This window comes from Brachycentrus maculatus, unplaced genomic scaffold (assembly GCF_059751285.1).
Source record: "Brachycentrus maculatus isolate JH-2025_06_01 unplaced genomic scaffold, ASM5975128v1 h1tg000330l, whole genome shotgun sequence".
NCBI lineage: Eukaryota > Metazoa > Arthropoda > Insecta > Trichoptera > Brachycentridae > Brachycentrus > Brachycentrus maculatus.
In genome coordinates, this window is record NW_028281079.1 from 263 (window position 1) to 58,013 (window position 57,751).

At 33.8% G+C, this 57,751-nt stretch overlaps 1 protein-coding gene across 1 annotated transcript; it reads left to right on the forward strand.

The window, feature by feature from the left end:
• Positions 1-1,937: 1,937 nt before the first annotated feature.
• LOC148304121 (uncharacterized) lies at positions 1,938-29,843 on the forward strand (the record flags this gene model as incomplete). Its single annotated transcript, XM_088268817.1, has 9 exons — positions 1,938-2,038; positions 14,284-15,319; positions 16,385-16,562; positions 17,111-17,212; positions 17,981-18,110; positions 20,825-21,045; positions 23,043-23,266; positions 24,898-25,000; positions 29,571-29,843. Coding segments are annotated over 9 exons (2,219 nt in total), but the record flags the coding sequence as incomplete, so codon positions are not given.
• Between the last annotated feature and the right edge of the window lie 27,908 nt (positions 29,844-57,751).

Sequence of the window (57,751 nt, forward strand, 5' to 3'; positions counted from 1 at the left end):
GGTGGTTATTTAGTCGGTCAGTTTAGGAGACAAACCCACAATTTTTTAACAAAGATTTAGACACACTCCTCGAATGTTGTGAATTTTATGATGTGTTTCGTCATATCCGCACGCTGATCTAATAGTGTGTGTATATATATGGTAAAATGGCTATCTTAGCTTTACGATCTCGCAGAGGAATGTGCCTAGTTGGTCATTTGTCACGCTCCGCGACTCCGTTACTATATCAATGTCAAAATATAATTCTAAAACACACTTTCCATTGTGTGTTCACTTCGGATGAGGTTGTATTGTATTTAAAATATTGAAATTCGTCACTTTCATACCGCATTTATTAGTTTAAATATTTCTATTTACTTCAAATACTTGTTCACAAATCTGGATTATCTCCAACTACAGGAGTTATTTGTCATATTATTCTTTGACATCTCATCAAAGATGAAGAAGAATATGGAAGTCTGGGCATTTACGGGGATGACGACCGTCACAGGCTGGTTTAAGCTGGTTTAATAGTAACACTTGAACCAGCCTGTGACGGTCGTCAGCATTTTTACCTTAGAATGTCATATTTTGTTCATGAAATACTTCACATTTTGTTCGCAATATTTAGTACTGCGTGCATAGCTATTTCGTTCAACAGCTGGCGCTGCCATTGAAGTAAAAAAAGGTGTTTAAAAAGGCGTCACAATGTGCCGAAATTTCAAAACGATCGCCTGATCATTTCACAGATTCAAGATTCTTAACTAACGAACACTTACATTATTCTTTGGCATCTCAACATAGATGAAGAAGAATATAGAAGTCTGGGCATTTACGGGGCTTACGGCCGTCCAGCCTATAGCGGTTGTAAGCCCCGCAAATGCCCAGACTTCCATATTCTTCTTCATCTATGATGAGATGTCAAAGGTGATGTGATCAATAACTCCTGTAATTGGAGATAATCCAGATTTCGCTCACTCCTTTCAAGAACGGCATAAATCAAAAATTGTAAATTTTCAGTTGTGCGTGTTTTCGGAACGTCCAGAAAATGTACTATATCCCAGCTAAAGCGGCATATTTTTAACTGAATATTTAACCGCTACAGGGCAGAAAGTGTTGTTTTTGCATTTTGAAGAGAAGGCATTGTTTAATTATTTTTTTCAAAAAACTAAATATTTTTCAAATGGAGAAAAAAACTTCAGATTTTACCTAAAAAGATCTGTTGCACAGTAAAAAGTTCAGTAAGTGGCTTGATATTTATTTTTAATACATTGTATTATATTTTTAAACTTAAAAACGTTCTCCTGAAAAATCAAGTTTTTTGATTTATGACGTTCTTGAAAGGAGTGAGCGATATGGTATCAAACGTTTTGACCATATAGAAGATTTTGTTTTTTTTAGCAATAAACCCGCCAATTTACTTATTTCTTATTATTTTTTGACATCTCATCAAAGATGAAGAAGAATATGGAAGTCTGGGCATTTACGGGGCTGACAACCGTCACAAGCTGGTTTAAGTGATCACTTTACACAGTGTAACATTCACCAATTCTACCCATTATTGACAACCGCACTACTCAAATTCTAGAACTTCACTAGAGACATCTATTAGTGAGATGAAAAGAAGCTTTTTATTAAGCAGAAACTCTTTTATAAGTATGTAAGGTCCGAATCCTGGATTATGATCACACACATGAGAAACGCCAGAAAATACCATTTTTATTTTTATTATTTAAGCTTATAATTTGACCAGATAATTTGTACATTATTTATTTATTTTTGTACATGAAGTTTGAATAAATAAATCAATAAAAAATTGCTTTGTTCGACCGCCATTTGCGCACACTGCGATCGATTGGCTAGAGATGGTCGGACAGTTTTGTTGAGTACCTATACGACAGGGGTATTCACATACCTATGTGGTCATCATCTCGACTAACATTATATCTTTCCCTCAGGAGTCGGGAGTCCAGTCCGAAGCGTCTCCTCATGCTGCAGCAGCCCCTCCAAGATACCGAGTCCTGTCGGGACCCTCGTTCGGGAGAGGCCACCCATCCCGGTGAGTAAAAAACTAACTAACTAACTAACCATCACGCCGCTTCCTCGCAGGGGTAGGCAGAGAGAATAGAGCGCCACACCACTCTGTCTTTGCAAACATTCTTCGCCTCTTCCCCGCCGATTGTTGCGACTCCTAACCTGATCACTTTCAAGTATTTGGCATACCTGATCGTGCCACGTTTTTCTCGGTCTTCCTCTGCTCCTTTTCCCAATTACATTCGCCTCATAAATTTGTTTAACCGTTCTTTCCTCACTCATTCGTTCTACACGTCCAAACCATCTCAACACACCTTTCTTAGTTTGATGGATAATGCTCACCTCAGCCTTGCATTATTTCCTTGTATCACCATTGGAACATCTGCCATACATGGTTTTGCCGCACTGAGAGATTGCACTTTGACTGTCATGCATTCAGTCTATTTTTATCCTTCTTTTGCCAACTCCGTGCTTCACTACCATACATTATAAGTTATAAACGGACCCAACTGGAATACCGTAAATGATCGCGCAAATAAGGATATGAAGATCCTTAAATTCTGGTTTGACAATAATCTATTATCCCTAAATACAGATACAACATTCTTTATCCCTTTTTGTATCCATAAACTCAACAAATTTATGAGGCGAATGTTAGCGGGAAAAGAAGCAGAGAAAGACCGAGAAAAACATGGCACGATCAGGTATGCCAAATACTTGAAAGTGGTCAGGTTAGTAGTCGTAACAATCGGCGGGTATGTATGAGGAGATGCATGAACGTGGAAGAGGCGAAGAATGTTTGCAAGGACAGAGTGGTGTGGCGCTCTATTCTCTCTGCCTACCCCTGCGGGGAAGCGGCGTGATGGTTAGTTAGTTATTAGTTAGTTAAACTCAAATTACCGACAAATATAAAAATTACATTTCACAATGGTGACTGCAGGGATTCAAATTGCAAAAACTTATGTTCTGTTTTATGTCCTAAAAAAGAAATAAAATATCTAGGTGTAATAATAGATCAACACTTGAAATACCATAGTCACATTAATGAACTAGTAAAACGAATAAGAAAATGCATATATATATTTATTAGTATTTGAAATTATTCATAGGCTATATACAACACTTTTGAGTGTGTCCAAATACTTGTTACGTTCATGTATATATATATATATATATATATATATATATATATATATATATATATATATATATATATATATATATATATATATATATATATATAACTAACTAACTAACCATCACGCCGCTTCCCCGCAGGGGTAGGCAGAGAGAATCGAACGCCAAACCACTCGGTCTTTGCAAACATTCTTTGCCTCTTCTACATTCATGCATCTCCTCATACATACCCGACGATTATTACGACTCCTGACCCGGCCGCTTTCAAGTATTTGGCATACCTGATTGTGCCAAGTTTTCCTCGGTCGTCCTCTGCTTCTTTTTCCAACTACATTCGCCTCATAAATTATATATATATATATTGGGTTGATGCAAAAGTAATGACCGTTTTTTATGATCCCAGGTAAAAAAAAAATTTTTCACAAATTATGAATAGTATCTTCTTTTTTTATGATTCCATTGTATAAAGGATGCTTTCTCTCTACTTTCTATTCAGTTTTGGCCTGGCCAGAGTACAGTAATAACCCCTTGTATTTTTTCAAAATGTCGTTCGATAAAGTGCATTTACGTATTGTTTACTTTATGAATTCCGTAAAGACAATACCGCGAGTGTGGCAACCAAAAACATTTGTGAAGTGTATGGAGCAGATGTCATCAAAGTTCGACAGGTACGAAGATGGTTTGCAAAATTCCGATCTGGAGATTTTTCACTCATTGATAAACCACGTACCGGGCGGCCATTGAAGTCTGATGACGACGAATTAAAAGTCATAATTGACACCAATCCACGTCTAACCAACAGGGAGATTGTGTCAATGATGGGAGTCAACCAAACAATCGCATTAAGACATTTGAAGCGTATGGAAATATGGTTTCGCGGTACGACGTTTGGATACCTCATCAATTGTCGGCTGCCAATTTATTGGATCGTGTTTCAACGCGCGTTGCTTTGAGTGCGAGACAAAAACATGAACCTTTTTTGCATCGTTTGGTGACGGGAGATGAGAAATGGGTCGTGTACAACAACGTTACAAGAAAAAGACATTGGACTATACCTGGACAAGCCCCATTAACAACTTCGAAGGCCGAAATCCATAAAAAAAAGTTATACTTTGTGTTTGGTGGAATAATAAGGGTATTGTGTATTTTGAACTCTTGAAACACTATAAGACAAGTACAGCAGAACGATATTGTCAGCAATTATCCAAATTGAACATGGTCCTTCAAAAAGATAGACCAGAATTGGTAAACAGAAAAGGGGCAGTGTTTCATCACGACAACGCGCGACCACATGTGGCTATGATGACCTAACACAAGCTAAATGAATTAAATTGGGATGTTATCAAGCATCCACTGTATTTTGCAGATCTTGCTCTTTCTGATTTTTATTTATTCCGATCACTGCGAAAAATTTTTAATGATGAAAAAAATTATTCAATAGAGCAAGTAAAAACATCCCTTACTTCATTTTTCGCATTAAAATCCTCGGAATTTTATACTACTGGTATTAATAAGTTGATAGAAAGATGGAATGAGGTTATAAGAACTGATGGAAATTATATAATTTATTAAATAAATAATACACAAGAAAAATTTTTTTAAAAAAAATATATGTAAAAAACGGTCAAAACTTTTGCATCAACCCAATATATATATATATATATATATATATATATATATATATATATATATATATATATATATATATATATATATATATATATATATATATATATATATATATATATATATATATATATATATATATATATATATATATATATATATATATATATATATATATATATATATATATATATATATATATATATATATATATATATATATATATATATATATATATATATATATATATATATATATATATATATATATATATATATATATATATATATATATATATATATATATATATATATATATATATATATATATATATATATATATATATTTATTTATCAGATATTTATCATTTTTAAAATGATTCATTGTAACAAGATGCGCGTAGAAAAGAAAGTGTTCATGTATATTTAAATAATTTATGATTATTTACGTTCACTTCCTTCACACGTTTCATATGTATTAATAAATTAATCAAATATCAATGGAATTACCCGTGTCGCGCTTCTTTGATCTGTCATTTCGCCGTCAATTTTCCAAAATTTCAGTGTACATATCGCACACCTAGATCAAAAACGTCACTCCTTTCAACAGCGTCATATATCTAAAATGGTCAATTTTCAGTTGTGCGTGTTTTCCGAATGCCCAGAAAATGTACTATATCCCAGCAAAAGCGGCATATTTTTAACTTAATATTTACCCGCTACAGGGCAGAAAGTGTGGTTTTTGCATTTTGAAGAAAAGGTATTGTTTAATTATTTTTTAAAATATACTAAACATTTTTCAAATGGAGAAAAAACATTCAGGTTTTACCTAAATAGATCTGTTGCACAGTAAAAAGTTCAATAAGTGGCTTGATATTTATTTTTAATACATTTTATTATATTTTTAAACTTTAAAATCGATCTCCTGAAAAATCAAGTTTTTTGATTTTTGACGTTGTTGAAAGGAGTGAGTGATATGATGTAATGTTTTTTCTTCTTCTTACCGCTTTTGTATTGAAGTAATAAGAATTTCTTCTAAATAAATATTTGGTTTTAAAAAAATTGATAGGTAACGAATTAAAAAATAAATATAAAAATATTCAGCCGAAAAAGACTTGGCACGATCATATCAATCAGAACCTAAAATATCTTGGTGTCAAAAGTCTGCGTAATCGGAGGGCATGTATGACTAGGTGTGTGGATGCGAAGGAGGCGAGGAGTATATTTGAGGACAGAAGAGTGTGGCGTTCCATCCTTTCTTCCTACTCCTGCGGAGAAACGGCGTGATGTTATTAGTAGTAGTATTTTTGCAATATATATTCTAAAAAAAAATCGGGTTTGAAATGACGACCGGCTCTCAGCGCAGCCGGACGCTTAATGAATTATATTATTGCGAGTAAGGCTTTAAACACGACATCCGTTTGTTATTCCAATTGCGTCAGTAGAGTCTAATTAGTCCATAAATGCAAAAAAAACTACTACAAAAAAATGTCCCTTACTGTGTTTTAAATTTGGACAGCCGAATTGTTTCGCCTAGTTATGGCATTTTCAAACGAATGTGAAGACTAAATGAACTGATGGTCCTTATATAGCTAAAAGGACCATCAGTCCATTTATTTTCTGTACATGAAGTTTAAATAAATAATAAAATAAAAACTTTTTAGACTCAAAAAAATCATTGTTTGATTTTTACATTTAATATATAAATCTCACCTATGTTGAAACATGTGTGTGTGCGTGTGTGTGTGTGTGTGTCTGTGTGTGTTGTTATTAGACGCCATTTAGACCGTGACACGTTTAGATGGATGTTTCCCTTCCTTGGTCGTGCACTTTCTACGTCTCTCTCCTCTTACGGCGACTCGATGATACGTTTTCGTTTTCCGAATGACGTATCTCGGGATATTTATTTATTTATTTTTATTTATCTTCTCAAATCTTGAGGTGAAGTGCGCAAGCCTCCAAGACTCATATCGCTCACTCCTTTCAACAACGTCATAACTCAAAAACTTCAATTTTCAGGAGATCGTTTTTAAAGTTTTAAAATATAATACACTGTATTAAAAATAAATATCAAGCCACTTTTTGAACTTTTACTGTGCAGCAGATCATTTTAGGTAAAACCTGAAGGTTTTTTCTCCATTTGAAAAATATTAAGTAAATTCGAAAAAATTATTAAACAATACATTTTCTTCAAAATGCAAAAACAACACTTTCTGCCCTGTAGCGGGTAAATATTAAGTTGAAAATATGCCGTTTTTGCTGGGATATAGTACATTTTGTGGGCATTCCGAAAACATGCGCAACTGCAAATTGACGATTTTTATATATGACGTTGTTGAAAGGAGTGAGCGATATGGTATACTTTTACATGATTTGAAATACTATGAAAAAATATAGAAGGTTATTGGTAACTTAACGTATTTTCGGCAGGACGAGGTAGAGGTACGCAAATCCAAGAAATTTAAGTATGACTATGTATGGCTGAATGTTTATGGTTTTTGAGATATTTGGAATTTAGCGATTTTATGAAAAATACCCATTTTTGGGCGTTAGTGACAGAATAAAAAAATTGCTTTTTGAATGCCATAATTTTTATTATTATTATTGGTAGGTGACCTAATAACGAAGCCTCATAAGCAATAAAATACCAAAAAATTGTTTCAAATGATTTCATTAATATGACTAAGTTTTTAGTCCGCCTCCGTAGTGTAATGGTCAGCACCCTCAGCTACCGTTCTGGAGGTCCCGGGTTCGATTCCCAGGGGGTAAAATAAATATAAAAATATCAAAGTGATTTTTTCACTTTGATATTTATTCAATATTACCCTGGACAGGTACCTGAAGCGGAGGGCTGACCACCTTCCCTTCATGTGTTTACGATCAAGATAACACTGCGTTTATATGATGCAGTGCCCTATGCACCCTGGGGTGCGGATAAGGGTTTGAATGAATGAAAAATAGTGTTTTTCATTATAATAATATTTTATGCGTTACTAGCCAAAAAAAATCATACAGTTTTAACAAAAAACTATGGCATTAAATGTACAAACATCTCAAATAACGTCCTCGTTTTATAAGCTTTCCAAAAAGTTATAAAAATCTTTATTTTTACTAGAAAAACACATTAAAAATTAATTTAACTACATTAATAAATTTAATCCTGTCCTCATTCCAATATAGATGGTTGTCGTGAACTCATACGTACTGTGTCACGCACGAGACTGATCAATATATCTAGGAGTTCCAAAAAATTGCATTGTGTGATTGTCAATCATGGGTAGGATGCTGTATAAAGTGATCGCTTGAACCAGTCTGTGACAGGTCGTAAGCCCTGTAAATACCCAAACTTCTATACTTTTAATGAGATGTCAATATAAATAGCTCCCAAGTGGAAAGACCGAGATTTGTCTACAACGATTCGGACATCCTCAAAATGTTGTAAATAACATTTGATAGAATGAACCGAAAGTGGAGATACGTCCTTTTTCCACTGGCCGCAAGGTCACGGCTTATGAGTCACACCGTGGCATATGACGATTCGTGACCACACCGAAACGTGATGTCACCCTATGACCTAGGAATCACCACATTTCGCTCACTCCTTTCAACAACGTCATATATATAAAATCGACAATTTTCAGTTATGCATATTTTCCGAATGCCCATAAAATGTATTATATCCCAGCAAACGCGGCATATTTTTAACTTAATATTTACCCGCTACAGGGCATAAAGTGTTATTTTTGCATTTTGAAGAAAATGTATTGTTTAATTATTTTTTTAAATATACTAAATATTTTTCAAATGGAGAAAAAATCTTCAGGTTTTACCAAATAAGATCTCTTGCACAGTAATAAGTTCAATAAGTGGCTTGATACTTATTTTTAATACATTTTATTATATGTTCACCTGTACTTTAAAAACGATCTCCTGAAAAATGAAGTTTTTTGATATGTGACGTTGTTCAAAGGAGTGAGCGATTTGTGTATCTCCGCACCAATATGGTAATTTGCGGATATTCCGTTATTGACTTTTGCCGATTATTTTTGCCGAGTTCTTATTGTATGTATTTATATACGGGGGGTTTAAAATAAAAGTTCTGTAAAAAGTTAAGCAGCTTGAGTTTTTCCGGTCAAATGTAAAGTAAAATATTTCGAAGTTGGATTTTCGATGGTTAAATGTCTTGTGAAAAAAAAACCGTCGGAGTTTTACTATATTCTTTTTTTCATCAAAGATGAAGAAGAATATGGAAGTCTGGGCATTTACGGGGCTGACAACCGTCATAGGCTGGTTTAAGTGGTCACTTAACACACGTGTAACATTCACCAATTCTACCCATTATTGACAACCACACTACTCATTTGAGTAGTGTGGTTGAACTCCAAGAATTTTCTTGGAGTTCTATATATATATATGAACCCATTTTGAAACAGTGTTCTTGAATCACTAGAACTTCACTAGAGACATCTATTGGTGAGATGAAAAGAAGCTTTGTATTGAGCAGAAACTCTTTTATTAGGACACACTCAAAATGTTGTAGTTTTATTACTTAAAAGTTCAGTTAGAAGCCATGTACCTGTAGTAAGTCAAGTAGAATTTTACTTTGTTTTACCGTTTTTTGTGATACTTTACTTAGCTTTATGCCACATATTAAAAATACACACATTCCTTACTTTAATGGGACTTTTAAGTATTGATAAGTATTGTACCTCGGCATTTCGTATAGCCATTAGCCTTTAGCCATTGTATTGATAATAAAAAACAAGTCTTCGAGTTAGGTAATGCTGTATGGTCTGAAGAAAGGAATTCCTTTCCGTTACTGTCATCCGGATGACGTCACGCTTGGTAATTTGAATGGACCCGATATGACATTGTTTAATTACTTCATACTGGGTGATACTTAACTGTTTTCCAAAGCCGACACTGTCGGACACAGAGGTGATCGGCTATTTGGGCAACACTTGGGGGATATTTCCAACTGAAAAGGGGACATATCCGACACTAAAGAGAGATATTTTTGACAGAAAGGAGAGACATTTCCGACATAAGATTGGGGATATTTTCAACAAAAGGGGGATATTTCCGACAGAAAAGGGGGATATTTCCGACTGAAAAGGGGGACATTTCCGACACCAAAGAGTGATATTTTCGATAGAAAGGGGAGACATTTCCGACAAGATTGGGGATATTTTCAATAAAAGGGGGATATTTCCGACAGAAAAGGGGGACATTTCCGACACCAAAGAGAGATATATTCGACAGAAAAGGGGGACATTTCCGACAAAAGGGGAATATTTTCATCCCATGTTTAAGACCAAGCATTCGTTTTTTCAAGTCGCAACTTAATTTTCTCTAAATCCAGGTAACATTTTACTTAATTGATTTTTTTCTATTTTAAAACAACGTTTTTGCATTGAATAAATTAGTTTTTATTGGAAATAATTACAAATATAGTTTTGAAAAGAAAAGAGTTATCTAAAGAAAATGAGTTTTTTTAAAATATATATTCTTCTATAAGTATATATATTCTTTATATATTAGAAAGATTTTTTTCTGTGTATATATATATATATATATATATATAATATATATATATATATATATATATATATATATATATATATATATATATATATATATATATATATATATATATATATATATATATATATATATATATATATATATATATATATATATATATATATATATATATATATATATATATATATATATATATATATATATATATATATATATATATATATATATATAGAACTTCCAAGAATTTGAATAGTGTAGTTGTCAATCATGGGTAGAATTGGTGAATGTTACACGTGTATAAAGTGATCACTCAAACCAATCTATGACCGTCATAAGCCCTGTAAATACACAGACTTCCATATTCTTATCTTTGTTGAAATGTCAATGTAAATAACGCCCGAGTGGACAAATGCGGATTTGTGAACTAAGATTTGGACACTGTGAATGTATTCTAAAACCCAAAAAATTATCCAATATACATTCTTTAAGAAAAAAAATCGGGCCTGAAGAGACGTATGACCTCTCCGGTGGTCGGCCGCTGATTGAATTCTATGTTTGCGTTGTATCCTCATAATATTTTCATCATGTCGCACCATAATAATTGTAAAACGAACTCCCTCTCTAAACACATGTCGCTCACTCCTTTCAAGAACGTCATAAATAAAAAATCGTCAATTTTCAGTTGCGCATATTTTCGGAATGCTCAGAAAATGTACTATATTCCAGCAAAAGAGGCATATTTTTAACTTAATATTTACCCGCTACAGGGCAGAAAGTGTTGTTTTTGCATTTTGAAGAAAAGGTATTGTTTAATTATATTTTTAAATATACTAAATATTTTTCAAATGGAAAAAAAAACCTTCAGGTTTTACCTAAAAAGATCTGTTGCACAGTAAAAAGTTCTACAATAGGCTTGATATTTACTTTTAATACATTGTATTATATTTTTAAACTATAAAAACGTTCCCCTGAAAAATCAAGTTTTTTTATTTATGACGTTCTTGAAAGGAGTGAGCGATGTATCTACTTTATTAGAGAGGTAGAAACGTTATATTTTCAATATTTTGTATATTTACCAACTATTTTGTATTATTTAAATATGTATTTTGTAAAAAATAAATATACATCGTTTTGCCGCACATTCGTCTGAGAGATGATGATTTCGTTTGGTTTACTATCGTGTGAAGGATACTGGCGTGTATTGATTGAATGTACCACACCTGTGTCACCTGTACAACGCTCATAGGTGTGGCGACATGTGTGGCGTGTTGTGCTATATGGTAGATATGCGGTACATTTTTTATTTACTTTTAAGGATGTATTTTTATATTACAATTTATATAACAATTTTTTTATTTTATTACTATAGGTAGGTAGAGAGAATAGAACGCCACACCACTCTGTCTTTGCTAACATTCTTCGCCTCTTCCGCATCTCATACATACCCGCCGATTATTTCGACTTCTAACCTGACCGTTTTCAAGTATTTGACATACCTAATCGTGCGTAGTAGAGTTTTTCTCGGTCTTCCTCTGCTCCTTTTTCTAACTACATTCGCCTCGTGAATTTGTTTTACCGTTCTTTCCTCACTCGTTCGTTCCATATGGCCAAACCATCTCAACACACCTTGCTTAATTTTATCGATAACACTCATCTCACCCTTGCATTATTTCCTTATTTCACTATTCGAACATGTACCATACATGGTTTTGCCGCACTGAGACATCGCATTTTATTTATATATTTTATTTTTGTACAAAGTACAGACTACAGGGTGGATAACAATATATTAAATAAATCTATACTATCAAAAGCATTAGATAACATGTGAAGGCACGGAATGGGAGAGAATATGGCATAGTTTGCATTATGTACAAATACTGCGAATACAGATTTTTGCCAAGTACCTCTTCGACGCACGCTAAGCTTCATTTGATTTAGGAGATCAGGGCTGTCCAAAAAATTGTTAAGAATTTTATATTACTGGACCAAATCAGTAATTTCCCTTCTATCACTAAGATTTATTAATTTTGACTGTATTCAGTAAACTTTCATCCATCTTTTGGCAACTCCATGCTTTAACTCTATACCTAAGGGTTGGAACCAGGACTCCGTCGTTTACTGCCAGTTGAGCTTTCGGGAAAAAGTTTTGACTGATGGTGCTGTCATCGGTTGAAAATTTCTCACATAGGGTCATTATCAGACGGGAGGAATATCTAATTTAACATACTCAACCTATAAAGGATTGTATTAGACTCGTCAAGTGTTTATAACAGCCGATATAATCAATATTTTCATTCATCATTTTCTTTTGGAAAATTCGCCTTCGTAAATACGTTGTTTTCGTAAGTTGGTAATGAATGACGTCACAGAAACGATGAAGTTTTTTTTATACTGGTAACATTGCTTAATTATTGGCGGCTCTATTTGTTGATGTCTATGTTGATGTCTATGGTCCACCCCCCCCCCTCCCCTCATATTTGTATAACACAAATGATAGTGTAGTGGTAAACAAACAATCCACACTTTTACTATTACAGCTCTATCATTTTCTTTTGCGAAATTCGCCTTAGTAAAAAAACGTCGTTTTCGTAAGTTGGTAAGTTTTTAGCCAATAATAACACATCATGAGAATGATCCATTCAAAATCACATATCCAAAACGCGTGTATCATTACACGCGCGTGTGAACGCAGCCGAGCGCGACGCGCTCTATTGCGCGAGGGTCAACGCAGGTGTCGTGTGAGACAATAATAAACTGTGTCGTTCAGGTGGTGTGTGTTTGTACTATGTGTCATGTGTACGACGCATTGTGTTCGGGTCGCCGACCATGCGTGCATGGGGAGCGTTACAGTAGCGACGTGACGATTCCTGATGGGCCGTGACGTCACCAGGTGCGTCTGTCAGCTGTTGGAGATTACAGTGAACCCCTATAAGGTTGAGATAGGTACCGCGTTATCGGAGAGAATGTTGTAGAGGGTAAATGTTTTTAAATTGGATTTTTATTTAGCAACATTTTTATGTGTGTGTCTAAATACTTTTTCACAAATCTGGATCTAGATCTCCAATTACAGTAATTATTTTTTGACATCTCCTCAAAGATGAAGAAGAATATGGAAGTCTAGGCATTTACGGGGCTGACGACCGTCATAGGCTGGTTTAAGTGATCACTTTACACACGTGTAACATTCACCAATTCTACCCATTATTGACAACCACACTACTCAAATTCTTGGAAGTTCTACATATATGAAACAATTTTGAAACATTATTCTTGAATCACTAGAACTTCAGGTCCGAATCCTGGATTATAATCACACACATGAGAAACGCCAGAAAACATCATTTTAATTTTTTTTATTATTTAAGCTTATAAATTGACCATATAATTTATTTACAACATTTTGAGTGTGTCCAAATACTTTTTCACAAAATCTGGATTATCTCCAATTACAGGAGTAATTTCATATGAAAATAACTCCTGTAATTGGAGATAATCCAGATTTTGTGAACAAGTATTTGGACACACTCAAAATCTTGTAGTTATTTATCATATTATTTTTTGACAGCTCAACATTTATCCTTGTACGATGTTTCAAAATTGGATCAAATATATAGAACTTCCAAGAACTTGAGTAGTGTGGTCGTCAATAATGGGTAGAATTGGTGAATGTTACACGTGTTTAAAGCGATTACTTAAACCAGCCTATGACGGTTGTAAGCCCCGTAAATGCCCAGACTTCTATAGAAGGAAAGGGAAACTAATGTGCAAAGGCAACTAGCCGTAACTCAAGTTGCGGCTGTTTGCCGTAACACGGCTCAAAGCATTCTTATAACTGTCCTCTGTCATATTGTACAATCACACGTTAGGAAAGGAAATGTAGGTAGGAAAAAGAGAATGCATATTCGTGCGAGGCTTTTGTGACTTTTACGTGTTTTTTTAACTGTCTTTTTTTGGTTCGCAGGACATTCTTTCGTCGACGCCCGACACGGGATCGTACTTAGCTAGCACCCAGAGCGTCATCTCCAACCTACAAGCCAAGCTCCAAAAGGCCAGATCGCCGCTGGCCGAATCTAACGACAACGCGGAATACATGCAGAAGCTCAACCTCACCAAACTGCCAGTATCTCAGCTCAGCCGGTCCAACTCGCTCAACTACAGGCTGCACAGGAGAAACAGCGAGTCTCTCGAGAGCTCTCCGCTCAGAAACCCTGGCAGGTACTTCGTGACTGGCAACAGGGGGGCTCCAGTCGCCCCGGGGCTTCTGGGGGCTTCCAAGTCTCTAGACGCGGAGCAAGGACCCCGGATGCGCACGGACAGAGGCCCAGACCTAGTGATCGGGGTAGCAGAAGAGTCGAGGAGGTCTACTCACGCCAGGAACCGCAGCTTCGACGCCAGGACTTCTAGAGACTTCGCGGAAACTTTGCACACGGTCATTGGGGATTATAAGAACGCGAATGCCAACGCGATGACGAGGAGCTTTACCGCCGACACGCGCCAAAAAAATCGAACTATCGACCAAATAAACGCTAGAAACCAACAGATTCTTGGCTCGCTGCGCAGTAGCCAGATGCCGACCAAACATCGCAACGCGCCTCTGCAAGAATCCCCCATAAGACGCAGCAGCTCATTCAACGTGGTCAACAAAAACAACAATGAATCGGTTAAAAAGCCTTTTCTTCCAGTCGACAAGGAGTGTCTCTCGGAGGATTCTGACGACGCCTCCACGGGCGGGTTTTATTCTGATTACGATCGGGGGGCCCTCGCGCTGCGCAGGGACCGCGGCGGCGCGCCGGCCAACTCGCCGCGGTGCCCCGCGACGCCCGAGGCGCGGCGCGCGCCCGCCGGACCGGGGGGCGCGGCGCCCCGGCCGAGGGCGCAGTCGCGGGACGCGCGCCGGCCCGAGCCGCAGAAGCGGGCCGCCAAGCAGGCGGCCGCCAACCGGCTCACGAGGTCGTGCTCGACCGCCAAGGACTTCCAGCCGAAGAACTCAGAAAGGGGTGAGTGGATTTCTCTTCGCTTTTTCTGCTCTCCTGGTATCGAATTTCCATTAAGTACCCAATTTACCTACTAACCTTCTTTTTTTCTTTCTTTTTTCTCTCGTCCGCACCCATTGGTGTGTAGGGCACTGCATCAAATAGATGCAATGTTAGATTGATTTTTAATTATATTGTAAATATGTATTATAATAAATATATGAGGTCGTGCTCGACCGCCAAGGACTTTCAGCCGAAGGGCGCCGAGAAGGGTGAGTGGATTTCTTTTAATTTTTCTGCACTCCTGGTATCGAATATTTCAATAAAGCGCCTAATTTACCTATTAACCTAACCTTACCTTCTTCTTTCTCTCATCTGCACCCGATGGTGCATAGGGCACTGCATCAAATTGATCATTAATTATAAAATAAACTAGTTTGTGCTTGACTGCCATGGAGCTAGGAAAAGAGTGAGTGGTTTTCTCTTCACTTTTTCTGCACTCCTGGTATCGAATTTCAATAAAGTACCGAATTTACCTATCCATACTTATTTTCTTCTTCTTTTTCTCATTCGAACCCAATGGTGCATAGGGCACTGCATCAAATTGACGGATTCTCTGGCGTTTGTTCATTCGATCGTTCCCTCTATTAAAAGGTGTAGGAAACCCTCCTGTCTCGACATTATTTGTAGCACCTCGTCGTTGGAGATGTGGTCTCTCCAGGATATTCCTAGCATTCTTCTACAGGCCCACGTCTCCAACGCATTCCGCCTATCTTTATCTATCTCTTTCAGATGAGCACCAGATAAGCCTTCTTCTTCTTCTTCTTCTTCTTCTTTCCATGTTCGCTCCCTAGGTGGAGCATATAGCCAACACGAGACGTCTCAAAGTCACTCTGTCACGCGCCATCTCCTTGGCTTCCTCCCAGGTCAGTCCGGCGTCTCGAAGTTCCGCTGAGTATAGTCGGTGAATGGTCTTCATGAGCTTAGCCTTCCCAACCTTAACTAATATGTTTTTCTCCCTTTCCTTACCTGTAGTAGTCTTCATCCCATCACCATATTTCTCTCCTCAGGGTACATCTTGCATTGCAGGTACTAGCAGGAAGCCTGTGGTCAATCCCAAGGAGGTGGAGTTCACAAACTGGAAGAAGAGGGCCTCCTACGATCCCCTGAAGGCCGCCCAGGAAGGCCGGAAGAACTCCGCAAACGCGGCCAGCCGGGCTTCCGCCGAGAGGGCAAGGGAGCAAATGGATGAGGTCGTATCGCCCAGGTAGGCATGTCCAAACACCTTTTTATTAATTTTATTTTTGATATCTCATCAAAGATGAGGAAGAATATGGAAGTCTGGGCATTTACGGGGCTGACGTCCGTCATAGGCTGGTTTAAGTGATCTATTGTTGAGAATTGGTGAACGTTACACACGTGTAACGTTCACCAATTCTCAACAATAGATGTGTCTAGTCAAGTTCTAATGATTCAAGAACAATGTTTCGAAATTGGTTCATATATATATATATATATATATATATATATATATATATATATATATATATATATATATATATATATATATATATAGAACTTCCAAGAATTTGAATAGTGTGGTTGTCAATCATGGGTAGAATTGGTGAATGTTACACGTGTATAAAGTGATCACTCAAACCAATCTATGACCGTCATAAGCCCTGTAAATACACAGACTTCCATATTCTTCCTTATCTTTGTTGAAATGTCAATGTAAATAACGCCCGAGTGGACAAATGCGGATTTGTGAACTAAGATTTGGACACACTCAAAATATTGTGTTTATTTTTTCAGCCGCTCGTATCCCATGGAGGTAGTCAGCTCCGACGCTGAAGATTCTCAAGAGGACAGGCTAGTCTGCACCATCGGCTCACCGCATCACGCCTCCCTGAGAATGTAAGTCTCCGTTCAGTCTATCGGCTTCTTCGTCTCTGTTATGCAACATCCGAGACCTCTCCGATGATACTCAGGAAGTCCTCAGACCGGGGCAGTTGTCTTCTGAAAACGCCGCCTGTAAATCTACCGCCTTTGGGAGTTGGCTGGAGTATGCGCTTCTTGTATGAGTGCTGGTATGCTAATCCGAGTGGTACAGCCGTTACTGCTATACTCCTTCTTTTTCCTCTAGATCTTATCTGCACCCAATGGTGCATAGGGCACTGCATCACATTTATTTTATTTCTTTGGGAATTATACAGAATGAGAAGAGAGGGTGAATAAGCAGTGTTATCTTGATCGTTAACAGATGAAGGAAAGGTGATCGATCAGCCCTCCGCTTATATTAGTGTGAAAAATCACTTATGTTAATTTATCCCTTCCTGGGAATCGAACCCGGGACCTCTAGTGCAGTAACGGAGCGTGCTGACCATTACACTACGGAGGCGGTCCATGCGGAAAATGCCTGATATATTGCCAATTTAAATATTTATTTATTTATTTATTTCCTTATTACATATATTGTATACATTAGTTTAAAGAACAATTTTAAACATATTAGAAAAATAATTTTTGCGGAGACCCACCAAGCCACCTTGTGTGCCTTGTCGTTGGTGTCTTTTTATATACATTTTTATTGTTTTTATCCATTTTAACCTAAACAACAAAAAAAGAGAGAAAAAATTAAGAATATAAACTATTTTACAATTTTAAAATTTGTATTTTTTCCAGGGTCACAATGCCTGGTGAGGAAGAGACGCTGTGCAGTGTCACCTGCATACAGGACCCCGCCAACAGGTCCAGGAGGCAAGCCCAGACCAACAGCGTCACCATATCGAGCGATTATGTCCCTAAATTCAAGGTCAACACCCACTTTTCCCTTTCATTTTTCTCCGCCAGCCTCTGACGGACTTGGGGATTTTTCTCAGAACATCCTTATGATAAATCAACAATTTTTTTATTATTTTTAAATCTGGCGTTTAATTTGTAGAACTCTATTTTAATTTATGTATTAAAGGTTAAATAAAATACAGTTATTTCATAAAGTTGATGCAAATAATGAATAATATTTAAATCTTAACATGGTCCGCCTCCATAGTGTAATGGTCAGCACACTCGGCTACCGTTCTGGAGGTCCCGGGTTCGATTCCCAAGGGGGGTAAAATAAATATTAGTGATTTTTTCACTGTAATATTTATTCAATATTGCCCTGGACTGGTACCTGAAGCGGAGGGCTGATCACCTTTCCTTCATGTGTAAACGATCAAGATAACACTGCGTTTATATGACGCAGTGCCCTATGCACCATTGGGGTGCGGATAAGGGTTTTATTATTATTATTATATTAACATGGAAAAGATGAAGAACAATATGGATATTTGGGTATTTATAGGGCATATGATAGTCTTACACACATGCAACATTCACCATACTACCCATGATTGACAACCATACTACTCAATTTTTGAAACATATATTATTATTATAAATCTTTATTCCAGCTTGACTAAGTGGTGGGTGCAATGCTTAGTCAGCCATATATCGCTCACTCCTTTCAAGAACGTCATAAATAAAAAATCAACAATTTTCAGTTGTGCATGTTTTCGGAATGCCCCGAAAATGTACTATATCCCAGCAAAAGAGGCATTTTTTAAACTTAATATTTGCCCGCTACAGGGCAGAAAGTGTTGTTTTTGCATTTTGAAGAAAATATATTGTTAAATTTTTTTTCTTCAATAAACTAATTATTTTTCAAATGGAGAAAACACCTTCAGGTTTTACCTAAAAAGATCTGTTGCACAGTAAAAAGTTCAATAAGTGGCTTGATATTTATTTTTAATACATGATGAAAGTAGACTGAATGCAGTCGAAATGCGATCTCTCAGAAGAATGTGCGACAAAACGATGTATGATAGATGTGCGAATAGTGAAATAAGGAAGGAATGCAAAGCTGAGATAAGCATTATCGATAAAATTAAGAAAGGTGTGTTGAGATGGTTTGGACATGTGACGAGTGAATGAGTGACGAAAGAACGGTAAAACAAATTTATGAGGTGAATGTTAGTGGGAAAAGAAGCAGAGGAAGACCGAGAAAAACATGGCACGATCAGGTATGTCAAATACTTGAAAGTGGTCAGGTTAGGAGTCGTAACAATCGGCGGGTATGTATGAGGAGATGCATGAACGTGGAAGAGGCGAAGAATGTTTGCAAGGACAGAGTGGTGTGGCGCTCTATTCTCTCTGCCTACCCCTGCGGGGAAGCGGCGTGATGGTTAGTTAGTTAGTTAGTTAGTTTTTTTTTTTTTTGCATTATATTCTTAAACTTAAAAAACGTTCTCCTGAGAAATCATGTTTTTTGATTTATGACGTTCTTGAAAGGAGTGAGCGATATGTTTTACATCATTTTTCATATAAATCTCACTAACACTTGATGTTTGAGTTCTCTGCAGCCATTTATGGTTGGTTGGAGACATCGAGTTTTATTAAGCAGAGACCCTTTATTTACATTATTTTACACACTGGGAGATTTAGAAAAACAGATATATATAAAATTTTTGTATATAAATACTACATGGGTATTCACTCGATTGCAGCTATGTTGTCGTCACCACTGTGTATATACCCACATTCCTTACAAATGAAATCTTTAAAATCAGTAAAACTATAATTAAAATATAACTTTGTTTTAAAATCACTAAATATTTTATTATGACTTAATTAGTTTGAAAATCACTAAATATTTTATTATGAGTTAATTAGTTTTAAAATCACTAAATATTTTATTATGAGTTAATTAGTTTTAAAATCACTAAATATTTTATTATGACTTAATTAGTTTTAAAATCACTAAATATTTTATTATGACTTAATTAGTTTTAAAATCACTAAATATTTTATTATGACTTAATTATAATGTCTACCAGTTTCCAAGCTAACCGCTTCTTTATCAAGACTGATTAATACTTTATATAGACGTTATAATTAATTAATTAGTCCGCCTCCGTAGTGTAATGGTCAGCATGCTCGGCTACCGTTCTGGAGGTCCCGGGTTCGATTCCCAAAGGGGGTAAAAATAAATATAAATAATTTTTTCACTAATACTTATACAATATTACCATGGACTGGTACCTGAAGCGGAGGGCTGATCACTTTTCCTCCATGTGTAAAACGATCATGATAACACTGCGTTTATAAGACACAGTGCCCTATGCACCATTGTGGTGCGGATAAGGTTTTTATTATTTATTATTATAATTATGTTACAATAAAATATTTATAATAATAAAATAAATAATAAAACCCTTATCCGCACCCCAATGGTGCATAGGGCACTGCGTCATATAAACGCAGTGTTATCTTGATCGTTTAGACATGAAGGAAAGGTGATCAGCCCTCCGCTTAAGGTACCAGTCCAGGGTAATATTGAATAAATATGACAGGGAAAAAAAATAAAATATTTATAGTGATTTTAAAAAAAGTTATATTTTAATTATAAAATGGAAAGTCACAAAGTTAGTGCTTCAAATATAAATTATATTCGTTGAAACTTATCTGTCAAATGGTTGAAATCTCCAGGTGAATCCCTCGGAGAAGCGCGCGGAGGCGCAGGACCCCAAGGCGTGCGACGCATACTCGCGCTCGCGCTCCGCCGGGCACGAGCGGCCCGCGGAGAGCGACACGGCCACCACCACCACGGCCACGCGCAGCACCGGCTCGGCGAGCGACGAGGACTGGCAGCCGCCCGCCGCGCCCGTCGCCCTGCGCGGCCGCGGCGGCGCGGCGCCCGCGCAGCACAGGTGGGCATGGCAACCTGGCAACCTGGCATCCTTTGACTTAGTCATCGACAGCCCTTTACTTACTTACTTCAGCCTTCTTCTTGCGTCCAGTATATTTATTTTATTTTGGGCTAATGCCTTTATCAAGATTTTCGTTTGCGCAATAAATCAGTGTTCCGCAAACTTTTTATAGTAAACGTAGTACACCTACCAAATGAAGAAATTTCAGAGGTGCATATTTACCATATTATGTTAAATATCGCTCACTCCTTTCAAGAACATCATAAATCAAAAATTGACAATTTTCAGTTGTGCATGTTTTCGGAATGCCCAGAAAATGAACTATATCCCAGCAAATGAGGCATACTTTTAACTTAATATTTACCCGCTACAGGGCAGAAAATATCGGTTTTGCATTTTGAAGAAAAGGTATTGTTTAATTATTTATTTAAATATATTAAATATTTTTCAAATGGAGAAAAAACCTTCAGGTTTTACCTAAAAAGATGTGTTGCACAGTAAAAAGTTCAATGATTGGCTTGATATTTATTTTTAATATATTGTGTTATAGTTTTAAACTTTAAAAACGTTCTCCTGAAAAATCAAGTTTTTTGATTTATGACGTTCTTGAAAGGAGTGAGCGATATGTCACCATAATGAGAAGAAATGCTGTGAAAGTACAGACTTCAAGGTGGATAATGATACATGAAATAAATCTATACTTTCAAAAGTGCTGGCTATCATCTGAAGCCTTATCAAAATTATCTCAATATTTTGAGTGTGTCCTTTGTTCACAAATCTGGTTTGTCCACTTTCATATTGACATCTCAACAAAGACAAAGAAGAATATGGTAGTCTGTATATTAACACACTATGGACCGGAAAGGTATTTCTGCCCTTTTGGACGATTGATGCTTAAGGACGGGAAGGGTATTTTTACCTTCTGCGCTGGCCTCATTTCAGTCAGAAAAGAAGGAATTATTTAATGTTTTTATATGATCATTATGTACCCTTTGTTAAGGTCTAAACCATATGTACATAATTATCAAATCCCGTCGCCAGCGGTCTGCAGGCGTTAAAAACACCCGTCCGAAATGTGTCCATAAAAAAATTCATAGTTTAAATGCGTTTAGCTTTGTCATTTCAAAAATTATGAGCGCAATTCTAGAATTTCTTCTGTCCTAGAATTCTTTTGTCCGCCTCCTTAGTGTAATGGTCAGCACGCTCGGCTACTGTTCTGGAGGTCCCGGGTTCGATTCCCAGGGGGGTCAAATAAATATAACTGATTTTTTCACTGTAATATTTATTCAATATTACCCTGGACTGGTACCTGAAGCGGAGGGCTGATCACCTTTCCTTCGTGTGTAAACTATCAAGATAACACTGTGTTCATATGAAGCAGTGCCCTATGCACCATTGGAGTGCGAATAAGGGTTTTATTCGCACTCCAATGTTCGTATCGTTCTTATTCAATGTCTATATGGTGACAAGCTTGTATCACGTCAAGATTTGATGTTACAGTCATATTATTGTTTGTATGGAGCCCATACGTTGAAACCGTAATAGTGGTTGGTATCTAGACATGCTTTAGTCTAAGGTCTAAAGGGATTAAAAAAAAGTATAAATAATTATGGAGTAACAGTGGAAATATATTAACTTATCAATATTGAATATGATATCATAGTATGTTTATATATATTTATACATAAATAATAAGATAAACTTTAGTCAATATCAGAATTAAAAATATCCAAATAACTTAAAAATCTGACATGGTACATTTTTTTTGCTTTCGTTTTTGAATTCAGCTATGCAAAGTGCATAAAGATCAGGTATTTTCATGTTAGTTACAAAATAAAAGTTGTAAATTGTTGGCCAGTGCTATCGGGAAGTTTGCCTTCTGCTTACACTTCGTGGACCCTCTATTAGGTGCAAAAGCTCGTACTTGTCTCCTCTATGCCCCAGATAGGGCACCTCCGGGACCTTTAGTCTAATTCTCCTAATGTCTCTGGTCCCAGGCACAGCGGGGACTTCTCGGTGTCCTCGTCGGCCGCGTCGGCCTGCAAGGAGCCGGCCCGCAAGCCCATCCAGCCCCGCTACCTGGACATCAGCCGCTACAAGCCGGAGCCCTCGCCCAACCGCAGCTTCCTGCGCAGGGACCCCAGCAAGACCTACGTGGCCCTGCTGCCCTCTGCGGAGCACCGCCAGCAGGCCCGGCGCAACACGGCCAGCCAGGAGAAAGGTGAGGGCCCCGAGACATCTCCTCGACTAGTGCTCTTCCAGTGGAACGTCAGGCCGGAATCGGATCTTGCTAACCAACTCTTCTTCTTTTTGTAGATCCTAGGAATCTGTTTGTGCCTCCGCATGTCGCTCTTGGGATGTCGACTCCCAGCTGTCTTTCCATCTTTTCGGAAGTCTGCCTGGGGGTCTGCGTCCTTCAGGGTTACCTTGAAGGGCGATACGTGGAAGTCTGTCTTCTGACATTCTGTTTATATGTTTATTCCAGTATCGCCTTCGTTGTCATCCCCACCTCACGATATCCTCCGCCTTACACATGCTCCGGATGTCGGTATTTCTTACTCGGTCTCGCAATGTGTTTCCGGTTATGGACCAGAGAGTCTTCATCTCGAAGGTTCCAAGTCGAGATTTTGTTCTGGAAGTATCTGCTCTTGCCTCAATCCCATAAGTGGCTATTGGTCGAACACATGTTTTGTATATTTTCGTTTTACTTTCTATTCTCTGTCTGCTGACCAACTGAACTAACTAAATACTGATTCCTTTCACTGCCTACACCGGGGCACTTCTAGAAACTTTGTGTTAGTTTTACAAACTTGTATTCATTTAGATTGGCAGTGACAGGGATATTTAAAGCTTTTAAATGTAAATTCACAGTAAAATCGGCATACGATTCTGTTTCGTTTCACATTTTCAATAAATTTCGCAACTCGCAACGAAAAAAATGCTTTTGCAAGAGGAGGTCTGTCGGGAAGCCTAGACGCTTCTGTATCAGATCTGGGAATGGGGTAGGACTTTCAATATAGTGGAATGGAAGGCCTGCTGATGACAGTCAACAGTCCGGCTTCTCCTGAGGAGTGCAACGTGGTTTCCTCCCAGCAATGAGCAAATGCTGACAAGTTCCTGACTGGCCCACACTAGATTATCCCTCCTGTTCCCAACACAGATTCAAATAAAACATCTTTTTTTAAGTTAGAAGAAACAAAAATCCACTTAGTAATCTATAAGCGTTGTACATAATAAGCAGTATAAATAATAAATGCAATTCCCATCATAAAAAAAAATGCTCCGCATCATTCTCTCACCTACGAGACACCATTTTTTTTCCTAGAATTCCCAAGACACCAAAAGCTAAAATATATAGACCATTTGAAAATTATTTCTTCTTCCTTTTCTTCTGCTTGGCTTTGTGGCCTGTTTTTAAGAAGGATCAGCCTCCTGCGATGTCGATTCCCAGATGTCAATCCATCTCTCTGGTGGTCTGACCGGGAGTCGTCTGCCTTGGGGTTACCCGGACTTCTATATTCTTTCACAACATTTTGAGTGTGTCAAAATACTTTCATCTCACCAATAGATGTCTCTACTGAAGTTCTAGTGATTCAAGAACAATGTTTCGAAATTGTTAAAAAGTGTTAAAACTGTCACTTAGAATTGTATAGCTACATAAGGACCGTAGTCCATTTGATCTTCACATTCATTTGATAATGCCCTAACAAGGCGAAACAATTGTCACAATATAATTTTTTATGTGTTTTTGTTAATAAAATACAAGTTAGTAGACTCGAAAAATCTTTGTTTGATTTAAAATTAATACATAAATATGAGTTATTGTTGAAATTATATATATTTTTTTCATAGAAATGAAGATAAAAGAATTGGAAAAATGGAAGCGAAGAGCGTCGTACGACCCCCGAAAGGCGGCGGCTCAGGCCAAAGCGAAGCCCTCAAACAAAAGTCCCAGGTATGTAAGAAAGACTTGAACCGTTATCAATATGAACCCTTGTTTAAAATCCATCCAATATGTATGGTCCAAAAATCAATCGTGAAAATAATTTCATTAATTGATTCGGCAGTCACTTTGTGGTAAATCTATCCATTTTTAATTAATGTTTTACTTAGTAAATACCACTATTTCTTAAAATTTACTGTGACACGTGTCTCGATGCATTCTGCATCATACCAAACACGGTATATGGTGGTAACTACGCACTTTTATCGATTGTTGCCCGGTATGATGGATAATCCTGAAATTATCCGGAGCATTGGTCTGTGTGTTCCCGATAGTTAGCTGAGACAGCGTCGGCATAGATTGTTTCACATTCCTATACACAGGACCAACCTGCCGATGGATATGCCTGTAGGAAGAGCTACCGCTGTGTTGAACAATATCACATTGCATATTGATCTGTTCCACGAGTCTGAAGGAGTTTTTCCAAGCGAGATTCTTCTACACCTTTAGCTATAGTATTCTTGCATATTTTCGATTTTAATTTATTTTAATGTATACGCTTTTAATTTTAAGTTTGTAATGTGTATGTTAAATGTTAATAAATAAATTGAATTGAAATAGTGGTATTTACTTCGTAAAACTTAAATTAAAACTGAAAATGATACTTGAAGTTCCGAGACGGAGGAAATTTTCGACATATTACAACTCAGGACAGTCAAACTACATATACGCTAAAACAATCATTACATATGCATTTGAGAATTACTCTCACATAACACAAGAAAGCACCTCCCAGCAAAGCACACAAATCGCAATTAACATATTTCATGGTAACGTACATATTTTTGTCCGCCTCCGTAGTGTAATGGTCAGCACGCTCGGCTACCGTTCTGGAGGTCCCGGGTTCGATTCCCAGGGGGGCCAAATAAATATAAGTGATTTTTCACTCAATTATTTATTCCATATTACCCTGGACTGGTACCTGAAGCGGAAGGCTGATCACCTTTCCTTCATGTGTTAACGATCAAGATAACACTGCGATTATATGATGCAGTGCCCTATGCACCATTGGGGTGCGGATAAGGGTTTTAATAATTATAATAATAATAACGCACATAGAACTACAAGATCCAATACATGAAACAAAACCTAACACATACCTATTTTGGTCAAAAGAACTTTGATTATTATGCTATAAAATTGTACAACCTGCTTGTATTATCCATAAAGTTTATTTATCCATTTATGTTGAGATTTCAATAAATAATATATAAATAAAATGAAAAATAACTCTCATAATTGGAGATAATACGAAATTGTAAACATGTATTTGGACACACTCAAAATGTTATATCCATAAATTCATTAAAAATGACACTAAGTATAAAATACCTATTCATGAATGGTGAATGGTCCGCCTCCTTAGTATAGCGTGTTTAATAAATATTTTACATGTTTTTTCTTTTCTTTTTCTTTCAAATTAAGACTGTGACAACACTAACACGAGACGAGTCCTGGTATCTAACACACGACCGATGCGCGCTCAGTAAGTCTCCTGTCCGATAGTCGGTACCAGCACTCCGCTATTGCAATTCCGCTAACTTTGTGAACGCTCGCTTCAATACGTTACCGTTTCTAGCTGTCCTCCATCACCACTTCATCACGTCACCGCATAGGAACTCTTCACTATATGTTCGCAACATATCAAGAATGTTCTCTTTATGTTCACAACCTATTAGGAATGTTCTCTTTATGTTCACAACATATTAAGAACATTCTCTTTATGTTCACAACATATTAGAAATGTTCTCTTTATGTTGCCAACATATTAGGAATGTTCTCTTTATGTTCACAACATGTTAGGAATGTTCTCTTTATGATAACAACATCTTAGGAATGTTCTCTTCATGTCCACAACATGTAAGAAATGTTCTCTTTATGTTTACAACATGTTAGGAATGTTCTCCTTATGTTCAAAACATGTTAGGAACATTATCTTTATGATTACAATATCTTAGGAATATTCTCTTTATGTCATTGTCATGTTCTTTGCCTTGAATCTTCACTATATGTTAACAACATCTAAATAATGTTTTTTGTATTCCGTGTCATGTTGGGACTTTTCGCTTTATGTTCACAACATCTTTTCTTTGTATGTCCTTGTCATGTCACTCTTCACTTATGTTTACAACAAATTAAGAATTTTTTTCTCCGTGTTTACAACATGTTCTCTGTGTTTTCTGTCACTTCTTCTTCACTTTATGTTTTCAACACCTTAAGAATTTTCTATGTATGTACACAACATGTTGAGAATGTTCTCCGTATTCGTTGTTATGTCGGGATTCTTTGCTTTATGTTTGTAACATATTAAGAATTTTCGGCTTATGTTCACAACATGTTGATATGTTGTCTGTATTCCTTGTCATGTTGGGATTATTCACTTTATATTCAAAACGTATTGAGAATGTTCACACTGTTCATAACACGCAAAGAATGTCTTCTTTATTTCCTCACCATGTCGGGATTCTTCACATTATGTTTACTACATATTGTATGTTTACTATATATTAATATTTTTCACTTTATCCTCACAACACATCACAATAATGTTCTCCCTGTGTTCTCATCACATCAGGATTTTTTCGTCTCACAACACATTAAGGTCCTGCACATTTTGTTCACAACAGATTATAATAATGTTCTCTGAATCTCTTCACAACAGAAATTTGCACTTTATTTTCTCGCTTCATTAACATTGTTCTCAATTTTATGTCTTCACCATGTTGAGGCTCTCCACTTTAAGATCATAACAGATTGATATTTTTGTCACAACATATTCAGAAGGCTCTCTTTATGTTCACATTAGGTTAAGAATGCTCTCTTTATTTTCACAATAGGTTAGGAAAGGGAAAGCTCTCTTTATATTACAACAGACTGAGAGGGCTCTCTTTATTTTCACAATAGGTTAGGAATGCTCTCTTTATATTACAACAGACTGAGAGGGCTCTCTTAATTTTCACAATAGATTAAGAATACTTTTTTTACAATCACAACAGATTTAAAATGCTCTGTTTATGTTCACAACAGATTTAAAATTTTCTTTTTACATTCACAATACATTGAAACTTCTCTCCTTGCTTTACAGCGTATTAAGAATTTTCTTTTCACAACAGCTTAAATAAGCTCCCTTTGTGTTTACAACAGTTTCAATATGCTCTCTATGCATTCATTATAGATTAAAAATACTCTCTTTATGTTCACAACAGCTTAAATACGCTCCCTTTGTTTGTGTTTACAACAGTTTCATTATACTCTCTTTACATTCACTATAGATTAAGAATACTCTCTTTGCATTCATTATAGATTAAGAATACTCTCTTTATGTTCACAACAGTTCACAACAGCTTAAATACGCTGCCTTTGTTTGTGTTCACAACAGTTTCAATATACTCTCTTTGCATTCACTATAGATTAAGAATACTCTCTTTGCATTCATTATAGATTAAGAATACTCTCTTTATGTTCACAACAGTTCACAACAGCTTAAATACGCTGCCTTTGTTTGTGTTCACAACAGTTTCAATATACTCTCTTTGCATTCACTATAGATTAAGAATACTCTCTTTGCATTCATTATAGATTAAGAATACTCTCTTTATGTTCACAACAGTTCACAACAGCTTAAATATGCTCCCTTTGTTTGTGTTTACAACAGTTTCAATATACTCTCTTTGCATTCACTTTAGATTAAGAATACTCTCTTTCTGTTCACAACAGTTTAAATATGCCCCCTTTTCATTTAAAATAGAAAAAGAATCTTCCCTTTACATTCACAACATATAAAGAATGCCCTCTTTATATTCCCAACACATTGGATCGGCTATCAATTATCTCACCACATCAACGTCATCACTTTTTATCACATTTATTTAATTCTTGTTTGATTATTGTCAATTCTACACCAATATTTTTGCTACTAGTTAATTTCTTGCCAAAATGTGTGATAAATTGATTTTTGATTTTTAACCTCTGCTTCAAATTGTCTTTTTAAAATATTGTCTAGGAAAAATGTATTGTAATTTTACTAAAATTCTATTACATTGTATTATTATATTAGTTTTGTTTTTTATTCAGCTTATTAATATATGTTATTGCAAAAATATTTAATGCTTTTTCGTGTTTATTCCAATTTCTTTGTTGTTTTTTTTTCTTTGTTTTATTTAACCGCTTTAAAAAAGTGGTTTAATGCAAAATAGTTTGGGTTTTTTGTAAGACGAAGGCGTTGGACGCAAATGTGACTGTTTCCATATGAATTTTTGTATGAATCTGCTTAGTTGTATGGAAATACCAGATATTTTAGGAAATTGTTGGTATTTTTAGAAAATCTTCTTCTCTAGCTAGAAGCGAGTGCTGTACCTGTGGACAAATTAGTGTCGATTTTAACCTCTTGAACATTTTAACTTAAATTTAAAAAAAAATCGTTACTATGTAGATGGCGGTTGAACTAATATTTTTGTTTGTTATGCTTTTGAATTTAACACTTTTTCTGCGAAAATATTCATGTCTTTTCTTTCTTTTACAGCAGTTCCGTTCTACGCTCTCAATCATTCCACGGTCCGATGACGCAAAACAACGCTCTATCCGTCAACAACTTGGGCCGAACAGGAGAATACTATCAAGACGCTTCCAGCGACAACGAATTTTAAAAAGAGTCATTTTCCACGCGATAATCCTGACTAAACGCATCGCGCAAATCGTCGTAATTCCGGCCAAAAATGTGGTTATAAACAAAATAATTTGTCATTAATCCTGACAAAATATATCGCGCTAAATCGTCGTAATTCCGGCCAAAAATGTGGTTATAAACAAAATATAATTTGTCATTAATCCTGACAAAATATATCGCGCTAAATCGTCGTAATTCCGGCCAAAAATGTGGTTATAAACAAAATATAATTTGTCATTAATCCTGACAAAATATATCGCGCTAAATCGTCGTAATTCCGGCCAAAAATGTGGTTATAAACAAAATATAATTTGTCATTAATCCTGACAAAATATATCGCGCTAAATCGTCATTATTCCAGCCAAAAAAGTGGTAATAAACAAAATATTATCTGTCATTAATTCTGACAAAGCATATCGCGCTAAATCGTCGTTATTCCGGCCAAAAAAAAGTGGTTATAAACAAAATAATTTGTCATTGATGGAAGCGAAAGATAGCGTCGTTTGTTCCGCGATGATACTGGAAAATCGTATCGCACTGAATCATTGAAGGTGAATCGAGTAGATATTAAAAGCAAAATACTGTGTTGTTTATCTAGCGATAATATATGTACATATTTGTAACTTTCATACATGGTTTGCTTTCTAAAAGTAGGAAAATGCTAAGACCAACTACGCAAAAGTCATAGAATACAGTTAACAGTAATAGAATACAGTAAACAGAACAGATTTGCATTCAAAGGATTTTTGTGCAATATTAGAAATGTAACTTTCTGGTGAGGACCTCCACATGTCGCTCACTGTTTTCAACAACGTCATAAATCAAAAATCGAAAATTTTCAGTTGTGCATGTTTTCGGAATGCCCAGAAAATGTACTATATCCCAGCAAAAGCGGCATATTTTTAACTTAGTATTTACCCGCAACAGGACAGAAAGTGTTGTTTTTGCATTTTGAAGAAAAGGTATTGTTTAATTACATTTTTAAACAGATTTATATTATCCACTGGCACTTCGTGATGGAATTGCATTTTTAATATATTATTAGATTAAAACCAATATTTTTAGCATTTCCTATTTATTTTTATTTGACCAGCGACCGGGTTTCAGACTGGTCTGATGATGTCGGTAACGACGAAACCCGGTCGCTGGTCAAATAAAAATAAAGTGGAAAAGTCAAAAATATTGGTTTTAATCTAATAATATATTACATTTTTAAACTTTTAAAACAATCACCTGAAAAATCAAGTTTTTTGATATATGACGTTGATGAAAGCAGTGAGCGATGGGTTCTTCAGTCTCTGTATATTTTTTAAACGTTTTTCATCAAAATCTTGTTCGGATTTTTCCCTGATATATCGCAACTGATCTTTTCTGTATATTAAGGCAAACAACGCGGTATATGTATAAAACGATCGCTTAAAAAAAGTAATTAACGGATGAAAATGTCAATCAATATTGCATCCGCTCAATGAGGGTTTGTTATCAAAACGCTTCTCGCGACATCGAATTCTAAAAAGTCGTTGTTTCCACGGTAAAATACTCGTTTATGTAATGAAAAATTGTGGTTACTTGTTGTGCATGAGTGTTAGAAACAATGTTAGTTATATTTGTATGTGAATAGTGATTGAAATCGCTTAAAGCGATGCAGATTTTTTAAAGAGTCGTTGGATCTGATACGAAAACAGGTATTTTAAAAGGATTTTTTAAGATATGAAATTATTGTTGCTTTAAATGATGGCGTTGTATAAATAAATAAAAAGTCGTTGATTCCGCTATCAATTTGTAGAATATGGCTCTGATTAAGAATTAAATTTACTTTATATATATATATATATATATATATATATATATATATATATATATATATATATATATATATATATATATATAAATTTATATGTTTATGTGTATACTTTTCAATTAGGAACCATTTCCGTGGAATTTGCGCCCATAGACAAAGATGATAGATTTTTTCTATGCAATTACCATTTTTTGTAGTTTACTTAACAGAAACGCAATCGTTTCTATGGTTATTTATCAGCTGCATCAGAAATTCCTCCCGTATAGCGCCTGGGGCCTGTCACTTTACAAAAACATCCTAGAAATTGACTTCTTAATCTTTTTTTGTGTGCTCAATTGTCTGATGATCTAATGTGTCGTTTCTCCGAAGAGGTATGCAGAGCGGTTTGGAAGCATCCTGTCTTTGCGCCATTTTGATCGATCATTTTATTAAGTTTATAATGCATTCTCTCTTAAAATATGACATTGTTGTGAATTATTAGGTTTAAAAACAGAAAAAAATGTTTTTTTTTTCTAAAAAAGAATATTGTAAGTTATAAAAAAATTAATGTGTATAAAATATTTGAGATTGATTATTTTTTTATCGAGTTTTTTTTAAACTGTGCAATTTGTATTCGAAAAATTCCCGAATTATTTTTACGTATATTCTAATTCATCAGGGTCTTTTCACGATTCCGGGATACAGTTTTCAATGTATTAAATACTACTTATCCATATACCTCCCTATGCGGAGCATATGGAGTACGCAGACTGCCTCCAGGCTCCTCTGTCGGTCGCAAGCTCCATGAGAATTAGTAAAATGACCCTATTTTAGCAAAATTTATAATTCTAACAGTATTCCTTTAGTGTGTATTTTTTTAATAGCTTGTTTTTTAAATTTAATTTCGCTTTTACTGAAATCGTCTGATAATGATGATGTAATTTGAATTTTTTGAGACTTCAAAAAGTATGAAACGAATATACTATACGAGAAAATGTAACATGATATATTGTCGCTCAATACATTTTTATAATTTGAATGTAATACACATGTATACATATCGCTCACACCTTTCATCAACGTCATATATAAAAAATTGACAATTTTCAGTTGTGCATGTTTTCGGAATGCCCAGAAAATGTACTATATCCCAGAAAAAGAGACATATTTTTAACTTAACATTTACCCGCTACAGGGCAGAAAGTGTTGTTTTTGCATTTTGAAGAAAAGGTATTGTTTAATTATTTTTTTAAATTTACTAAATATTTTTCAAATGGAGAAAAAACCTTCAGGTTCTACCTAAAAAGATCTAGTGCTCAGTAAAATCTTCAATAAGTGGCTTGATATTTATTTTTAATACATTGTGTTATATTTTTAAACATTAAAAACGTTCTCCTGAAAAATCAAGTATTTTGATTTATGACGTTCTTGGAAGGAGTGAACGACATGTAAATATATGTTTACATAGTAATTTGCTCACTAGTCTGTCCGGAATGAAGTCCCTATTTGTGTGGTGGGATGATCTATCCCAGAGGAGTATGGGCTTATCCCACGTCTATCCCATATCGTAGACATACAGGAGAAAGTGACCAAGTGCATTTTCTACAAAACCGTGATCATTGACTATTTGATATTTTACCAGCTTAATATTGCCCTGAAAAACATCCCAAAGTATTTTAAACTTGGATGTACATATAATATATTGACTAGTTAAAAATGGCTAGCTGCATTGATGTTTATTTTGTTGCCAAGCAAAAGTGACTTAAATGGCCCTCCTGAACATTTTACGTTTTGGTAGTTGGTCACTTTCTCCTGTACGACTACGATATGGATACATATTGTGGGTATACTGGCAAAAAACATTAACTCTAAACGGGTCAATCCCTGTTTGAATAATACCGGTTATTTAAAACTTTTAGCCTAAATAAAATTACCTTCTCCTTCTAAACCTTATCCGCACCCAATGGTGCATAGGGCACTGCATCGTCTAAAAGCAATGTTATCTGGATCATTAAATACACAAAGGAAAGGTGATCAGCCTTCCGCTTCGGGTACCAGTTCAGAATCATATTAAATCAATACATATCAGAATGAAAAATCACTAATATTTATTTTGACCCTCTTGGGAATCGAACCCGGGACCTCCAGTATGTTAGCCTAGCGCACTAACCACTACAATATGGAGGTGAATAAAATAAAATAAAACACCACTATTAAACTTAAGGTTGAATTTACTTGTAAAACCACATAAATATGACATTTCCATCTACTTAGTATATTTTGCATCATTAGTGAAAATTGCATATTTTCGAGTTAACGTTTTTTGCCAGTACATGATATAATACTTTTTACATGACGCGCTTCAGGCGCCAGTCCAGGGTAACAGCACCACTTAAAAGCTGTTTTTATTGTTGGCGCAGTCTAATTACTTGTTAAATACTAATTATTTAAATGAAACACTTGCATAAGACCACTTTTAAGTTTGTGAATGTAAACATGACTGGTTTTGAAAAATGCAGATCTAAATACAAATTGAAGTTTTTAGTTTGACTATCCGATGAGAACATCTGTAGTTCTCGATTGATAGTTAAGTCGTTGCTCACCCACTATATATAAAACACCCTGTATATATAAAAAGGTGCTTATTTTGCTGTCCATAGAGTATTGTAGTTAAAAAATCAAATCTTTTTATACACCGGTTTACTGTTTGTTAATTTTTAAAAATCAAAACCCTTTTTTTAAAATAAATTATAAGTCATAGTTGAAATGTGCCGCCTACTTTGAAAATCCGCCAGATCCAATTTTATAAGATTTTAATATAAATACTATATCGGAATGCCAATTGTGGGTTTTATTGTTTAATGCCTCCGCCATAAATGTGTCCGCCTCCGTAGTGTAATGGTCAGCACGCTCGGCTACCGTTCTTGAGGTCCCGGGTTTGATTCCCAAGGGGGGTAAAATAAATATAAGTAATTTTTTCACTGTAATATTTATTCAATATTACCATGGACTGGTACCTGAAGCGGAGGGCTGATCACCTTTCCTTCATGTGTAAACGATCAAGATAACACTGCGTTAATATGACACAGTGCCCTATGCACCATTGGGGTGCGGATAGGGGCTTTATTATTATTATTTATTATTGTTTAAAATATTTACATACCTGAAAACTCTGATAAAAAAAACTTAAAAACAGCGTTGTATTTCAAATTCCGCTATATTCATGAAACTTGCCATCTGACCCATATCGGCCGATCAGAGAGCGGGAATAGGTCAAAAATTTATATGACATCATTATCGGTATATGTCTCGTGTTTTTTTATTCAAATACTGAAAAAAAATCCTAAAAAAAGGGAAAATTCTCTATTTCAAAATATTTTATTAAAAGATAGAAAAATCTTTGAAACATAAATGTTACTCGGAGAATTTTAGCATTTTTTATAAAATCGACTAACATGGATCTGGCGGATTTTGAAAGTAGGCGACAGAAATATAAGTATGTATATATCTGTACATTGAATTCTCCATTTACACAGGAGATATGTCCCAAGCGGTGATACCCATAGAAAAAGTATACAAAAATAAGTAAAAAATATTGTGGATAGGTTTTTTTTTCATATTGTAGTCGTACAGGAGAAAGTGACCAACTAACAAAACGTAAAATGTCCAGGAGGGCCATTTAAGTCACTTTTGCTTGGCAAGAAAATAAACAGTAATGCAGTTAGTCATTTTCAACAAGTCAATATATTATACTTCCAAGTTTAAAATCCTTTAGGATTTTTTTCAAGGCAATATTAAGCCAGTAAGATATCAAACAGTTCAGTTCAGTTTTTGTCCGCCTCCGTAGTGTAATGGTCAGCACGCTCGGCTACCGTTCTGGAGGTCCCGGGTTCGATTCCCAAGAAGGGTAAAATAAATATAAGTGATTTTTTCACTGTAATATTTATTAAATATTACCATAAACTGGTGCCTGAAGCGGAGGGCTGATCACCTTTCCTTCATGTGAAAAACGATCAAGATAACACTGCGTTTATATGACACAGTGCCCTATGCACCATTGGGGTGCGGATAAGGGTTTTATTATTATTATTAAGATATCAAACAGTCGATGATCACGTTTTTTAAAAAAATGCACTTGGTCACTTTCTCCTGTATGACTACGATATGTATACTAAAATTGCTGAATATTTTTTTAGCAGAAATAGTCCTTTTTATTAGGTGAATAAAAAATCAACAGCATTTTTCTCAAATATTGACCGATTTTAGTACTTCTTTCTGGTGTTGGTGGAGAACATACCAAACTGATAAAATAAAACAGCATTTTGTAATAAACATGCTTGTATATATTTAAAAATAAATGCAATTTGAGAACAAAAATAGTAGAAAATTTTCGTTCGCAAGAATGTTTCAAGGTCGTGTGAAATTGGCTCGTCCTCCAAGTTTTCACTATGGATTGGTGAACATTCTAATTCCGTCGTCGTTATCACTTCTTTGAGTACAACAATCGCTTTCAACATCACTTTTGGACGAAACCAACATTGTAAGGGCGTTTGTGCACTACACAGAATTACATGGAATTTTACCGGCTAGCACATCAGTTAGCGTTTTAAAACGATGATTGGCTTGTGCTTTTGTCCATCTTTCTTCGGATCGGTGCGTGAACACATTGCGCTTAAATTCGATCACGCTAAACTATCGTAGTCGCTTTCATTTTTCAAAACCGGACTGCCGGACGGTAAAATTCCGTATAGTGCACAAACGCCCTAAGGGTGAAAACAATAGATTTTTACAAAAAACGTATTCCTAGTTTTCACTAAAAATTAGTTGAATTTGTTTATTTGTGTATATTATTGACGAATTTGAACTTAAACGCACACGCTACGACACAACTTCCCAACCGCCAAAATACGCTGGCGATATCGTCGGTATATCGACGACCGCGCTTTAAAAAAAGGATAATTACAATTCTTAGGACCCGTTATATCACCCTGGACTGGTAACTGAAGCGCAGGGGTGATCGTCTTCCCCTTGTGTATTTAACGATCATGATAACACTGCTTATATACGATGCCCTATGCACCATTGGGTGCCGGCAAGTGCTAGAAAGTGAATAAAAGAATCGTACTGTAAAATGCTACTGTTATAATTGAACGTGCAATATCTAAATAGTGTAATTTATATAAATCCTGTTCTGATATTTCAAATCCTATATGTAACATACAATGGTTGTTTTTTGATGAGAAAAATATTGTATTTTAGTTTTTAAATTGTCTGGGAATGTTATGAGTTGAAAGATCTCAAAATAAATCTGTTTTTTTAAAAAAAACTAAATCGGGGTTACTGCCATAGCTTTGTAAGTGAATTTAAAAAAATGTTATATTCTAAAAATATTTTTTAAAGAATTGTGGATATTCTCAATTTAGTATTCTTTTGCCGTGTGCATTTCTTGATGGTATAACGTAAAACTGATGCACAAATTACATAAGTATACTAAATTTCAAAGTCAATAAATAGTATAATTAGAGTGCCACATTTTTAGTGTCCTACGCTCTATACAGAGAATTTGAAACACGATCAGTCGATCTCAGACATCAAATGGAAGCAGTCCTCTTTCCCATTTATGACCGTTGCTTGATGTTTTTTCATGTTTTCAGTAAATCAAATAAAAAAAATGTGATCTCTTTTCACTTAAAATATAATTAGTTTATGCAATTGACAATGAATATACTCAATATATATTTAAAATATAAAATTGATTATTTGTACGACTGTAGTATATTTACCCATGACAGAAATGCCTGTAATTTTTCAGCACAGCAAAGAAAATGTCTAAAATGTACATCCATCTAGCAGTAACCCGACTGTCGGAATGTTTGAATAAGTTGTATAAATTGAATCTGTATTATTTAGTTTAAATTTATATAAATATATTGTTTTATACGTCTTCTGTTGTTGATAGATTATTCTATTACTTTGTCTGTGAGAATGCTTGCCACTTTATTACGTAAATAAGGCTGTATCTGCTTTTGAGAGATGTGGAATCTTGACAGATACTGAACCTGGAATACTTGGACTTCCATACAATAGACGATTCCTCTTGCTTGAGACTCCTGTAATATATATTGATATATTATCCGTAGGGTAAATAATCCAGTGTCTGATATATCTGAATAAAATTAATTAGCTGATTCGGCAGTTACTTTGTGGTAATATCTATCAATTTTTCATTTAAATTTCTAACCAGCCATCACGCTGCTTCATCTAGCTGGGTAGGCAGAGAGAGTAAAATACCTCACCAATCTGTCTTTGCAAACAATCTTTGCCTCTTCTTAATTCATGCACCTCCCCTAATATATATTTAACTTCTGACTTGATCACTTTATACTGACTAAAATCTTGTAAGTATTTTAAATACTTGTTCATGCCAAGCTTTCCTCGGTCTTGTCTGCTTCAATTTCAATTTTTCAATTGATTTATTTTCAATTAACATATACATTACAAACTAAAAAATTTAAAGCGTATACATTAAAATACATACAAAAATCAAAAATATGCAAGAACTATTGCTAAAGGTGTAGAAGAATCCCGCTTCGGAAAACTCCTTCAGACACATAGAACAGATCAATATCCAATGAGATATTGTTCAATATAGCGGTAGCTCTTCCTACAGGCATAACCATCGGCAGGTTGGTCCCATATATAGGAATGGGAAAACAATCTATGCCGACGCTGTCTTAGGTAACTATCGGGAACATACAGACCAATGCTCCGCATAATTTCAGGATTATCCATCATACCGCGCAACAATCAATAAAAATGTTTAATCAAATGCTTCTACTACCAACCAAATTCATCTTGAAAATTTGTTTTTCTAATCTCTCATTCACTCATTCCATTCACATACCCAATCCATCTCAACACACCTTTCTTAATTTTATCGATAATGCTTATTGTCCCATTTAAATTTCACTCAGTAAATACCACTATTTCCTACGGTAATACCACCATTCACTATGGTCAGTATTATTATTAATAGTGGTATTCACCGAGTGAAATTTATATTTTAAAATAATCATAATTTGTTGAGCATCTTTTGACTTAATTTCCGTTTTCTAAGATTAATTATTGCGAGCTTTATCACACTTAAAATATTTACCAATTTCCCCATAATTTTTTTACATTTTAATCAATATAAAGTCATTCAAATTGATGACAGTTGCTGAAGATTGGTTTACAGTTCAGACATTAATTTTACCAATTTTTGTATGCAGTATTTTGGGACTGACGAGATAACATTATGATTGAACTAACTGATGATAACATTATCCGTCATAACAAGTAGATTTTACCATAAATTTGATATTTTACAGTATGGTAACAGTGTGTATTCGTAGCAAGGTGACAAGTATTCTAACTGATTGAAATGTGGAGTTTTCCATATACAGGCATCCTTTTTATCTGCGAGTGTTCTGTTCTACAGACTTCGGTCTGTAAGGAGAACATTAGCTGAGACTTGAATTCAACAGTATCTAGAGTAACTTTGTAAGTGATGGATTCAACAACCTTTACCGTCGTAAACTCTTTATTTACGAATATGTTTAAAAAATATTACATTGGATGTTTTACTATGGAAAATCTATAATTTTTACTTTCAAAATTCTTCATACTTTAAATATAAATTTTAAATGGCGGTTATTACTTTTTTAAATTGTACGTTATTTTCGTGATATGTATGGAAGTGAAGCAAGGAGTAGGCAAAAGAAGGATGAAAGTAGACTGAATGCAGTCGGAATGGATCTCTCAGTGCGGCGAAACCATGTATGGCAGATGTAGAAATGATGATATAAGGAAAGAATGCAAGGCCGAGATAAAATTATACTATCGATTAAATTAAGAAAGGTGTGTTGAGATGGTTTGGGCATGTCAATTGAATGACTGAATAAATTATTTATTGTAACTGCAGACAGTTGGTAGAATTCCATATTGAATTGTTGGGTAATATATCCAAAATTAAACAAGGTTATTGGATTGAATTCTACTTTATTTACATATATGATATGTGATGCGTTTCGTCTTATTAAGACATTATCAAACTCTGACAAACATCGCTCACTCCTTTCAAGAACGTCATAAATCAAAAAACTTGATTTTTCAGGAGAACGTTTTTAAAGTTTAAAAATATAATACAATGTATTAAAAATAAATATCAATCCACTTACTGAACTTTTTACCGTGCAACAGATCTTTTAGGTTAAACCTGAAGGTTTTTTCTCCATTTGAAAAATATTTAGTATATTTGAAAAAATAATTAAACAATACCTTTTCTTAAAAATGCAAAAACAACACTCTCTGCCCTGTAGCGGGTAAATATTATGTTTAAAACATGCCTCTTTTGCTGGGATATAGTACATTTTCTGGGCATTCCGAAAACGTCCACAACTGAAAATTGACGATTTTTGATTTATGACGTTCTTGAAAAGAGTGAGCGACATGTGGTCAGATTTAAACGATTGAAGAAATAACGGTAAAACAAATTTATAAGGCGAATGTCGTTGGAAATAAGAGCAGAGTAAGACCGTGGAAAACTTCACACAATCAAGTATGTCAAATATTTGGGCGTGGTTATGTCTTGAGTCGGAATAATTGGCAGGTATGTATTGAGGAGCGTATGAATGTAGAAAAGGTGAAGAATGCTTGCAAAGACAGAGCTATATGGCGTATTCTCTTTGGCGTGATGGTTAATTACCTAATTATAACCTATAAATATGTATTTATACAGGTCAGATAAAAAAGGAAGCCTGTATTGTGAGTGGTTTTATATATATATATATATATATATATATATATATATATATATATATATATATATATATATATATATATATATATATATATATATATATATATATATATATATATATATATATATATATATATATATATATATATATATATATATATATATATATATATATATATATATATATATATATATATATATATATATATATATATATATATATATATATATATATATATATATATATATATATATATATATATATATATGTATATCGATATCGGTAGTGTAAAGGCAAAGGGGTATATCTGTCTCAGACCAAATTTTACAGGAGAGCAAAAAAAAACTTGTGAAATTAAATAACTCATTTGTTTTATGTATATTTATATGTACATATCTTAATAAAACTTAGTAAGTATTGCAACTACAGCTATATCCTTTTTCCAGATTATGGAATGTTATTTTAGACATTTTGTGGAACAAATTTAGAGAATGAAAACTTTGACAGATATACCCCTTTCCCATTGCACTACCCATATCGCTCACTCCTTTCAAGAACGTCATAAATAAAAAATCGTCAATTTTCAGTTGTGCATGTTGTCGGAATGCGCAGAAAATGTACTATATCCTAGCAAAAGCGGCATATTTTAAACTTAATATTTACCTGCTACAGGGCAGAAAGTGTTATTTTTGCATGTTGAAGAAAAGGTATTGTTTAATAATTTTTTTAAAGATACTTAATATTTTTCAAATGGAGAAAAAACCTTCAGGTTTTACCTAAAAAGATCTATTGCACAGTTAAAAGTTCAATAAGTGGCTTGATATTTATTTTTAATACATTGCGTTATATTTTTAAACTTTAAAAACGTTCTCCTGAAAAATCAAGTTTTTTGATTTATGACGTTCTTGAAAGGAGTGAGCGATATATATTTATATATATATATATATATATATATATATATATATATATATATATATAAATAAACATGTTAGATTAATTATTTGGTACATATTGTACCAGAGCGGGGTCACCCCGTCAAGTGATCATAAGAAGGAAATTGACTTGAAGGAATTTGATATTACGTAAGTGCATATTATACTCTTGCTGCACTAGTGACAACTTTGTATAGTCGTTAAATTTTCTTTTTTTTCCAACGAATTTGTACCGCGCATCAAATGCGCAATGTAACATTTTTTATTTTATTTCTCTCATGATTATATTTTGATGTTAATCAGATCTAGGGTGCATTATTGAATTTAAATATATGTGAGCTATTCGAAGGCGATTTTTTGATGTTTTAAAAATAAATATTGAATTTATAAAAAAAAAAGTCTTTTATTTTATTTATCTGTTGAAATTTTCTGTCAATGTTTCTCTGTGACCGACTGAAGAGCCTGGATGCAGTTTGTGGAGTCCATATGATCTACACAGGGAGTGGATATGGATAAACACTTGAATTATATCATGAAACATAAAAAAATATGGAGGATATACCAACATTTCGGGTGTTTGTGTGTTTATATGATGCAGTGCCCTATGCACCATAGGGTGCGGATGAGGGTTAGAAGTATTTGTCATGCAAACCATAGACTTAACTTTCTTCTTCATCTATGTTGAGATATCATATTAAATTATTTTCATTGTATGTTCTTATTTTTTCAATGTATTTGTCACACAAACCATAGAGGGGGCGCCAAAAGTTAAACTTTCTTCTTCATCTATGTTGAGATATAAACAAAACAGGCTACATTTAAGGTAAGTTATATGAAGTGATTGAAATAAAACAAATTGGTCATTTAGTATCTTTTTATATACAACATGGAGGAAGCATTTTAAAAATAATACAAAACAGACATATCTTACAAAGACGTTATCTTTCTATTTCTTCTGTAGATAATACAATCATATATTTATGTTAGTCGGGTAAGTATACACTTCAGAGTCAATACGAGAACCAGCTATTTAATATATGTAAGTAGGTACACAACTCAAATTCTGGCTGGGGAGTCGGAAGAAAAGAGTAGTTATATAAAAATTATCACAATTTTTGAAATATCACTGATAAAATTAGAAAATAAAAAAGAGTCATCACAAAAAGAAAACAAAAGATTATTTTCGATTATTATAATAATTTTTTTAGAATTGTGCGCTAAAATACAAAAATTTTAATACTTTTTTTCAATCAATTAGAATTTTTTTGCTTTTTTTCATCATAGACAATAAGATTTACTAGCACTTTTTATGTTATTGTAAAATGTTTCAAAATGGAATGCAACGAATGCAGTGCCTTCTAGATGGTTATTACAATAGGACAAACATATTGCACATTTTTATTATTACTTTTTAATTTGTGCACATTCTCGATCGATAATCGAGCGGCATTCTATCCTCTCTGCCTTTTCCACGGGGCAATAGTGTATTAGTAAGTTATTTACCAAGATGGTTTACTGGTAACACTTGATCCAAATTTTGAGACTACTATCTTTAACGCATTGTTGTCGGGCGGTTTTGTTCATAAACCCCGACCATAATTAGTATACTAATCACAAGTAACCGCAAACCCAATTCCCATCTGTACAATGTTTGCAGGAGTCTTTCGCGCTCTACCAAAAGTAAGCAAATAGAACGCTTATAAGCATCTCCTACTCTCTACTAACAGTATGTAAAAGACGCTTTTAAGCGTTCCCCGCAAACAGTGTGTTAAGTTCATTTGGCAATTGGTAGGATTGAACCCATGATGCCAGTTTCGCAGTCGAGCGTCTACCTGACTGCGCCTCGGCATCTGTATAAATGCGATGGGCTAATATTTTTCATGTGACATTTTAAAGATATAGGTTTAAGTTATGATAGTATACGTAGGATGAATCGATATAGAAGGCACTGCGCAAATGTCTAAAAATATTCAAATTTGGAGTGAAAATAAAATATTTCATCTATGGAATCTTAACAACAGAAATAAGTATTCCATTTACAAATCAGACTGACAGTTCTTTTGGCGGTTTTTCTTCAAATGGAGAGTGTGTTTTGATCTTCACAGGTTTTTTTTAGAGTTTTACAGAGAAACATCGATTGTTTGCAATATAAAAGTGTCAAATCTATCGTCCAACAGCGGAAAATTTCACATTCCTAAAAAATTTGCACTTCGCAACTTTGTGCATCTCTCTCGTTTATATAAAAAATCCTTATATCTAAATCGGTTACAGTTACAATTATTCACACAATTATAGATTAATAATATACATATATATTATCATATTATTCCTACTTATCCTACCAACTTCGTGCGCCATCTCCTTGGATATTTCCAAGTCTCAAAATTAGGTGGAAATAAATAATAATACACAGTTAAAATGTAACTTTGTTTTAAAATCACTAAAAAATTTATAGTGATTTTAAAACAAAGTTACATTTCAATTACAAAATGGAAAATCACAATGTTAGTGCTTCAAATATAAATTATATATATAGAAATAAATAAATAAAGATAATCTTTAGGACCATGATACATGCTTATTGCTTTTCTCTGGGTTTACAAGGCCGGTGTGTCGGCGTTTCAAAATTTCAGTCACCATCTTCGGGGCAAACAAACAAAATTAAAAAAATTATAATTTAAAAATTATAATAAAAAAATCTACATTTTCGTTACTAGTATTTAGACGCATGAGTCTAAAGCGTTCGTAATTTACGAAGGATTATGATGATTTTAAGCATATGAGGATATAGGGGATGAGAACTGACCTACATATATGTATATTTTTGTGTATTTTCATCTTGGTCTGGCATCTCTAAGGGCGTTTGTGCACTACACAGAATTTTATCGTCCGGCACTTCAGTTTTTTCCATCTTTCTTCAGATCGCTGCGTAAAAACGTTGCGTGTAAATTCGATCACGCTAAACTGTCGTAGTCGCTTTCATTTTTCAAAACCAAACTGCTGGACGGTAAAATTACGGGTAGTGGACAAGCCCCCTAACGGTGTTAAACAGGGATGTATAGTGTCACCGTGGCTGTTTAATCTATGCAAAGATAATTGCATGAAAGAACTGAAAAGTTTAATTAAATATTGGAGTTAAAATGATCGATTTGACTGTCTGTTGCCTTTTGTACAAATACATACAAAACATCTTTATATATATATATATATATATATATATATATATATATATATATATATATATATATATATATATATATATATATATAAATATATATATATATATATATATAAAAATTCAGATTTAGTATATTCGCATCGACAAAGCTCAAAAAGCAGTCGATGTTTTGTGTGATATACACATGCACAACTGAAAAAGATTTATTTTGATTTGCAAAAGTTTTTTTTTAAATTGCATTTTGAGTAATTCAGATTGTGAATTAAAAATACTAGATTTTTGGGGTCGTGTAAGGTTTTCTTTACTCTTCCTATGTTGGATCAGATAAATGAATGTGGCCTTTAAAAATGAAGAGGTTCATACAAATTAAAGGGAGTTATGATACATAATTTTAAAACCAAAGAATTATCCAAAAGTAATACATTTTGTTTATGTGTGTATATATATATATATATATATATATATATATATATATATATATATATATATATATATATATATATATATATATATATATATATATATATATATATATATATATATATATATATATATATATATATATATATATATATATATATATATATATATATATATATATATATATATATATATATATATATATATATATATATATATATATATATATATATATATATATATATATATATATATATATATATATATATATATATATATATATATATATATATATATATATATATATATATATATATATATATATATATATATATATATATATATATATATATATATATATATATATATATATATATATATATATATATATATATATATATATTGTTTGGCTGTCAGTTACATACAATTTATAAAAGCAGTCGACCATAGATAATAATATATTGCATCACGTAAATTTTTAAACAAATACTTAGAAGAGATCAACACATCTGAAAGGAAATAGACAAAATTAAACTAATATTTTTCCAACAAGTACAATCAATCGGGGTAACACTGGACACCATCGTAAAGGGAAAATCTGGATACTTTAGAATCAATAAACAAATCGATAAAACTCGCAAATGTATATTATATTTATACACTAAACTCCCTTTTCTTTACACATTTTTCTTTATATGATTTAGCCTTTACTGCTCCCATGTCGAATCTCATTCGACATGAATTTTTTGCTCTTAGGTCCCATGTCGGATGTTATTAGACATTTTTTTCATCATTAGTATTATTTATTTAAATTCCAAGCTTACATTTTTGTCACTCGTATCTATTACAATATATTATTAGATTAAAACCAATATTTTTAGCTTATCCACTTTATTTTTATTTGACCAGCGACCGGGTTTCGTCGTTACCGACATCATCGGACTGGTGATGACCAGTCTGATGATGTCGGTAACGACGAAACCCGGTCGCTGGTCAAATAAAAATAAAGTGGAAAAGCTAAAAATATTGGTTTTAATCTAATTATATATTAAAAATGCAATTCTATCACGAAGTGTCAGTGGATAATATAAATCTATTACAATGGTATGTGGAGTGGGGGACAAAAGACTTTTTTCCAATTGGAATGTAACTGTCTACCCAGATTTTTTTTTAATTTTGGGGGACCGGAGAGGGTTAAAAATACCACAGTGCAAAAAACGCAAACAAGGAACTCAAAAAAAAATGATCACAGCAATCGATAACCACTTTTTTGTTTAAATCCGGTTTAAATTCCGAAAATTTTGACAGAAATATTACACAGACTTTGTACCTTTAGTGGTCTTATAAAATGTACAAAAATGAGTTTTTCTAATGTCTTATCTTCTTCATATAACCCTTATATTCACCCGATGGTGCATAGGGCACTGAATCGTAGCGATGCAGTGTTGTCTTGATCTTTACTTACATGATGGCAAGGTGATCAGTCCTGCGCTTAAATTGTCTCATATTGATAGTATATTATTTTAGATACCAAGTTTTTTTTAATAAATAAAATTAAAACTCAATCATGAAATGAATAGTGAAACCCTTATCCGCACCCCAATGGTGCATAGGGCACTGTGTCATATAAACACAGTGTTATCTTGATCGTTTTACACATGAAGGAAGGGTGATCAGCCCTCCGCTTCAGGCACCAGTCCATGGTAATATTTAATAAATATTACAGTGAAAAAATCACTTATATTTATTTTACCCCCCTTGGGAATCGAACGCGGGACCTCCAGAACGGTAGCCGAGCGTGCTGACCATTACACTACGGAGGCGGAAAACTCAATAGGCAAAAAAATATTTTTTGCTATTCTAAATTGATATTTATTACAAGAAAACCCATTCACCTTTTTTTTTTCAGTATAATTGTTTGCTTTGCGTGGTAACATATCTACCGCGTGTATGGGAGTTCAGTGTATTTATATAATATATTGAGATGTGTATTTCTACTACTGCTACTACTACCATCACGCCATTTCCCCGCAGGGGTAGGCAGAGAGGATGGAACGCCACACTCTTCTGTCCTGACATACACTCCTAGCCTCCGTCACATCCATACATCTAGTCATACATGCCCTCCGATTACGCAGACTTTTGACACCGCCAGATTTTAGGTTCTGATTGATCTGATCGTGCCAAGTCTTTTTCGGTCGTCCACGTTCTGTTTTCCCTCTCACATTCGCCACATATATTTTCTTAATCATTCTCTCGCTATCCATTCGCTCCACATGTCCATACCACCGCAAAGAGCTCTTTCTAATCTTTTCAATTATTCCTCGTTCTTTGTGTATTTCACGATTACATAATACAGAATCATCATTCAAGTGTTCAAAATTACCCACATTGAGTGCACATGCAAGGCAAATACATATCGCTCACTCCTTCCAAGAACGTCATAAATCAAAAATCGTCAATTTTCAGCTGTGCATGTTTTCGAAATGCCCAGAAAATGTACTATATCCCAGCAAAAGCGGCATATTTTTAACTTAATATTTACCCGCAACAGGGCAGAAAGTGTTGTTTTTGCATTTTGAAGAAAAGGTATTGTTTAATTATTTTTGTAAAAATACTATATATTTTTCAAATGGAGAAAAAACCTTCAGGTTTTACCTAAAAAGATCTGTTGCAAAGTAAAAAGTTCGATACGTGGATTGATATTTATTTTCGATATATTGTATTATATTTTAAAACATTAAAAACGTTCTCCTGAGAAATCAAGTTTTTTGATTTATGACGTTCTTGAAAGGAGTGAGCGATATATCGTTTTACAATTTTAAGTAATAAGAGTGATGTCGGAGTCAGGGTTGGTAAATACCATGTCACACTTGACAACAGGAGTGGTGAGGGTTAAAAATAAGTCCATTATTCGAAGGTTAATAAATAGCACGTAAAAGTAAAGTATGCCTCATTTTAAATACAGCGGGACCTCAATGTAACGAATGCCCAGAGGTCCACATTCTTCTTCGTCTATGTTGAGATGACGAAATGCAAAAAATTATGCGTGAAGAATCCCAGATTTGTGAACCAGGATTTGGACACACCTGAAATGTTGCGCGCGTACTGATCGTTTGAAAGAGGTGAAATTAGAATTGGCTTGAATAATAAATATGGAACTCTGGGCATTTACAGGGCTTACGACCCGCCACAGGCAGGTTAAGTGATTACTTTACACGCATGTAACATTTGCCATTCTACCCATGATTTAACAATAATAAAAAATAAAACCCTTATCCGCACCCAAATGGTGCATAGGGCACTGCGTCATATAACGCAGTGTTATCTTGATCGTTTTTTTTTACACATGAAGGAAAGGTGATCAGCCCTCCGCTTCAGGTACCAGTCTAGGGTAATATTGAATAAATATTACAGTGGAAAATCACTTATATTTATTTGAACCCCCCTGGGAAACGAACCCGGGACCTACAGAACGGTAGCCGAGCGTGCTGACCATTACACTACGGAGGCAGACGAAAATAAAGACCCATGATTTACTACCTCAATAATAAAAATTTTAGAACTCCTACATATATGGTCCATCACATGACACAGTATATATAAGTTCACAACAGCCACCTTTGATTGGATTCAAAAAGCTTTTATTTAGCAGAGACGCTTTTATATGTATGCAAGAACCACACCGGGTTTATTTTACATACTGGAAAACGCCAGAAAACATGATTTTTTTGTTTTTTACGCACTTGATACTTTAAACATTTTTTTCTTCAGCTTGTGTCCAAATACTTATTCACGGGTTTTAGGTGTCCAAATGTCTATATAACAAATCGTTATATTACGATTGTTTCAAAACCCCTCAAGATTCGTTATATTCAGGTTCCGCCGTAATAAACTCAGTAACGCATACAAAAATTTAAATAATGATATATTTATTATATCTATACATTTGAAATACTTAAATTGATTTAATTATAATATATGTATAAATTTAAAATAATATGACTTAGTTTATTGTAAGCGAAATCAAGGCATTTTTATTATACAAGAAATAATTATTTATTTTCTCAATAAACCTATCCCTAAAGTCTTAATGTAAAATAATAAATACTTATTCAGACAATTTTCATTTAAATACCTAAAAAAAATAATATATAATGCCGGCCGACCAAAAATATTTAAAAGTTGTTGCGGATGTGAGGGATTTAACCGCCCTACCCATACAAACATATCGCTCACTCCTTTCAACAACGTCATGAATAAAAAATTGTCAATTTTCAGTTATGCGTGTTTTCGAAATGCCCAGAAAATGTACTACATCCCAGCAAAAGCGGCATATTTTTAACTTAATATTTACCCGCTACAGGGCAGAAAGTGTTGTTTTTTGCATTTTGAAGAAAAGGTATTATTTAATTATTTTTTTAAATATACTAAATATTTTTCAAATGGAGAAAAAACATTCAGGTTTTACCTAAAAAGATCTGTTGCAAAGTAAAAAGTTCAATAAGTGGCTAGATATTTATTTTTAATACATTTTATTATATTTTTAAACTTTAAAAACGATCTCCTGAAAAATCAAGTTTTTTGATATATGACGTTGTTGAAAGTAGTGAGCGATATGTGATATGCTTTATTATCGTCGGAATGCAACAAGCCGTATTCCATATGTTACAGGTACACAAAAATATACCCGCAAGCGTAAAAACGTATGTGATGCGTCAAATTGTTCCTTCTCGCTCTATGAATGCCAATACGTCATACGACGCATTTATACAAAATATATTTGTAAAGAGTAGGAAGAGTAATAGAATATACAGATAGAGGTCATAATAGACCGGTCACAGTGACATAATGGATGCAAGTTCCTTTGACCCGACATAAAAAAAACTGGCATCAATAGTAAGGTAGAGGAAAGGCAATAAGATGGTGTGGGCACATAGGGCGCAGAGAATCTGATCATATTATAAACCAGGCAATTGCCATGGATCTTCCTCAAAAGACATCTAGAGGAAGACCAAAGAATTCACGGATGCTGCAGAAAGATAACATGATTCCAAGGCATGGCCTAGGTGACATTGTATATGATAGAAGGACCTACAGCCTGAGGACGAGGAGAGCTGACCCCGACAGTCTACAAAGACGATAAGTTGGGATGGAGCTGGGAAGAAGACAAAATAAATTAGTAAAAATATTAAATTGAATATTATTACAAACAAAATTATCCAGGGACATCGTAAGTTGAGAGCTTATGACCTGCAAACTATATAAAAAGGGTCATAAATGGGTTCATTGTTAAAAAATGTAGTCTGGTACATTGTGAATATGTAATGGTATTGAAAAATCTTCAAATTTATTTTGATAACTCAAAGATAAGTTAAATTCAAACAGATTGGGCTACCGTGCTGGAGGTACCGGGTTCGATGCCCGGATGGTCATAACAAATATCGGCGATTTTTCACCCTAATATTTATTCTACATTCTACCCCGGATTGGTACCGGAAGCCCAGGATTAATCATGTTGTCTTCGCGTAATTAACAATCAAGATGACACTGCATCGATACGATGCAGTGCCCTATGCACCATTTAGTGTGGGTAAGGGTTAGAAAAAGGAAAATGGACACAATTAAGAATTACGTAATGTAACTTCATTAATTTATTGGCTGTCTTGCAAACTATGTACCGTGTACTGTACTGCCGCCAAGGAGTTTGCGGATCCTGTTCCGAGTATTAAGCACTGGGAGCGGGAGTAGGAGCTGACAGGAGTGGGACCTTTTCCACACTAGTTTCAACAGCGTTGATGTCGTCATCAATTTGACAAAAAACATTATGAAATATGTGTCCGTATATATGATTTCTATATGAAACATGTGTCCATAAAAGCGACTTCCATATGAAACATATGTCCATACAAGTGACTTCTATATGAAACATGTGTCTATACAAGGGACTTCCATATGCAACATGTGACAATACAAGCGACTTCTATATGAAACATGTAATCATACAAACGACATCTATATGAAACATGACTCCATAAACGCGACTTCTATAGAAAAATGTATCCGTACAGGTGACTTTTGGCCTAAAATGCGACACTAATACCCCGAGAACAAATATTCTATACTTTTGGCTTTGGCATATCTATAAATTTACCTACAGAAGCCTACGTCGGTATCTTTCCTATGGTTGAAATTTAAAAACAAAAATATTTAAAAATATATATATATATATATATATAAAAACTGAAAAAATGGTTTATGGCCGCCGTATCATGGGAACAATTTGCTAAAACATTGAACATTATGTATTTAAAAGAAATGTCAAATAAATGTTCCTATTAATACGGCAACTATGAAGGTGGAGACTGACCGGAGCATTTAAAAGGACATAGGGCCCCAGTTTGCTGACACATGGTCTAGCCTCGTAAATGCCCATACCTCCTTTATCTCTGTTGTATATATCGTAGTCGTACAGGAGAAAGTGACCAACTAACAAAACGTAAAATGTTCAGGAGGGCCATTTAAGTCACCTTTGCTTGCCAACAAAATAAACATCAATGCAGTTAGTCATTTTTGACAAGTCAATATATTATACTCCCAAGTTTAAAATCCTTTGGGATTTTTTCAGGGCAATATTAAGCCAGTAAGATATCATATAGTCAATGATAACGTTTTTGTAAAAAATGCAATTGATCACTTTCTCCTGTATGACTACAATATATTTATAAAAATCACAGTAACAGAAGATCCATAGATAAAGAGTGTCAAATAAATAAGAAATTTCAAATTTAAAAAAAAATAATGTTGCCAGTGTTTTTTATGGCTGTTAAAAATCATAATTTTTCGGTCGTGAAAAACAGTTATTATTGAAGTAGGTACCTCGCTATGTATATGGTTTAAATGCACGTTTTTATTTATTAATTTTAAATATGATTATATATCCCTTTCTCTTATATACTAAGATATAAAATGTTTTACAAATACATACAATTTTTATGCGTATCATGTCTAGTTTTTTAATTTTTTCAACACGGGAAGTCAATTTTGTTTATTTGAATTATTTTTCATCACTCAATTTGTGAAAAAAACAATTGCCAAACAATTTTTTTCCTATTTCAAAAATCCGACTGTCAATCGTATATTCTCCGACTGTCAATCGTATATTCATAGAATTTGCAATACCGGATTCGGCTTGTTTAAGCAAAAAGGCAGGTGATGAGTCACAATTAAAATGAAGTAAGTACTGTTAAAATTTATAAATATATTCATGTTTTGAAATAATTTCAAATAAATGAGAAAATTGTGGTGATACCAACAATTTTTCATACAAGACTTTTGATAATTTGAAAAAATTTTGCTACTTTTAATAGCAAAAATACAAAATAAGTTGTATATATATATATATATATATATATATATATATATATATATATATATATATATATATACATATATATATAAAGGGTCCGCCAAATAACTTTTTTTTTTTTAAAACAGGGCGTCGAGTGTAGCTTCGGCTGTGTGGCACGTAGCGCCGTCCTGTTGAAACCAAATGTTGCCAATATCCTCCTCTTCAATTTTTGTGAACAAAAATCCGTTCAACATGGCCCGATAACGATCGCCATTGACTGTAACGGCCACTCCTTGCTCATTTTCAAAGAAAAATGGCCCAATTATGCCTCTGGACCAAAATCCGCACCAAACAGTGACTCGTTTTGGGTGTACCGGCTTTTCAATGTATGCGTGCGGGTTTTCTGTGCCCCAAATACGACAATTTTGCTTGTTTACATACCCGCCAAGATCAAAATGAGCTTCATCCGAAAAGATGATTTTTTTGGCAAAATCGGCATCTTCTGTAAGTCGATCGCAGGCCCACTCAGCGAAGCGAAAACGCATTGGATGGTCAGTTGGCTTCAACTCCTGAACCAATTGGACTTTGTATGGCGTCATACCAAGGTCTTTATGCAAAATTCGTCTCAATGATGTCTCCGAAATGTTCAATTGTTGAGAACGACGGTGAATTGATGTTGATGGCGCTTCACGCACACTTTCTGCCACAACATCGATATTCTCGGGTGTACGCACTGTTTTTGGCTTTTCACGCTTTGGTTTATCGATGAGGATGCCAGTTTCTTTCACTTTTTTCACAAGATAACGAACATACGGAGCTGACGGTGCTTCTCTTCTTCCAAAAACCGTACGCAATTTTCGCACACATTCTGCAACATTACCATGATTTTCAAAGTAATGTCGCAATATTTCCCAGCGTTGTTCAAGCGTATACACAACCATATTCGCTCAGCGGAAGGATAAAACTAATTATCTGTCAAATCAGACATGAGCTAAGTGTTACCATTCACGAAATAAGCACTAGTTGAAAAAAAAAACTTTAGATGGCGGACCCTATATATATATATATATATATATATATATATATATATATATATATATATATATATATGACCCGCCTGGGAATCGAACCTGAATCCTCCGGTGTGGTAGACAAACATACCGACCACTACACAGCGTTTTATATATATATATATATATATATTTATATATATATATATATATATATATATATATATATATATATATATATATATATATATATATATATATATATATATATATATATATATATATATATATATATATATATATATATATATATATATATATATATATATATATATATATATATATATATATATATATATATATATATATATATATATATATATATATATATATATATATATATATATATATATATATATATATATATATATATATATATATATATATATATATATATATATATATATATATATATATATATATATATATATATATATATATATATATATATATATATATATATATATATATATATATATATATATATATATATATATATATATATATATATATATATATATATATATATATATATATATATATATATATATATATATATATATATATATATATATATATATATATATATATATATATATATATATATATATATATATATATATATATATATATATATATATATATATATATATATATATATATATATATATATATATATATATATATATATATATATATATATATATATATATATATATATATATATATATATATATATATATATATATATATATATATATATATATATATATATATATATATATAAATATATATATATATATATATATAAAACGCTGTGTAGTGGTCGGTATGTTTGTCTACCACACCGGAGGATTCAGGTTCGATTCCCAGGCGGGTCATATATATATATATATATATATATATATATATATATATATATATATATATATATATATATATATATATATATATATATATATATATATATATATATATATATATATATATATATATATATATATATATATATATATATATATATATATATATATATATATATATATATATATATATATATATATATATATATATATATATATATATATATATATATATATATATATATATATATATATATATATATATATATATATATATATATATATATATATATATATATATATATATATATATATATATATATATATATATATATATATATATATATATATATATATATATATATATATATATATATATATATATATATATATATATATATATATATATATATATATATATAAATATATATATATATATATATAAAACGCTGTGTAGTGGTCGGTATGTTTGTCTACCACACCGGAGGATTCAGGTTCGATTCCCAGGCGGGTCAAAATATATCCAAGTATTTTTCACTAAGACATTTAATTAATATCTCCCTGGAATGGTACCTGAAGCGCTGGACTGATCACCTTGCCTTCATATAATAAACATTGCACCAATGTGCAGTGCCCTATGCACCATTGGGTGCAGATAAGGGTCAATAGAGTAGATAGTAGTATAATACTATTTCAACACCTTTATTTTCAAAAATTCACAGTTTGGTGTAAGCCGTATTGTCCGTCATACCCGCGGCACCTGTCTATACGCTTTAAAAAAATCTAACTAGCTAGCGCCGCGGGTATACCGTTTGCAAAATTTAAATTTTCATTTCGGCTTCGCCAAGTTTTCCCAATGCACTCAGTTTTACAATGCAAGTAAATTTTTACTTGCATAAAGTATGAAAATTTTTGTAAATAATTTTTTATTATTGATTGATGAACGGCCATTTCTTTAACCCTTCCCTTACGGTGCTAAAAACTTCCGCGTGCACCGGTGATATGTATTTTGCGCACTATATGAAAACGTGGTTTAAAAACGGGAAAAATGTGAATATTCCTATATATTGCTTTATTGACCATAGCTGAAGTTGAAATGTAACAATTTTGTAATGCTAGCTCTGGTAAGTGTCTGAAAACGGGAAAAAAAATACAACGCAAGTAGCCGCAATAGCTGGCGTAGTGACACAACCGCCGCGTAAGACGATCTGCGCACTACTGGCGCAGTAAACTCATTAAAACATGCGTGTATACACAAACCATGGCACACGCACACATGCTGATAAACGTTTGTGTGTTGGTTATTTTATCCATGATTTTTTCACATATTATTTATTTCCGTCGCTGCAAATGAATAACTTTATATTATAATACTTTCATGTAATACATAAAGGTCAGCACGCTCGGCTACCGTTCTGGAGGTCCCGGGTTCGATTCCCAAGGGGGGTAAAATAAATATAAGTGATTTTTTCACTGTCATATTTATTCAATACTACCCTGGACTGGTACCTGAAGCGGAGGGCTGATCACCTTTCCTTCGTGTGTAAACGATCAAGATAACTCTGCGTTTATATGACGCAGTGCCCTATGCACCATTGGGGTGCGGATAAGGGTTTTATTATTATTATCAATACATGATTATATTGTGCCTTCGAAATGTGGTGGTTGAGGCGCATGCTCCGAATTCCATGGACAGCTAGACGCACCAATGAGTCCATTCGCCAGGAACTACGCTTGGATGGCTTGACTCTGGCCAATATCTGTACCCGACGGATTCTCCAGTTCTTTGGACACGTTGCGCGTGGCAACGAGGATAGCCTGGAACGACTAGTTGTGATCGGTAGCCTGGAGGGAAAGAGAGGGAGAGGAAGATCCCCCACACGATGGACCAAATTAAGGCAGCAGCAGGCACCTCAGTGGTTGGAGCGCTACGTGCAGCGCAGTCAAGGGATAACTGGAAAAGAGTCATTGCTTCTGCAAGGGTCACAACCCTCAGCAATGAGGAATAAGACGGAGAAGAAGAATTATACTACGGAGGAATACGAAACTTCTGAGACCGTATCTACTATATTTTATATTGATATTCTTATTTGAAAAGTCGAGCTGTAGTAAATACATATCACCGGGATGGAAATGTTAAAGGTAAGATGCATATTTTATTATCATTATATGTATATACGATTGACAGTTCTATTTTATTGATGCTGTTTTTTTATATTATTAAATACGTCGTTTGAAAGTCTACAATTAACTATTTAGATATATTTATATAAAAAGTTTTTATTTTATTATATATATTACATTGATGGGGAGTATATGGGGTTTATAATTATTTCGTTACAAGTAAGGATTAAAGGAAATAATTACAAAGTACTCTAATTACATTTTACGATGATAATATAAGTTATTATGATTATCGTAGAAAAAAATGCCGCCGTTTTAAAATAAAAAAATTCAGTCGCCAACAATATCAATTCTTACATATTTTTTTTTTTCAAAAAAATCCTTTCTCACCGATTTTGTCTTAATTTTGAATAGATTTATCCGTGGTTTCCACCTGTCATTCTGTCACACAACTTATCTTTTCCATAGATAAAATTCAAAATAAACTAAATAAAACATTTAGTTTTTAAGTTTACAAATTGTATAAAAACATTTCAATATTTGAATCAATTGTGCGTTGTCAATATGACACGGTATCGGTTCAAAGCTTAAACAGGATCAAAAGACTAAATAAATTGAGGTAGGAACCTATCATGGTTTTTTTACAAACCACGGATAAATACGTTTACGAAATCCATAGACAATTTTTCATTCTTTTAAAATAGACACTAGGATAAGAAATGTAAATTAAAAAAAATGCAATGTAAATTTTAAAAATAGTAAATCATACACGAGAGAATGTAATACATTCAGGAATACTATTAATTTTTAAATACGGTAAATTCAAAAATTATTTAAAATAAGAATAGAATGTCTTTTGGAATCATTTGAAATTTTTTAAATGTCAAAATGCAATATTGAAAATAGTGTAAACTTCCAAATGTATTTATATACAGTGGAACCTCTCACAACGATTAATTCGCATGATGAGCAATTTTTTTTAAGTTGCTCCCTTAACTCTATCCACGCGGCTTGCATAACCGTTTGTGTTTTTACAAAACATTCCCCACACGCGGCTGACATAACCGTTTGTGTTTTCACTTAGGTCCAAGTTTCGAACCTCAGTTCAACTTGGAGGGATTTTTTCATGGTGTGCAACTTTGGATAAAATAATACGTCAATCCTTGGCCTTATGACATCTGTTGAAATATCTGACTAATAATTTGTAACATCGCAAGGATAAATAAAAGAACAGATCCCTGATTTTTCTTGCGGTCGGTAATTAGTCCGCGCCATAATCATGCCCTATATCTGTCTCACTCTCGACGCTACGCATCGCCAGTGGGTAAGAGTGACACACGATGCGTGCTTTGATTTATTTATGTTACGATCTTATTTGTTTATATTACGATATATTTCAAGAATAATGTGACACAAGTGTATTATAGAGTACCAAAAAGGCACAATGAATCCCATTGAATTTTTGTTTAGGAAAATAAATTGTTTCTTAACTAAATACATGATAAAAGTAATCATTTT